The sequence below is a fragment of the Theropithecus gelada genome, chromosome 1 (genome assembly GCF_003255815.1).
Source record: "Theropithecus gelada isolate Dixy chromosome 1, Tgel_1.0, whole genome shotgun sequence".
Lineage (NCBI taxonomy): Eukaryota > Metazoa > Chordata > Mammalia > Primates > Cercopithecidae > Theropithecus > Theropithecus gelada.
The window spans coordinates 134584623-134656711 of record NC_037668.1 but is presented as its reverse complement, the minus strand read 5'-3'; positions in this window follow the sequence as shown (position 1 = coordinate 134656711).

Genomic DNA, 72089 nt, shown 5'->3' with positions numbered 1-72089 from the left:
TGAGAGACTAGACTGTATTCTGCCCTGGGGACCAAAAGCCCTTTCATCACGACATCTCTAGAGCACCATTTACATTTCTCACCTGTAACCACCACCATGGCATGCTGATGCCAGCTAGCCTGAAGCAAGAGCCATTGGCAAAGTCCGTACTGCTCCAGCATCAGAGCCACTGAATTTTCATGTGCCCTGAGGACAAACTTTCCTGCACAAAGCAGCTGCAGCTGCCGCCACAGAGAAGCACCAGGGAAGTATGTGCTTCCCAACTGCCTACAGACAGCTGCTGCCACTGACAGCAAGACCACCCTCCCAAGGAGCAAGAGACAAAGAAGGTCATTATATAATGATAAAGGGATCAAGGATATAACAATTCTAAACATATATGCACCCCACACCGGAGCATCCAGATATATAAAACAAATATTAGTAGAGCTAAAGGAAAAGATAGACTATAATACCATAGTAGTGGGAAGCTTCAACACTCAACTCTCAAATTAGACATATCGTCCAGACAGAAAATTGACAAACAAACAAAAAACATTGGATTTAAACTTCACTTCAGAGCAAATGGAACAGAAATTTACAGAATATTTTACATAAGAGTTACAAAATACACATTCATCTCAGCACGCAGAACATTCTCCAGGATAGATCATATGTTAGGACACAAAACAAGACTCAACAAATTAAAACAAAAATCAAAATCGTATTAGGCATCTTCTTGGATCACAATGTAATAAAATTGGAAATCAAAAATATGATAAAACTTTGGCAACTGTAAAATATGTGAAAATTAACATGCTCCAGAATAACCAATGAGTCAAGAAAGAAAATAAGAAGACAAGGAACAAATTGCTGAAACAAATTAAGATTGAAACCCAGCATTCCAAAACCTGTGGGGTGCAACAAAAGCAGTGCTGAGGGGAAAGTTTATAAAAATAAATGCTACATCAGAAAAGTGGAAAGATTTCAAATAAACTCTCTAGTGATGCACCTCAAGAAACTAGAAAAGCAAGAAAAAGCCAAGCCCAAATTTAGTAAATGCAAATAAATAATAAAGAACAGAGCACAACTAAACAAAATAGAGACTTAAAAAAACACAATAAGAAGAATAAACAAGACAAAAGAATCAATAAAATACTAGTTAGATTAACCAAGAAGAAAGAAAACAAAACCCAACTAAACAAAATTACGAATGTAAAAGGAGACATTATAGCTGATACTTCAGAGGAGTCTGTTACGGAAAACTATATACTAATCAATTGTAAACCCTAAAGGAAAAGGATTAATTTCTGCATTAATTAATGGATTAATTTCAACCTGTCAAGATTGAATCAGGAAGAAATAAAAAATCTGTACAGATCAATAATGTGTAATTAAGTTGAAACTGTAATTTTTAAAAAAATCTCCCAACAAGAAAAAGTCCAGGACTGAATGGCTTTACTGCCAAATTCTACCAAACATGCAAAGAAGAGTAACACCAATTCTCCTCAAACATACAATCAGATAGAAGGTTACAATGTCTGATAGAAGAATAAGATGATTACAGTTAACAACAATATATTGTATAATTTAAAATAGCCAGAAAAGAGGACTTGCAATGTTCCCCACACATAGAAATACTTGAGGTGATTATTATTGCAAATACTCTGACTTGATCATTATATATTACATTCCTTTAACGAAGTATTATATGTGCCACATTAATTTTTACAAATATTATGTATCAATACAAAGATACAAATTATATCATATTACTTTCCTGTTTCTGGTTAAAGCCTTCTCATATTGACTTTAAAGCTCTACTGATCTGGCACATTCCCTAACTATATTTTTCTTCATCACCCACTAGACTTTCAACCCAATAGACATCTCCGTCCTCTTCAAACACGGTAAATTCATTCACAACATCAGATGAGCATTTTTCCTCTTGAACTATTCTTACTAGCAATAGTCTGTGGCTGCCTCCTTCTATCATTCAGAGATCAACCTAAATATAGTCTCAATGAAACATCCTCTGACTCCCAATCACTATCACATCAGCTTAATTATATTATCTGAATAGCACATATCAAAATTTGTTATCATTGTTTATTTTATTAAAGGCTGTTTCCCTGTATCTGTCTTAACTTATTACACACAGACACAAACAGGAATGCAAACTATATGGGTGTAGAAACTTTGTGTTACTCACAGGTTTATCCCAAAGTCCTACAGTAGGTAGTTTGATAAATTAGACTAAAACACAAACTAACGGAATCTGCTGAGTGTAATAAAGAGCCTGAAAGACAATAGGAACCGTGTGAAACAGGCTAAGATGGTATTATTGGTTAGGTGAAATGTTGTGAAAGAGTGTATGCCATGGAATACACAAAAATGAAGAGTTTTCAAGAAGAAAAAAATCAGAAGTATATCAAAAGCAGCAGAGATTTAGTAAGATGGGAACTTCAAGAAGTGTCCATTGGATTAAACAATGGGTTAAATTGTTGGTTTAGGCTCTCATGACTTTGGCCACAGTTGTTTCAGAGGAGTGGACAGAGCTGAAGGTAGAGTACAGTGGCTGGAGAAGTGAATGGAAGAAAGACACGAAAAAGTAAGGATAGTGCTTTTTCAAGATGGTTGGCTGAGAAGAGAGGGAATGTCCACCAAGGGTGTACTTTGGATCAATAAATTACCTGATATGCTGAGAGAGATGTGAGGGAGAAGAAATAATAAAAAAGTTTGAAAACATAAGAGAAATGGAGCAAAGACCCAAAGGAGGCATAAGGAAATGTGATTACAACCATATATGGAAGTTGGCCTCAAAAAACATGACAGGAATAAAAGGCAACTACTTCTAGTTTGAGGTAGCTCATGTTGATACTTTCAATTTTCTTGATAAAGTGGGTGGCTAGTCAGCCTTCTGAAAAAGAGAGATTTAAATATTGGATAGACTGCTGGCAGAGGACGATGAAAGTTTGGAATGTTTTAGAAAGTGAGTGGGAGATAGTTCTGAACAAGGGCAGTGTGATGGTTAATACTGAGTGTCTACTTGATTGCATTGAAGGATATAAATTATTGATCCTGGGTGTGTCTGTGAGGGTTTTGCCAAAGGAGATTAACATTTGAGTCAGTGGGCTGGGAAAGGCAGACCCACACTAAATCTGGGTGGGCACAATCTAATCAGCTGCCAGCACAGCTAGAATATAAGCAAGCAGCAGATGGTCTATAATTCTGTCCCTTTAGAGAACCTTGAATAATACAGATTTTGGTACCAGGAGTTGTTCTAGTGGAAAAGAATTCTAAGGATGGAGTTCTTTCATTTGTTTTGGTGTTTCTGGAGTTGACTGCTTAATATGATTAGAACCAAAAATGCTAAGGACTCTACTTCTAATAGTATGGAGAACACTGATAGTCCTTGGTGTAAACTGTTTAGAGAGTTATGCAAAATAAATGCATTTGACAGTCGTGATTCATCACTCATGAGAGGCAAGGAGTTTAGTGACTCCATACATAATACCTTTGACCATATGTGGAGAACATATGGAACATAATGAAGCTGGTTGGTTGCTCCTAAGTTCAATGAATGAAATAATGAAAGAAAATGATGAACACAGGGATTCTGTCACCCAGCTTCAGAAGCAGATACTGAGCTTCAAATCTGGTAAAGATTGCCCTCATTGAGAATCTTATCTCCTGTAGAGAAAGAGCTGAAATTGTGGAAAAACAGACACAAGCTCTTATCATGCGAGTAGCTGACCTACAATGAAAGGTGCATGCACAGCCTCACCAGGTGTCTACTGTTAAAGTAAGGGCATTGATTGGAAAAGAATGGGACCCTGCAACTTGGAATGGGGATGTATGGGAGGACCCTGATGAAGCTGGAAACATTGAGTTTGTAAACTCTGATGAGCCTCTTTTTGCCAGAAGAAACAGCTTCCCCATCCTCAGTAGTGGTAAGATCTCCACCCTGACCCATGCTACCATTAGCCTGTCCACCTTTGTCTAAGGAGATAAACCCTGTACTGCCTGAGGCAACAGTGATGGCCTCCGCTGAGGCAGCTGTCAGGCAAGATAATGCTGATTCTCATCAGGAGCAACCTCCAACACCCCTGTTTGCTTCTATACCTATAACTAGACTAAAGTTCTGGCAGGCCCCTGGAAGAGAGTTTGAGAGTGTGACTCATGAGGGGGTGTTCTACACTCAAAAAGAACTGCTTGAGTTTTCTAATTCATATAAACAGAAATCTGGAGAACAAGCATGGGAATGGATATTAAGGGTGTGGGATAATGGTGGAAGGAACAGAGTTGGATCAGGCTGAATTTATTGATTTGGGCCCATTAAACAGGGACTCTGCATTTAATGTTGCAGCTTGTGGAATTAAAAAAGTTCTAATAGTTTATTTGCTTGGTTAGCTGATACGATGGCCCACTGTGAGTGAGGTGGAAATGCCTGATCTTTCTTGGTTTAACGTAGAAAAAGGGATCCAAAGGCTTAGGGAGATTAGGATGGTGGAGTGGATTAATCACTTTAGACCTACTCATCCCAGCTGGGAGGGTCCGGAAGATATACCCTTGACTAATGCCTTGTGAAATAGATTTGTGAGGGCAGCCTCTGCATCTTTAAAGAGCCCTGTAATTGCTCTTCTCTGTATTCTAGATGTAAAACTGGGCACTGCAGCCACTCAACTACAAAATTTAAATATGATGGGAATAATTGGACTTCAAGATGGCAGAAGTCAAGTGGTGGTACTCAACTGGCAAAGGCAAGGTGGGCATAGCGACTGTAATGGACAGCAGAGGCAAAGTGGCAATCAGAATAGCCTGATTTGTGTAGACCTCTGGCACTGGCTAATTAATCACAGTGTTCCTAGAAGTGAAAATGATAGGAAAGCCTACTGCATTCCTGCTTAATTTATACAAGCAGGAAACCTACCTCGAATGAACAAAAGGCTAATTTGAATTTATAAAAACAGGGAATCATAGCCCGTCAATCAATTTTCAGATGTGAGCCAGTTTACAGACCCAGAGCCCCTTGAATGAAAAGGAGGTCGGGTCCCCTTGAGGAAGGACCCTGCTACATTTCTGACAATTTATGCAGTGAATTTTTCTCTCATCCTTCCCAAAGGAGACCTCCAGTCTTTTACCAGGGTAACTGTGCATCGGGAAAAGGAAAATGATTAGACATTTTGAGCACTGCTGGGCAGTGGCTCTGAGCTGATATTGATTCTAGGGGACCCAAAACATCATTGTGGTCCTCCAGTTAAAGTAGGCGCTTATGGAGGTCAGGTTGGAGTTATAGCGCAGGTCCGACTTACAGTGGGTCCAGTGGATTCCTGGACTCATCCTGTGGTCATTTCCCCAGTGCCAGAATGCATAATTGGCATAGACATAATTAGCACCTGACAGAACCCCCAATTGGCTCCCTGACTGGTACAGTGACGGCTATTATGGTGGAAAAAGCCAAATGGAAGCCATTAGAGCTGCCTCCACTTAGAAAAATAGTTAATCAAAAACAATACTGCATCCCTGGAGGGACTGCAGAGATTAGTGCCACCATCAAGGACTTGAAAGATGCAGGGGTGGTGATTCACACCACATCTCCCATTAACTCTCCCATTTGGCCCCTGCAGAAGACAGATGAATCTTGGAGAATGACAATGGATTATCAGAAGCTTAACCAAGCGGTGACTGCAATTGCAGCCACGGTAACAGTTATGGTTTCATTGCTTGAGCAAATTAACACATCTCCTGGTACCTGGTATGCAGCCACTGACTTGGCAAATGTCTTTTTCTCCATTCCTGTCCATAAGGCCCACCAGAAGCAATTTGCCTTCAGCTGGCAAGGTCGGCAATATACCTTTACTGTCCTACCTCAGGCTGGATTTGTATTACAGTCTTCTTTGGAGAGACGCTGATCACTTTTCACTTCCATAAGATGGCACACTGGCTCATTACATTGATGACATTATGTTAATTGAATCCAGTGAGCAAGAAGTCGCAAACATGTTGGACTTATTGGTGAGACATTTATGTACCAGAGGATGGAAAATAAATCCGACTAAAATTCAAGGACCTTCTATGTCAGTAAAATTTCTAGGTGTCCAGTGGTGTGTGTCCTGTCAAGATATTCTTTCCACGGTGAAGGATAAGTTGCTGCATTTGGCCCCTCCTATAGCCAAGAAAGAGGCATAATGCCTAGTGGGCCTATTTGGATTTTGGAAGCAACACATTCCTCATTTGGGCATGATATTTTGGCCCATTTATTGAGAGACCCAAAAGGCTGCAGGTTTTGAGTGGGGTCCAGAACAGGAGAAAGCTCTGCAACAGGTCCAGGCTGCTGTGCAACCCACTCTGCCACTTGGGCCATATGACCCAGCAGGTTCAATGATGCTTGAGGTGTCAGTGGCAGATAGGGATGCTGTTTGGAGCCTTTGGCAGGCCCCGTAGGTGAATCACAGCAGAAGACTGTCAGGTTTTGGATCAAGGCCCTGCCATCTTCTGCAGATAATTACTCGCCTTTTAAGAGACAACTCTTGGCCTGTCATTGGGCTTTGACACTGGGCTTTGATCGAAACTAAACGTCTCACTATGGGTCATCAAGTCACCATGTGACATGAATTGGGTGCTTTCTGACCCATCTAGCCATAAAGTGGGTCCTGCACAGCAGCAGTCCATTATCAAATGGAAGTGGTATATACATAATCAGGTTTGAGTAGGTCCTGAAGGCACAAGTAAGTTATATGAGGAAGTGGCTCAAATTCCCATGGTCTTCACTGCTGCCAACCTCCTCTCTCCTCCAGCCTGCACCGATGGCCTCATGGGGAGTTTCCTATGATCAGTTGACAGAGAAAGAGAAGACTAGGGCCTGGTCCACAGATGGTTCTACAAGATCCATCACCTGAAAGTGGACAGCTGCAGCACTACAGCCCCTTTCTAGGACATCCCTGAAGGAAAGCAGTGAAGGGAAATCTTCCCAGTGGGCAGAACATCGAGCAGTGTACCTGGCTGTGTACTTTGCATGGAAGGAGAAATGGCCAGATGTGCGATTATATACTGATTCATGGGCTGTAGCCAATGGTTTGTTTTGATGGTCAGGGACACGTAGGAAGCATGATTGGAAAACTGGTGACAAAGAAATTTAGGGAAGTGGTATGTGGATGGACCCCTCTGAGTGGTCAAAAACCATACAGATATTTGTATCCCATGTGAGTGCTCACCAATGGGTGGCCTCAGCAGGGGAGGATTTTAATAATCAAGTAGATAGGATGACCTGTTCTGTGGACACCACTCAACCTCTTTCACCAGCCACCCCTGTCATTGCCCAATGGGCCCGAGAACACAGTGGCCGTGGTGGCAGGGATGGAGGTTATGCATGGGCTCAGCAACATGGACTTCCACTCACCAAGACTGACCTGGCTACAGCAGCTGCTGAGTGCCTAATTTGCCAGCAGCAGAGACCAACCTTGAGCCCTTGGTATGGCACCATTCTTTGGGGTGATCAGTCAGCTACTTTGTGGCAGGTTGATTATACTGGAGCTGTTCCATCACGGAAAGGGCAGAGGTTTGTTGTCACTGGAATAGACACTTAACTCAGGATATGGGTTTGCCTATCGTGCACTTAATGCTTCTGCCAAGACTACCATCCATGGACTCACAGAATGCCTTATCCACCATCATGGTATTCCACATAGCATTGCCTCTGTCCAAGGCACTCACTTTATGGCTAAAGAAGTGTGGCAGTGGGCTCATGCTCATGGAATTCACTGGTCTTACCATGTTCCACAGCATCATGAAGCAGCTGGATTGATAGAATGTTGGAATGGTCTTTTGAAGTCACAACTACAACTCCAGCTATGTGACAATACTTTGCAGGGCTGGGGCAAAGTTCTCCAGAGGGCTATGTATGTTCTGAATCCACATCCAATGTATGGCACTGTTTTTTCCATTACCAGGATTCATAGGTCCAGGAATCAAGGGGTGGAAATGGAAGTGGCACCGTTATCCCTAGTGATTCACTAGCAACATTTTTGCTTCCTGTTCCCATGACATTAAGTTCTGCTGGCCTAGAGATCTTAGTTCAAGAGGGAGGAATGCCGCCCCAGGAGACACAACGATTCCATTAACATGGAAGTGAAGATGGATTGCCACCTGAACACTTTGGGCTCCTCCTACCTTTAAGGCAATAGGCTAAGAAGGAAGTTACAGTGTTGGCTGGGGTGATTCACCTGGACTGTCAGGATGAAATCAGTCTACTACTCCACAATGGAGTTAAGAAAGAGTATGCATGGAATACAGGAGATACATTAGGGCGTCTCATAGTGTTATCATGCCCTGTGATTAAGGTTAATGGGAAACTACAACAACCCAATCCAGGCAGGACTACAGATGGCCCAGACCCTTCAGGAATGATGTTTTTGGTCACTCTATCAGGAAAAAAACAAAACAAACAAACAAACAAAAACACAAACTGCTGAGGTGTTTGCTGAAGGCAAAGGAAATACAGAATGGGTGGTAGAAGAAGGTAGTCATCAATACCAGCTATGACCACGTGACCACCTGCAGAAACGAGGACTGTAATTGTCATGAGTATTTCCTCCTTCTTTTGTTAAAAACATGTTTATACACTTGTACTAAGAAAGTATCTTCATTTAAAATCCTTTCTCCTTTTCGTGTGACATAAAATTTATTGACTTCACATCAGTATTTAAATATTGTTAACTTTATGTTATAGTATTTGGGTTGGTGATTGATGCATTTCTGGTTGTATGAAGGATAGTCGTTTTATGCTAGGTATAATTATGACCTTATTGTTGTCTTTATTTGGAGATTATGTGTGATCTCAGGAGTTGTTAGATGTTTATGGGTTCAAGTTAACAAGGGCTGGACTTGTGATGGTTAATACTGAGTGTCAACTTGATTGGATTGAAGGATGCAAAGTATTAATTCTGGGTGTGTCTGTGAGAGTGTTGTCAAAGGAGATTAACATTTGAATCAATGGGCTAGGAAAGGCAGACGTACCCTTTATCTTGGTGGGCACAGTCTAATCAGCTGCCAGCACAGCTAGAATATAAGCAGGTCAAAAATATGAAAAGAGAGACCAGCCTAGCCTCCCAGCCTACATCTTTCTCTTGTGCTGGATGTTTCCTGTCCTCAAACATCAGACACCAAGTTCTTCAGTTTTGGAACTCGAACTGGCTGTTCTTGCTCTATTGTGGGACTTTGTGATCATGTGAGTTAATACCTAATAAACTCCCCTTTATATATATATACACACACACATATATATATACACACACTACACATATATACACACACACATATATATACACACATATATGATCACAGGTAATTTGTAGACTTGTCTTTTATTGTAAGTATAACATTTTAGTGATTGCATATATTATGTTTCTGGCTAAATTTTGAGTTCCTCAAGAGAATGGCCACCTTGTATTTAACCTTGTTTTCTCAGTTTCTAGACCATGGCCTAGAATGCCCGTGAATAATGCCATAATTTATATTAAATAGAGAATAAGACTGACGTAACTGAAGATATGAATTTTCTCTGGGGTTGAGAGACAGGGGTTATGTAGAGACCTATGTTTAGTGCTGAGATAGTTTATAAAGAAGAAGTCAACTGGGAAAGTGAAAGTTAGCTGAGGAAAGTAAGCTGCCAAGATTGACTAGCAAGCTTGGAATTAGTAGGAGGACCCAGCCTTGGGAGCGTAACTAGGTGTGTGGAGGAGCGAAGGTCAGCAGCAGTGAGTTAGTTGAGGTGTGACAGTCCAACAATTATGGGAGTCAGTGAAAAGAGGGTCTGTGCAAGGTCAGAAAGAAAATGGCATTCTGAAGAAGGAGAAAAGGGAGTCTTATCTTCCTTCTCTAACTCCTGTCTTTACCATTCACATAAATACTGTCAAAAGATAGAATTACAACTAATTTACTTTAAAGATCTTAATTGGCTTTTATTTGTGATTCTAGTATCAGGCAATAACTTATTCTATAAAAGAGAATGACTGTTTCCATGAGCTGAGCAGAGAAGGGTGTTTTATAGACAGAAAAGGGCTGAGTAAAGCAGAAATAAAGAACAAAAAGCAGAATGGTCATTTCAAAGTTACTTTTCTTATAAAGGTTAAAGCAGAGGGAACTTCCTTATCATGCCAGCTAAAACTGTCCTGTTTGGAATTTGACTATTATTTCTCTCTCTTCTGTTCTTGGAAGGTCAGATAAAGATGTTAGTTTTGGCTTGGTGGTATAGAATTTCAGGATGAGTAACTCCATTTTGGTTTGGTCTGTTAGACCTAGTGCAGAAGCTCAGTTCAAACCAGTGGCCTCCTCTAAAGTTTATTATACAAAGTTGGACTCATTTTGAATGCTTAAATTTTTTTCCAACTGTGATTTCATTTGCAGCAGGTACTTAAATGCAATAGTTGACATTCTTAGGATGAGTTGGTGGGCAGAGCCACTGAGCTGAAGGAGAAAGAGAGCTAGGTGAATGACAAAATTGCTAGCCAGGTGGTGCCTCACTGGTGGCTTCCAGGATTTGTGTTGCAATTTGTTGGGAATTTAAATACGTCCATTGACTTTTTAATTAAATGTTTGAACTTGATCTCTGCCTAATATGTGGTTCTTAGTCTATTAAAGAATAACCAAATAGCATCAATTAATATATTATGCTCATGGCAATTAATGTTTGCTTTTAATGGTAAATCATATTAACAGTATCAGATCTTAGTTAAGCTTGAACAAATAAAATCATGTTGATAACTTTCTCTTACATATAATTTTATTGTGGATATTGTCTTTTATCTCATCTATTTATTGTGAATATAATCTTTTATCTCATCTATTTATCTATCTTTTATCTCATCTTTTTATCTCATCTAATCTCATTTATATCCATTGTGGATCTAGTCTTTTTTTTTTTTTCTTTTTTTTTAAAATTTATTTATTATTATTATACTTTAAGTTGTAGGGTACATGTGCATAACGTGCAGGTTTGTTTTTTATCTCATCTATAAACTCCATTTCTAAATAAGCATTGAGAGTTTGAGTTAGAAAAAGCATATCTATTTTCATCAACAATCTATAGGTTTATTTATGTTTTTATATTGACAATAGATTAAATGCAAAATTTGCAAATTCTTACTTATATTCCGAAGATATGGAACCTGTTTATGGACTCTATTAGCCTCCTCTAATGCATACATTTACTCTACCTGTCCTGTGCTAAGAGTTACATAACTACATCAACAGCAATACTAATACTAACATTGGTAGTAATAGCTAATACTTACAGAGCAATTATTATGTACCAGGCACTTTTCCATTCCCTGTGTATACTGAATTCACTTAGTCTTCAAATCATTTTTATGACATAGGCACAATTATTATCCTTATTTTGAAATAAAGAAACTGAGGCACAGTGAGGCTAAGTGTTTCGTACAAGATCACATAACTAGTAAGCAGAAGAGTGGGACTTCAACAAGCAGGGTGGTTCCAGATTCCAAGATACTACCCTGCTCCCCAAATCCAGATCTAATCCAAATTATGATGGCGCAAGCTCTCACGTCTTGGGAAGTGGTGCCAGTATAGTATTTTCTGACTGGTTCTAGAAGCTTCCCTGGGCATTGCCAGTTGTGAAAAGGACAACCATTCTCCAATGGTGATAACCTAATTATCCAACTCTGGTCTTGGGGAAATAACTTCATACTCTACTTGTCTGCTTCTCCCTAAGCATGGGGGAGACTCTTATTCTCCACAGCATATAGGCATCCAGATTATGACTTTCATATTTTAATAAAAGCTCTGAGATAATTTTTAAAAGAAACCCACACAAATTTGCTTTTAACCACTATAGGGGGCCAGACCTATCTTTAGGTTCCCTAGCATATTCTGCTTTTTGTCTTATTCCTGTCCTATGTCCTATGTCTGCTAATCAGCAGAGATACTCAGCTGTGTCACAGACCCCTGAAGATGGTTCACTTATTTGGTCTTAGCTCCTCAGCTTGTTGAAGGTTTTTGTCTTTTTCTGTGTGTGTGTGTGTGTGTGGTTTTTTTTTTTTTTTCTTTCAAAATTTTGTTTTAGGTTCAAGGGGTGCATGTATTGGTATATTGCATGTTGCAGGGGCTTGGTGTACAGAATATTTTGTCACCCAGGTAATAAGCACAGTACTCAATAAACAGTTTTTCAATCCTCATCCTACTCTCATGCTCCACCCTTCAGTAGGCCCTAGTGTCTGTTGTTCCCATCTTTTTGTCCAAGTATACTTAATGTTTAGTTCTCACTTGTAAGTGGTATGATGTAGTATATGGTTTTCTGTTCATGTGTTAATTAGCAGAGCGTAATGGCCTCCAATTCTAATACATGTTGCTGCAAAGGACATGATCTTGTTGTTTTTTATGGCTGTGTAGTATTCTATGGCATATATGTATCACATTTTCTTTATCCAGTCTACTATTGATGGGCATTTAGGTTGATTGAATGTCTGCTATTGCGAATGATGCTGAGATGAACATACACATGCATGTGTCTTCATAGTAGAACAATTTATATTCCTTTGGGCATATATCCAGGAATGGGATTACTGGGTCAAATGGTAGACTTGTTTTAATTTCTTAAAACAGTGGTTCAACTAATTTACATTCATAACAGTGGTGTATAAATATTCCCTTCACAACCTTCACAACCTCACCAGCATCTGTTACTTTTTTGACTTTTTTAGTAATAGCTATTCTGACAAGTGTGAGATGGTATTTCTCCATGGTTTTGATTTGCATTTCTTTAATGATTAGTGATGTTGGGCAAGTTCATCAATGCTTATGTGTCTAGAATAGTATATCCTAAGTTTTCCTCTAGGGTTTTTTTATAGTTTTAGCTTTTACATTTAAGTCTTTAATCCAACTCAAGTTGATTTTTGTATATGGTATAAGAAAGGGATCCAGTTTCAGTCTTCTGCATATGGCTAGCTGGTGAGTCCAGCACCATTTATTGATTAGAGAGTCCTTTCTCCATTGCTTGTTTTATTGACTTTGTTGAGTATTAGATGGTTGTAGGTGTGTCCCTATAGGACCACAGCTGATGAGCTCTTGAAAGCACCACCTTCTGGCTAGAGGCCAACCAACACAAAGCCAGCACACTAAACAAAAACACAATCAAGGACCCTCACTTTGCTCCCCTGCTACATCACCTAGCAGGTGTTAGTAGTCATGGCTGCAAGTCCTGAAGATGGATCACATCACAGGAGTCTCTGTAGATATTCCCCAGTACCAGGCTGGAACTCTGTAGCTCTACTGGGTGGCTAGACCTGGAAGAGCAAAAACAATAACTACAGTTTGGCTCTCAGGAAGCCCCATTCCTAGGGGAAATCGGAGAACACCACATCAAGGGATCCTTATGTTTAAAACCCTCATCAAAATTGGCATGGAAGGAGCATACCTTAAGGTAAGAAACGCCATCTAGGACAAACCCACAGCCAACAGAATCAATTTTGTAAAAATGACCATACTACCAAAAGCAATCTAGAAATTCAATGCAATTCCCATCAAAATACCACCATCATTCTTCACCAAAGTAGAAAAAAAAATCTTAAAATTCATATGGAATCAAAAAAAAGAGTCTACATAGCCAAAGCAAGATGAAGCAAAAAGAACAAATCAGAAGGCATCACATTACCTGACTTCAAACTAAACTATAAGGCCATAGTCACTAAAAGAGCATGGTACTGGTGTAAAAAAAATAGGCATGTAAACCAGTGGAACAGAATAGAGAACCTAGAAATAAAGCCAAATACTTACAGCCAACTAATCTTTAACAAAGCAAACAAAAACAAAGTGGGGAAAGGACACCCTATTCAACAAATGGTGCTGAGATAATTGGCAAACCACGTGTAGAAAAATAAAAACGAATTCTTATCTCTCACCTTATGCAAAAATCAACTCAAGATGGATCAAAAGACCTAAATCCAAGACCTGAAACCATAAAGATTCTAGAAGATAACACCAGAATAATCCTTTGAGACATTGACTTAGGCAAAGACTTCGTGACCAAAAATCCAAAAGTAAATGCAACAAAAGCAAAGATAAATAGATGGGACATAATTAACCTAAAAAACTTCTGTACAGCAAAAGAAATAATCAGCATAGCAAACAGACAACCCACAGTGTTGGAGAAAATCTTCACAATCTGTACATGCAACAAATAACTAATATCAAGAATCTACAAGGAACTCAAACACATCGGCAAGAATAAATCAAAACAAAAAGGCCCATCAAAAAGTGGGCTATGGACACGAATAGACAATTCTCAAAAGAAGATATACAAATGGCCTATAAGCATATGAAAAAATGCTCAACATCACTTATTATCAAGTAAATGTAAATAAAAACCACCATGCAATACCACCACACTCCTGGAAGGATGACCATAATCAATCACAAAATAATGTATGTTAGCATGGATGAGGTGAAAAAGGAACACTTTTATACTGTTGATGGGAATGTAAAGTAGTACAACCGCTATGAAAAACAACATGGCAATTCCTTAAAGAACTAAAAGTAGATCTACCATTTGATCCAGTAATCCCACTACTAGGTATCTACCCAGAGGAATAGAAGTCATTATTCAAAAAAGATACTTGCACACAAGTTTATAGCAGCACAATTTGTAATTACAAAAATATGAAACCAGCCCAAATGCCCATCAATCAACGAGTGAATAAAGAAAATGTGGTATTTGTATATACCATGGAGTGCTACTCAGCCATAACAAGAAATAAAATAATAGCATTCACAACAACTTGGTGGAATTGAAGACTGTTATTCTAAGAGAAGTAACTTGGGAGTGGAAAATCAAACATGGTATGTTCTCATATGCAGAAGCTAAGCTCTGAGGAGACAAAGGCATGAGAATGGTACATTGGACTTCGGAGACTCAGGGGAAAGGCTAGGGGGTGGCAAGGGATAACAGACTATACATTGGGTACAGTGTACACTATTCAGGCGATGGGTGCATCAAAATCTCAGAAATGACCACCAAAGAACTATTCATGTAACCAGACATCACCCGTTCCCCCAAAATGTACTGAAATAAAAATTTAAAAAATATATGAATACTGATAACAAAACATGATGTGTATAGTAAGAAATATAACATAAAAGAAACTATAAGGGGTGACGCAATATAGCCTGACCTTCACCTAAAAGGTGGTAAAGTCTTATACCTAGAAATTCTGATTTATTAATAAAAGGACTGAGCAGAGAGCCTGGTCATTGGTCATTTTGGTAAAGTATCCAGTTGTCACAGTTAGGAACCACTGATCCAGATCAGTCTCTTCGTAGTACATACAAAATATAAGCCCAAACCAGACGTTTTTGCATAAATTTTCTGTGCTTTTTATGGACTTTTGTGTTGGAATATATAAACATTTAAAAAATTACAAAGTTATGTTCCCTTATAAAAATCTGATAAAAGAAGTAGACAGACATATTTTCTAATGTCTATATGATTATAATCCTTATGTTATATAGCTCTAACTTTTTATTTAATCAATATAAACCCATAGTCAGGGAAATCATGTTTTTTCTTAATATTCCTTTGAGAACTTAATATAAAAAGCATTTTCATAGAATCTTATCAGTAAAGAGAAATTAGATAAAAGGAAAATATTTCTAAGGTCTATTTTATGTTCTAAAGTTATAAATTTATATTTTTTCCACTTTTATGCATGCATACCAAAAGATAACTTTTTATTCAAAGTATTCTAAATGATTTTAGTTATTTTGTAGAGATTAATGCATGAAAATATATTTGTTTAAATGACATTTTAAATATCCCTCATCAGTAATTCAGGTGATATTCTCAAACCAGATGATGACTTCTCAGATTAAGTATTCTTTTCATGCCCAAATTCGGGGTTCCCTGGGTATTTTAAAATGTATGGACAACCATTTTATCTTGGCATGTATCTTTGATTTCACCTATGCAGTGTGTGCTTAGTATGGGATCCATTATATTTTTTTAAATATTTGTTGGTTACCTTGAAGACTGGTCACTAGGATCATCCATGAAAAATGTAGATAGACTTCCTGCCTTCCTTATTCTTCTAGTTTAATCTAGTGTTTCTCAAACCTAATCGTACATACAAGTCACCTGGATCATATGAAATACAATCTCAGATGTAGTGGATCTGGTATATGACCTGAGATTGTATTTCTAACAAGCCCCCAGGTGATACTGATATTGCTGGCCTGTGGAGCACACATTAGGTAATAAGATTTCATTCTTCCTTGGTGACTTTAGATTTCAGTGATTTCTACTATTTAATTATTACAAACATATATTTTTGTTACGAAATACACTGTTTAAATCAAATTCCTAAAAAAATACTTGCCACTAATTTGATTGTAGTTCTGCTCTCTAACTCAGTTGTAACCTGCTTGAGGCATGGCCCAAGTTTCATAATTCCTTACTTCTGATAACGTCTGTTGTGCCTGGGACCAGGGAGAGTACTCAATGAATACTTAGTAGAAGATATTTGATAATTTGATTTTAACCTTGCAGAAAAGCTGAAAGTAGCATTGCATGATTTCTCAAAGATCCCAGAATAACTATATAGAAAATCCAATAGATTTGGTGATAATAATCTTTGTATTGAAAGGACTTCTGCCTCCCTCTCTGCCACACACCCTAATCATCAATCTCCTTTTTATTTCCTGCATGTGTTTCAAGTAGATGATATGCTCAGTAAGCCGCAGCAGTTGCTGCATTGCAGAACCCCTCTCACCATCATAAACCAGCTCTCAAAGCAAGTGCCTATGGATTAAAAAGGTTTGTGGAGGGGAACCAGTGGTGTGCCTAATCTGTAGAACATGTTTGCAGAAAAATATAGGTTCTGATTATTCCCACCGTGCCTCTTCTGAAGATAAATGGGAATTGTGGGCTTCATTTTATTATTTTAATTAGACTTACGTAGTGCATTACGGATTCCAAAATGGTCAGAAAGCCACAGTACTTCCATGTGTTTATTTCATAGTTCTGTTTGCCATGGCAATTGGCTTTCAGATTTCAAAAATTTTTTATCCCAGGGCTTTGGTGAATTGTGGCAATAATGCAAGCATAAATGAGCACCTGCACTATTATTTGTTGCATAAACACACACCAAACTTTATCCAGCATCCTTATTTTTAAGTCTTTTTCTTTTTCTTTGAGAAATGTCTTCTCTCAAGCTGACCTTACAAAAATGTTTCTCCATATTTAAGTTGCCTTTTTAGAGCACTGACTATTACATGCAAACAGTGAGATTTTTGTCATGTAACAAAAGTCCATTTTCCCTACTGACAAGGAGTCATTCCCAACCGCTGCACTCATGCAGCTTCCTGCTGCTTTGGACCTATCACTGTCACCCAAGGAGTGGTGCTTTTTATTTCTCTAGCATAGGAGACTTAATGTGACAACTGCAATTAGTTCTCAATACTGAATGAATTATAGAGAAAGCACAGAAAGCTAAAACCCAGGAATCAAGGTCTTATTTGAAGAATAGTGACGTTTATTGTAAACCAGAGTTTGTCTGTTTGTTTTTAATTGCAGGTAACACCAACGGAATCCTGTCATACACATTGCCTGCAAGAGAGTGGGTCTTGAGAGCTGAGACAATGCTGAACACTTTACTTAGGTTGCAAATTATCTAGCTACCTCAGCCTACTGCGAAATCAACTGGAAGCCTTTCAGCATTTAATTAAGCAGGACCAAAGAAAGCTCCAATAATAACAGTGTGAAATTGCCAGAGAAAAATTATGAACACAAAGGGAGAAATCATCAGTAATTAACCCAAATCTGAGACTACAGAGGAGACTCCAAAACAAGAGAGGAGCACATATAAATAATACTAAATTTGCTTGTCTTAAATGATTTCATTGTGTTCAATTGAACAATAATTTCACAAGAACAGTGGCCCAATTACTAAGAAAAACATGTTCCGTGTAGCAATTCTCCAAACCTTACTAGGGCAGATGAGTTTCTCATCTTGTGTGAGCTTCCTCCTTGCTTTATGCGTATATTTTTAAAATTTACTTTATCATCCCCAGCTGAGATATTGTGTAGAAAAATAGGAACCATAGACATGGTGTTTGCTGTTGAGGGAGAGAGGGAATTCTGCCTAAAGTAAATTTACAAAATAAGATTCATTAGCACCCTAGAAAACCGCATCTTTCCTCATCATTTGTCAACCTGGAAATTTTATTTAAAAAAATATATAGCTTATGTATTATCTTTTTAGCGATATCTTCTATGACCTGCAGTGCTTGTCTATTCTTAGCCCTTTGAACTATCGCAATTATTTAGCATAGCTCACATTACCTTAGGATGATTTATTCTACATTGATTCATTTTTTAAGAATCTTTAAGGCATAATCTAAATTTAATGCTATTCATCTTTGTATTCCAGCACCTAGTACAGTGCCTGACCACATATTAGCATCTCAACAATTTTTTTTTAAAATTTTAAGTGCTTAGCATTGTACCTATATGATATTATATATACTAGATATGTAACATAATCAATCTAAGGATATGCTGATTTTTAAAAAAGATTTGATATGAATATCACAAATACAGATTGAGATTTCAAAAGAAGCATCTTAATAATAAAAATAATATTATGAATTAAATAAATGCTTTTTCTAAACACCTATAGCACTACACATTGTTATTTAGAGTCTGTGAGTTTAATTCATCTTGTACTGTCTGATTAATAATTACTACAGGTATAAAGACAATGAAAGTAATGAATTTTGTTTTCAGAATTTTGAGATTTAGAAAAATTAAATTTGTTATATAAATATTATTACAAATCATAGAAAAGATATACATAGTAAGCCTGTATTAGTCCATTCTTATGTTGCTGTAAAGGTCTACTTGAAACAGGGTAATTTATAAAGAAAAGAAGTTTAATTAGCTCACAGGTCTCCAGGCTACATAGGAATCTGGCCGAGGAGGCCTCAGGAAACTTACAATCATGGTGGATGGTAGAGAGGAATACGCAAGTCCACATGTGGCAAGAATAGGAGGAAAAGAGAGCAAAGGGGGAGGTGCTACACACTCTCTAACAACCAGATATTATGAGAACTCTATTATGGGACAGCATTAGAAAACATCCCCCTGATCCAATCACCTTCCACCAGGTCCCAACTCCAACACTTGGAACTACAATTCAATCTGAGATTTGGGTGGGGACACAGAGTCAAACCATATCAAAGCATATTTATTATATTATCAGTTAAATAGCTTTATGTGGTATATTATTCATATAAATTATACATATTTTAATAGTGCATGATATCCACCCATCGAAATGCTCGAAGAAATTTAATTTTTAAAAAACTTGGCTGGGCGCGGTGGCTCGAGCCTGTAATCCCAGCACTTTGGGAGGCCAAGACGGGTGGATCACGAGGTCAGGAGATCCAGTCCATCCTGGCTAACAGAGTGAAACCCCGTCTCTACTAAAAAATACAAAAAGCTAGCCGGGCGAGGTGGCGGGCGCCTGTAGTCTCAGCTACTCGGGAGGCTTAGGCAGGAGAATGGTGTGAACCCGGGAGGCGGAGCTTGCAGTGAGCTGAGATCCGGCCACTGCACTCCAGCCTGGGCGACAGAGCGAGACTCCGTCTCAAAAAAAAAAAAAAAAAAAAAAACTTTAAAGTGTTTAAGAATTTAAAAATTCTTAAAAGAGAAATTTTTAAAGATTTTGGAATATTATTCACCTGGAAGATTGGGGAAATGCAGAGTTATATGTACATGTTAGCTAAAGTACAAATTATATAGATATACTGGCTTTTATTTATATGCCTCAATTTGAGTGGTATACAAGTAGCCCTCTCTATATTTGACCATGAAATAGTAATTATAATTTTAAAAAGTTAACTTACAATTTATAATTCTAATGCCACAGTTGGTTTCTCAGTTATTTCAAACCTAATATTTTATTGTTGTAATGTTATCTGTTATTCAATCAATTCATTTTAATTTAATTTAAACAGATGACACATTGTTAGGTTTTACAATGATTCAAAGACTATTTATTAAATGAAGGTATTACTTTAAAAATAATTTCCTAAACCATTGTTAAAACTGTTATTTTGAAAATTAAAGAGAATTTGGCCTAATGATTGTTTAAACAAATTCCTTTGCTAACAGTGTTCTACCATTGTAAATATCAGCTCTGAATGACATTACATATTTCAGTAAAAATAACCCCCTGGTAATTGATTCTTGACTTTTATTCTTTAGCTTATTATGAATTGGGATTAGTCTCAGTTGTTTAATTTTCCTGCCTCTGTGCATTTGCTCTAACTATTCTCTCCGCCTGCAAACCCCTTACCTCATATGTCTGTCTATTTAAATCCCAACCAATTTTTCAGTTTCAGCTAAATTTTCATCCACGTAGTATATGCAATCCAAGTGTCTTATCATTGCAGGCATGCACTGAGTATCTATAGGCTTTTTCTCTTGTAAGATGGATTTGTAGTACAGTTCATGGCATTTCTTCTTCCAGTATGCCTCCAGTAATTGCATTAAACATTCACTTAATAAGACAAATTCAACTAAATGTGCACGGATGGAGATTGGCGAGATAGAGAGAAAGTGGGATTTTAAATAGATGGTGATTTTATAGATCCCAGTTATATCCTGTTCCATCCAAAATAAATGCTCTTAAAGAGCGTGAGTTTCTACACCGGTCCTCTAAGTTGTTCTTAATCACCTATGTCTTAGGAACTGAAATCTTGCCATCACATTAAGTTCATTCAACATGGCTCCCTATACAGAGTCTTATGCTTGATGTGATGATCAACAATAGAATAATGATCTGTTTCAACACTGAAGAAAACCTAACTGAAACAGGGTTTAATGCAAAATTCAATCTTTAATGAGGTATGTTCCTTAAGGGTTTTCTGGAACATTTTTAACTATACATAATTTTTCTCCGACTCACTGATTTTATACTTTAACCTTCACCTTAAATGCGACTCCACTGTATCATATTATAAATATATCTTTGCATATCTAATTTCTCTATTAGACTATAGTATTACTGTAGATTAGATTACTGCTTTCAATTCTCATTCTCTTTTTCTCATTAACATTATTCATCCCCACTCTTGTTATGTCTTGATGGTGATCAGAGTTTACTTTCTCATTCTTTGATACTTGTATTGATGATGGGGTGGGACACATGCAGACTTTAAATGTGCTATTGAGATGTGACTTTTCCTCTTGTGTTCTTATGGTTCACCATGAGAGGCATAGAGTTTAGGTAGCAACTGTTCCAAGGAGAATAAAGAAACACTTGGAGATATCCTGAATCCAACCTGCAGCATGGAATGGAGACATCCAATCACAGTCGTTTGTCAAACCCACAGCAAACAAACCGTGGTATGTCATTATTTCCTCATTTGTTTAAGGATGATGATGATGGTGGTGGTGGTATAATATCTATAGCAAAGAGCTCCTTTGTGTGTTACATGAATTGCTATGTATCTTAGAACACTGCCTGGCTCAGTAAGTGCTCAATAAATGTCAATTATTATCATTACAGTTTTAAAGCATGATTTAATCATTTTACATATAGTATCTCACTGAATAGTAAAACACCTTTATGAGAGAAATACTATCATTATTTCTATTTAGCAGATGAGACACTGAGGAACAGACTTAAATAATTTTCTCAAGGTCACACAGCTCTTAAAGGGCAAAGTGAGACTTTGAATGGAGATGTGCTGACTCTAGGGTCCACTTTTAATCACCTCTATCTTTCATATATTATTTTTACTCTGGTTTCAAATTTTTAGAAACAAAAGCTAAAAACTCTGTAATGTCACTTTAACCTTCTGACTTATCACACACATACCCTAAGGCAATGTGGAACAGAGCCAGCTAACTGCCAAAGGGAACAAAAGGGAAATAATACAGGACAGAAAAATAATAATATCTCAGAATTTTATCTAACCATGCTAGGATTTTTGAGCATAAATAATGATTTTACTTTTAATTTATTTCTGAGTGAGAATGTGACAACACTTAAAAAGTCTGTTTTCATGAATTTCCTCACGTAAATGTGGTTCTTAGGAGCTAGAACAAAAGATGAAGAAATTAAGAAAGGGAAGAAAGCCAGAGGTATACCCTCCTTCCATACTAAACTTATTAAAAATATTTACTTATTTATATATGTAGATATTTCTCAGTATAATTTCAAGGAAAGTGAAGGGTTTTTTTTTGTTGTTGTTGTTGGAGCACTATATTTTAAATCCTAAGGCTTAGTTGTCCAAGAGTGTTAAGGACATTGAATTTCCCTATGGAATAGAAGATTCTGTTTTAGGTAATTCAATCTTTTATCTAATGTCAAGTTAAGTAGACTAATGTTCAGCTGATAGCTGTTTTCTCACGCTATCTTGTTTCCCCAAAGGCATTGGTGGATGGGTGTAGAGGGAAGAAAAACATACACCATCTGTACTAGAATTATGGGAATTTCCACTAGAGAGAGTTTCTCCTTACAGTTCAAAAAGTTATGCTGAGGAATTTGCTAAGCTCTTCCAGTGGGTTCAATTGATGGCATTATCTTTTCATAAAGAGAGAATACTGAGTTATTCTGGCAGTTTCTTTTTTTTTTTTTTTCCAACATGACTGGTACACTAAAATGTTTTTGAAAAGCCTATTTTCCAGAAAACAGGGCTCCCTATATTGTTATAGGACATAATCCAAAATTTATGACATATTGCCAAAGGTTGGAAATAAGAGTTAACCTGAAGACAGACCATGGCTATAGCTCACATATACATAAGTTAACAGTTGGAGAAAGACAATAAAACCATCCTCACAGGGTTGACAGTAATTGCATTCTGAGTTCTAGACAGAAATATGGTTATAATAAATCATTAAGCAGGCTGCGCTTTGGCCCACTTCCCTATAGTTGCTTCTTAACCAAAAGTCAAGTAGCTCTAGATACCGAGCATTTACAATTTCCTTGCTCCTATTGATAAGATCTGTGATGTTAGAATCACTAGGCTTTTGTTTAAGAATTATTAAGATATTTTTCAAATCCAGAATTCTGGTGGAACAGCTGCTGCCAACCAGTTTGAAGGCCACTTACAGTGGAACCAAATCAGCATAAGAATATAGTTTCTTCATCTCCTGGTCCCGTGACTTCACTCTTCGACCAATCAACAGTCTCTATACCTTTGCCGACTAGCTGTCCAAACCTCTTAAAATTCCTAACCCCAAACTCCTCAGGGAGGCAGATTAGCAGTTTCCTCTTATTTGCTCAGGCGGCTGCCCTACAATTAAACCTCTTTCTCTGCTGCAACTCGGTGTCTCAGTATATTGCTATACCGTGTAGTGGGAAATGAACCTGGTATGGTTACATCAATAATGCAAGAACTCCCTAGTCTACCTTGGTTAAAGTCTACAGCTACTTATTTAGTGGTAGAAAGGAGATTTGTCCAACATTCATAAACATAACTTATTATCTCTGCCATACATATTTGGATTTTAGGAGCTGTAGGAGTAACCTGGAAAGTGGACTCCCCTGATGGCCAATGTTCTCACCATTATGCCAATGAAAATGAATCTTTGCACATCAAGTTTAGAGACCTGGAAGGTACTATCTATTTAAAGTCTTGAGATATCTGCTAATTGAAAATAATTCAACAACAAAAATATAGTGTAGTCCTCATTATTCTCTCTCTTGTTACTAGTAGAAACAAGGTGGTACTGGATTAGATCCTAAGAGACAAAGAAGCCAAGGCTCTGTATCTCCTTTAGCTTCCAAACTGGAATTTCCATTTGTTTGAAATTCAAATGTAATGTTGCCTTCCAAATTCTGGTAAACAGATTTAAAAACAGAAGTTATTTCGGGGAATGATATTGCTCAGTTCAGCATGCTAAAACATATGCTTTTACATCCCCAGAAAAACCATACAATCCCACTGTAGCATATATTTCAATAAGTCTTTGGACTGGAGATTATCAATAGCATTTCATATTATTTTATAATATAAAAAATTACTGAAACAAGAGTTTTTCTTTTGATGGATATGTGATTATTCTGCTGACACTTTTTGACATGTTCGCCTTTTGGCCTAAAATAATACCAAAAGAGAAAACATTTGAGTAAGCTCGCTAAAGCATAAATATGTAGAGTAGGGAAATAACCCAAATACTAAAGAGAAGACATTTTGAGTAAGATTTCTCATAACTGATAAAATGACAGGCTCTTGTATGCAAGGATCTCCATGACAAAATAGAACGAAAATGGGACTTGCAATGAAAAATATATTAGTTTACAGAGCAAGTAGAAATTATGAGAAATCTGCTCCAGTTGAGGAGATTAGTAACCACCAAATTCTAGGAGGTCATTGTTATTACCAATTGCCTTCATCTCCCTATGATAATGGAAATATGAACTCATTTTTTTCTGGCTTAATCTCTCTGTGTCAATGGTTTTCAGACAAAACCATTGTGGTAAGAATATGAAGAGTCAGGCCATCCTTGGGGAAATTTATATCCTGCCAGATGATAATTAATATGCTTCCATATCACTGTTAAAGAGACTTACTTCATGGATTAAATCCACTCATATCTGATAGGGGTATGCCTCTGATGGCCACTGGCCTGCTGACTTCCCTGAACCTGGCCTTGTGAAACAAGCAACCTATGCCAATGCAAGACAACTTTTAACTGAGCCCTAGAACCTCTGTCCATTTCTACCAGCATATTTTGTCAAATAACCCGTTTCATTTTTATCAGGTGAAGGGGCTCAGGGTTATTGGGTAGAGAAGAGAAAAGTGGCAATCATTCTGTATTTGATTCCAATAGGGCAGTGATTCTCAGACTTTAGTGTGCATCCGAATCACATGAGGAACTTAATCATGCACAGGTTGCTGGGCTCCAATTCTAGAGTTGCTAACTTGGTAGGTCTGAGATGAAGCCTGAGTCGTCCCAGGCTGGGGCTGCTAGTCGGAGGACCACATTTTATAAGAAGCACTGCAATGGAGCATATAGACGTTGTTCTTAGATTTTAAACAAATGCTTTCCCAGTTTTGGTGCACAGACTGTGCTACAGTTGCCTGTAAGGGAAAGAAAGGATCAGAGACCAGGAATATGTGTGTAGCCTGGGAGCCAGGGACACCCAGGCTTCTTAAGGTGGATCATTCAGGTAGAATCAAGTCTAAAGATTTGCCTACATAATAAACCTGTAGTTTAATATGAGTCTTATATATTCTACATACTTTTAAAATAAGAGATTATTGAGAAACTATTTCAGGCATTGTATAGATCAGAAACATTAGTAGGATGTTAAATAATCATATAAACCGGAAAAGGGTCTGGCTTGAAGCATGGGCATTTCAGGCCAGCAGACTCAAGAAACCCTTCTAGTAGAGTTGAGGGAGAACCAAAAACAATTGCAGCACTTGTACTTGTCATTCACTAGACTTTTTGTAAATTTTCTTTCCCTCTTCTTCTTCACTTTTTTCTCTTCCTCTTTCACTCCCCCTCCCTCCCTGCCTCCCTCCCTCCCTCCCTCCCTCTTTCTTTCTTTCTTACACACGCACACAACCAAAGTAAATAAGATATTTTCAGGAAGCAAATGGCATATGCTTACGACATATAGTGAGAAAAAAATTTTCAATATACTTAAGATGTGCAGTACTAAATTTCAATCATGGAAGAAAGTATGCTTAAGAAGTAAACACTTGATCTTCTTGCTCAGAAAGATGTGCTCCTTTTAGCATTCCATTGGGAGTACATTTAAAAAAATTCTCTTCCCCTTCTAAGTAGGTAACCATTTAGCTTCTGACATGAAATAGCTAATAACCATCTCTTCCCTTTCGAATGATTGAAATTGCTGTTGAAGGTATGGTTAATTTTTAATGCACTTGTTTCAAAAGTTAGACTAACTTTTAAAAACTCAAGTCAGAAAGTGAAACGGATGTTATCCTATGGATGGATGACATCAATTGAAATGTACTTTTTTTCTTCAAAGTGATTGATGTAATTTTCTATTAAAGTGACCTTTGCTAGAAATGTTTTCCCCTTAATGATTTCCTGTCCCTTTGGCTCAGCAGCCAGAACAGAAAAACTGGTTTAAGCCTGTTTCAGCTACTTGATGTTGAAATGGGAAGAAAAGTGGACTCTGAAGCAAGCATAGCTAAGGTGCCATGTGATAGCCATGGCAATCCTAACCGAGCCTTCTAGCTTCTACCATCACAGCCCTCCTTGGTCTTCTCATTGAATAGTATCTGTTACTTTTATGAAGTCCCACTACCTCATTTTATTGTCAAGCATCTGTGGTCATGCAGCTACACTCATAGAATTCCAGATGAATATGCTAACATAATCTGTACCAGGTGTAGAAATACAAATATATTATAATCTAAAGAAAAATGAGGCAAAGAGGAAGCTGAGATCCAGATATGAAAGGACATTGTAAAGGGATGGAGTGAGAATATATATATATACAACTTGAAATAGCTTGCTGTTCTTGGGTCCGTGGTTGAGAATTAAGTGTGCGTATGTGCGTATGTGTGCGTGTGTGTGTGTAAACCAGCCCTTTCTAGTTTGTTATTCTTTGCCTTTTTTTTTTTTTTTTTTGTCTGATCTTTCCCTATTTTTAGAAACTGACTCTGGTACAAAAATTCCTCAATGTGTTACTGATTGCATCTTAGAACTTGTTATTTTAATACTTTTGTTAATCTAAAAGTCATACTGTTTTCTGACCCATGTATTCACTACCATAAAGAATGTTAGAAAAACACACCAGCATTTATTTAGTTTGTAGAGTGATTTAAATTTTAATTGTGAATAAGGGTTATTTTCCTTTAGCATGTGATCCTGTTTATAATTTTCTATCACAAGAGGCAGAAACGTTTTTGTGTTAGCATTATCTAATAGAAAGTGACTCTGACATAAAAGCCTTAGCCATTGAAATTTCTCTAGGAAATGAACAAGAAGTAGTACACAGAAACAAAAAGACATGCTTTTAGGTAATAATCAGTGATAAGTAGTTATTATGATTTATTTCACTACTTGTATGAAAAGTACGGACAGAGTTATTTGAAAGAGCATGGATAGTCTCCTCCCTTATAAGACTTCATGCTGGATCAACAAAATGTGCGCTGCTTTTCAGTGCATATGTACACACATGCGTCAACCCACATGCTCACACATATTTCCATAGCCACTTGTTACTACCACTTTCTTAGGGATGAGAAATACCAAAAATAAATAGGAAATAATGTGTGATCTTTCTCATTTGAACTTATACTTGAATTTGTTGGAAAGGCCCCCTTTAGCTTTAACATTATAAACTGTGCTCAGCACACCAGCCAGTCTCCCTATACATATTTAGTCATGATATTTATTTATAGATCCTATCTGAAATAGAACATACTGAGATACAGAGTAAAGAGATTAAGACAGAATGATTTTTTTTTTTTCCCATTACTTGTAATGGGACTATTACTTGGGATTATTTCAGTAAAAAGATTCACTTAATCCACAGGTCTTAAGTACAATCCAAATTGATTTAGGCCAGTTGAGTTAATTTCAAATTGGTCTAGAAAGAAATAAAAGCAATGATTTTGTTGCAGGAGGATCTGGAGTTTGACATCCATGTGTATCTGTAAAATCAGCCAAAAAAAAAAATTGAATAATGTAAGAATAATTACAAATGAACAAAAGTAGGGGAGAAAAAATGTGAAAAAGATTATAAAGTTGAATTAAATTTTCCCTGGGTCTCCAAATATCTCTAGATACATACCTGACCCAACATATTACTCGACCCTGGGTTGCCACTCTTTCCTTTCCCAGCTATGTTATGTCAAAACCCCTTCTGCTTGTGACAAGACATCATGCTTGGTACTTTGGTTACCCATATGAAGTGAGTGGTGAGGTATTTCTCAAATAAGTCAAGTCCAACTGGCTTGTCCTGTAGAGGACAGAGAAATCGCTATTACTCTCAACCTTTCTCTGATTTGTAGTTGGACAACATTCAGTAGACACCAGAGAGGTTTGTTTGGAGGTGAGAAGTGCTTCCCATTGAACACCTTTCTATCCAGAAAATATAATCCTCATGGATTAACGGCAATGCTGAGTTCAAAATCTTTGAAAATAAAGTATAAATAATATATATATGTGATTTTCTGTAAATATTTTACATTTCTATCATTTCTATTATATATTTTAATCTTTTTACTTTGGCACTCTGTGCCTTCCATTGTTTTGAGTATTTTATTGCATAATTCACTGAAAATGATGGATTCTACTTTTAATAACATTTTATTTTTAACGAAAAGTTTTAAAATTCAAACTGTTCAGCTAGCACATTTGAGAATTTTACAGGGATGAATTTGGTGAAAGTAAGCATTTAAATAAAAGATTACACATTTAAAAATCACTTTATTTGGAAAAAAATTGTATCAACTCTAAAAACATATTAAATCAGAGATTTATCTTATAAACATAAATATTTTCCCTATCTATCTCACAACCGAGCTTCAGAGCTTAGTGGATAGTCATGCTGTTTACTGATCTGAAAATCTTAGAGTTGCAAATGAAGAATCTGCTTTTTCCACAGGTCCAAGAAGGAGAGAATACTATGTAAGAAAGACAATCTTTATTTCTGCAAAAATAACTCTGCCAAGGCCAGGCATATTACCAAGACACCGAAGTTGAAAGTGGAGATCATGCTAGGCTATCTTATTCATGCTGATGTATGATCTAATTTCAAGTTTTTTCACTTCGTAAAAGTTCTTGTTTCAAGGAAACCAATTCTCCCTGCCTATACCCTATTTTTATCTCTGAAATAAATAAACAAATGCAGGATACCCTTGGAATGAAATTTTTTTCTTATTAGGAGCTGACTCTGCCCTTCTTTGAACCACAACTGCATATTATAACTTATCAATAAATCATTTCAATGACTTCCGTCACCCCATCTCAGGCTGGAAAGTCACAGTTCCTCTGGTCTGACAAACCTTTTAGGTTACTTCTTTAATGTATGTCAAATATATCTATACATCAAATGACATTTCAAGAGCTCGAAAGATCTCATTAGAGTGGTGTTTTAAAATAGCTGAGTTCTATTTTACTGTAAAGGAGAAAAAATATATAACTTTAAGTGACTATGTATTTACCTTTCAGGTATTTATGTGTTATGTGTTTACCTCTCTACCCCTGTAGACCGTGAGCTTCTTTGGGCTAGGTCTCTGCTTAATTATTTTTATTTATTTTTATTTTTTTTACACTCTCCTTTGGTGAAATGGCTTGAACAAACTAGATTATCAGCAAATTTTGAACTAAACTTTGAAATTTCTAGAATCACATATTTTGTCTGCCTCATGCCCCATTCTATGCCATGGAATGTGGACAGGAGGAAGAACAAAAGGAAAGAAGGTCTCAAGGACAGCATTAAGACATGTGTGAAAATAGGTGTGGTTTTCCTTAGCTTCCCTCCTCCTTCATCACACACACACACACACACACACACACACACACACACACACACCCTTCTATCTTGTTCACGTTCACTTATAATCTAATATTAATATTAATTTTAAATCCCATACTTTACTTGCTTTATTTAAACTACTTGCCCCATCTGCTGAGATAATATTAGGAATTTGATTTGTTAAATTGTCTAATGTCACAATTCTAAGTGGCAGGAGTGGAACTGAACATTGTGTTTATGTGTCTTTTCTTGTAAAGAGAGAGATGGAGGTCTTGCTATCTTATTCAGGCTGGCCTTGATTTCCTGGGATTAAATGATAATCTTAATTTAGCCTCCCTAGCTGCATTTTATTCTCAAAGGTGAGGTATCTCTCCTCCTCATTCCACCTGTCCTGCTGTCTCTGAAACTCCATTTATCTTGTCCCCTCTAATCTTGCTCTATCTTTTACTCTATCACCTCAACATTTTAAACTTCCTCATTCTATTGTGTGTGTGTGTGTGGTTTCTTTTTTCTTTTTTTTTTCTCCTAAGCATCGTCATTTCTCTCCTATCCTAAATTTGGCTACGTTGACTTTGTGCCTCTTTGTGGTTACAACCTTTTTGCCCTCTTTTCATGAAAGGATAGTCTGCACTCCTTGTCCCCACTTCCTCATTTTCCATTTACCATGCAACTCGCAGTTGTTTGGCTTTTGTGCCAAACAGACTGAAATTGCCCTAGCAAGGATAAACCACCAAAAGACCTATTTAAACTTTTATATTCCTGAAATAAAGACCTATAGTAATACATTTCACAGGGTGGATACATAAGCTCTTTGACTTTCTTAATTCCTAGTTGCCTTCTGTGAGACCAGTTATCTTCTTACCACCTGACCTCTACTTCTAAGTTTCTCTCGTGAACATCTCTTCTGCATACCATTTAAACTGGCGATTTCTTGTATTCTATTCTCACACCCTACCACTCTTCTTACTGTAAATCTTAGCTTCCTTAGGTATTACCCTCTTCTCTTTTACTGTACCCATTTCCTGTATGCATGTGAGATACACAAGTAGACACTGAGAGAGATATTGTAGGTAGATATCAGATAGGACATCTATAGCCTTGATTTCTGTAGGGGCAATCTAACTTATTGCCACATATTTCTTGTCAGATATTCCAGAAATATTAATATTTAATAGGATCTTTTTGAGAAAATTCATGTTTTCTTCCATATTTTCTTATTTCTCCACATCTCATAGCTTTGTAAAAAGCATCACTGTAAAAAGCATCACCTAACCTTCCAGTTTTTCATTTCCCATTGAATCCTATCCCTCACCCGTCACATACAATTTATTGCCAAATCCATTTGATCTTTCCTGCTGAATTGTTCCAAAACCTATTTCCTATTTTGCATGACACCAACTAATACCGAGTTCAAGCAGGCTTTTGTTTTCATTACCATGAAATAGTGAAATACCAAACTAACAACTCTTTACCTTCAACGTTTCCCTTCTTCCACACTTCATCAGCCTATTCATCTTTCATCTTGTAGCCAGAGTGAGCTTTCAAAGATAAAACTTAGTTCATATCACTCTTTTATAAAAAATTCTTTATTTTAATTTTTGTGAGTACATAATAGGTATATGTATTTCTTGGTTACATGAGATATTTTTATTCAGGCTTGCAATCTATGATAATCACATCAAATATTTGGGATATCCATCACCTCAGACATTAATTTTTTGTGTTACAAACAATCCAGTTTTGCACATTTTGTGATTTGAAAAAAAAAATGTACAATTAAATTATTTTTTACTATAGTCACCCTGTTGTGCTAGCAAATACTAGGTCTTATTCATTCTTTCTATATTTTGTACCAATTAACTATCCCCACTTCTCCCCCACCCCTCCCACTACCCTTCCCAGACTCTCATAACCATCCATCTACTGACTCTCTCTATGAGCTCAATTATTTCAATATTTAACTCCCACAAATAAGTGAGAACATGTGAAGTTTGTCTTTCTGTGCATAGCTTATTTCACTCAACAAAGTGACTCATGTTGTTGCAATTGACAGGTTCTCATTCTTTTTTTGTGTGTGGCTGAATAGTATTCCACTGTGTATATGTACCATATTTTCATTGCAATCTGTCTGTTAACGAACACTTAGGTTGCATCCAAACCTTGCCTGTTGTGAATACTGCTGCAATAAACAGGGGAGGGCATATATCTCTTCAATATACTGATTTCCTTTCTTTTAGGTATATACCTAGGAGTGAGATTGCTGGATCATACGGTAACTCTATTTTCAGTTCTCTGAGGAACCTCCAAATTGTTCTCCACAGTGGTTGTATTAATTTACATTCCCATCAACAGTGTACAAGGGTTCCCTTTTATCCACATCCTCATCAACATTTGTTATTGCCTTTCTTTTGGATAAAAGCCATTTTAACTGGGGTAAAATGATATCTCATTGTAGTTTTAACCTTCATTTCTCTGATGATCAATAATGTTCAGCACCTTTTCATATACCTTTTTGCCATTTGTATCTCTTCTTTTGAGAAATGCCTAATGAATCTTTTGCCCATTTTAAAAATAATCCAATTATTAGATTTTTTTCTATTGAGTTGTTTGAGGTTCTTATATATTCTGGTTTTTAATCCCTTTTCTTTCATTTTCTTTCATTCTGTGGGTTGTCTCTTTTCTTTGTTGATTTTTTTCTGTTTTTCCTGTGTGGAAGCTTTTTAACTTGATGTGATCCCATTTGCCCATTTTTGCTTTGGTTTCCTGTGTTTGTTGGGTATAGCTCAAGTAATTTTACCCCAGTCCAATGTCCCGGAGAGTTCCCCAAAGTTTTCTTGTCATAGTTTCAGAGTTTGAGGTCTTATATTTAAGTCTTTAATCCATTTTGATTTGAGTTTTGTACGTGGCAAGAGACAGGGGTTTAGTTTCTTTCCTTTGCATATGAATATCCAGTTTTCCCAGTACCATTTATTGAAAAGATTGTTCTTTCCCCAATGTATGTTCTGGGCACTTCTATCAAAAATGAGTTCACAGTAGATGCATAAACTTATTTATGAGTTCTCTATTCCATTCCTCTGCTCTATGTATCTATTTTTACATCCATGCCATGCTGTTTGGGATACTATATTTCTGTAGCACAGTTTGAAGACAGGTGATGTGATTCTTCCAGTTTTGTTATTTTTGCTTAAGATAGCTTGACTATTCTAGGTCTTTTGGGATTCTGTATAAATTTTAGGATTTTTTTTTCTATTTCTGCAAAACATGTCACTGGTAGTTTGCTAGCATTGCATTGAATCTGTAGATTGTTTTGGGAGTATGGACATTTTAACAATATTGATTCAGTCAACCTATGAACCTGATATATCTTACCGTTTTTTGCTGTTTTCTTCAAGTTCTTGAATCAATGTTTGATAGTTTTAATTATAGAGATCTTTAACTTCTTTGATTAAGTTAGTTCTTAGGTTTTCAATTTTATTTGTGGCTACTATAAATGAGATTACTTTCTCAATTTCTTCTTCAGGTGGCTTGCTGTTAGCATATAGAAATGCTAGTGATTTTTGAATGTTGATTTTTTTATCCTAAAACTTGAGTGTATTTATTTATCAGTTTGAACAGTTTTTGGTAGAGACTTTAGGTTTTTCCACATAAAAGTTCATATCACCTGCAAACAGGATAATTTGACTTCTTCCTCTTCTGTTTGGATGCCACTTTATTTCTTCCTCATGTTTTATTTCTCTAGTTTCAGTGCTTTCTGTACTATGCTGAATAACAGTGGCAAAAGTGGGCATCTTCATCACGTTCCCAATATTAGAGGAAAGTATTTCAGATTTTTTTCTCGAAACTCCATTTCAGTTTGACAATAGCTGTGGGTCTGACATATATAGCTTTTATTATGTTGAGATATGTTTCTTCTCTCCCCAGTTTTTTAAGTGTTTTTACCGTGAAGGGATTTTGAATTTTATCGAATGCTTTTTCAGCATCAACCGACATGATCATATGGTTTTTAACCTTAATTCTGTTAATAGGATGTATCACATTAATTGATTTGCACATTTTCAACCATCCTTGCATCTCTGGGATAAATCCCACTTGGTCATGATGAATGATCTTTTTAATGTATTATTTAAATCAGTTTGCTAGTATATTGTTGAGAATTTTTGCACTAATATGCATCAGGGATATTGACCTATAGTTTCCTTTATTTGATGTGTCTTATTCTGCTTTTTTTTGTTTTTGTTTTTTTGTTTTTTTAATACTTTAAGTTCTGGGATACATGTGCAGAATACACAGATGTGTTACATAAGTATACACATGCCATGGTGGTTTGCTGCACCCATCAACCCATCATCTACATTAGGTACTTCTCCTAATACTATCCCTCCCCTATCCCCACCCCACAACAGGCCCCAGTATGTGATGTTTCCCTCCCAGTGTCCATGTGTTCTCATTGTTCAAATCCCACTTATGACTGAGAACATGTGGTGTTTGGTTTTCTGTTCCTGTGTTAGTTTGCTGATAGTGATAGTTTCCAGCTTCATCCATGTCTGTGCAAAGGGCATTAACTCATCCTTTTTTATGACTGCATAGTATTCCGTGGTGCATATGTGCCACATTTTTTAAATCCAGTCTATCATTGGTGGGCATTTGAGTTGGTTCCAAGCCTTTGCTATTATGAACAGTGCTGCAATAAACATATATGTGCATGTGTCTTTATAGTAGAATGATTTATGATTCTTTTGGTATATACCCAGTAATGGGATTGCTGGCTCAAATGGTATTTCTAGTTCTAGATCCTTGAGGAATCGCCACACTGTCTTCTACAACAGTTTAACTAACTTACACTCCCACCAACAGTGTAAAAGAGTTCCTATTTCTCCACATCTCCTCCAGCATCTGTTGTTTCCTGACTTTTTAATGACCACCATTGCAACTGGCATGAGGTGGTATCTTATTGTGGTTTTGATTTGCATTTCTCTAATGACCAGTGAAGATGAGCTTTTTTTCATATATTTGTTGGTCACATAAATTTCTTATTTAGAGAAGTGTCTGTTCATATCCTTCACCCACTTTTTGATGGGGTTGTTTGTTTTTTTCTTGTAAATTTGTTTATGTTTTTGTAGATTCTGGATATTAGCCCTTTGTCAGATGGATAGATTGCAAAAATTTTCTTCCATTCTCTAGATTGTCTGCTCACTTTGATGATACTTTCTTTTGCTGTGCAGAAGCTCGTTAGTTTAATCAGATTCCATTTTGCAATCCTAGTCTCTGATAAAACAGACTTTTAGCAAACAAAGATCAAAAAAGACAAAGAAGGGCATTACATTATGGTAAAGGATCAATGAAAAAAGAAGAGCTAACTATTCTAAATATATATGCACCTATTACAGGAGCACCTAGATTCATAAAGCAAGTTCTTAGAGATCTACAAAGAGACTTAGACCCCCACACAATAATAGTGGGAGACATTATAACCCCACAGTCAATATTAGACAAATCAATGAGACAGAAAATTGACAAGGATATTGAGGACTTAATAAAAATCTACAGAACTTTCCACCCCAAATCAGCAGAATATCCATTCTTCTCAGCATCACATCGCACTTATTCTAAAATTGACCGTATAATTGGAAGTAAAACACTCCTCAGCAAATGCAAAAGAACGGAGATCATAAAGAAGAGTATTTTTCTACTTTTGGTATCAGAGTTATGCTGGCCTCATAGAATGAGTTTGGATGTTGGGGTCCGCGTGTTTCCTAAACAAAGGAATGAACACACAAGACAACACAAGACAAGACAAACATGGCGGCCGCCCCAAATGGCGCGCTCCGCTTTATTTTATACAGTCGTTTGTGGAATGTTGCCAAGTCACAAGACACATTGTTGTTTTTCTGACCTTTCCCTGACTTTCTGGATTTTCAAGATGTTTACATATAAACAGGCCCCCAACGCCCTGCTTCGTTTGCAAGAGCAGGACTTGTCGGGAACGCCCTGCTTCGTTTGCGAGAGCAGGACTTATGGGGAACACCCTGTTTGTGAGCACGTAGTCCTCTACATTTGGAAGTATTCCCTTCTCTATGTTTCATAATAGTTTAATTTGATATTTAACATAAAATTATCATAATAGATTAATATGGGTATTAGCTCTCTTTTAAACATTTGATAGAGGTCAGCAGCGAATCCCTCAGGTTCCTGGCATTTTGTTACTGAGAGACATTTTATTATGACTGTGATCTTGTTATGTGTTACTGCTCTGTTCAGGTTTTGGATTTCTTCATGGTTTCTTCTTGGTGGGTTGCATATGTTTAGGAATTTATCAATTTTTTTCTAGAATTTCCAATTTGTTGGCATATGGTTGCTCATAGTAGCCACAAACGATCCTTTTCATTTCTGCAGTTGCAAAGTTTCCTTTTTCATTTCTAATGTTATTTATTTGGGTCTTCTTCCTTTTTTTCTTAGTCACTCTGGCTAAATGTGTGCTATGATTTTCTTTATTATTATTTCTTTATTATTCTTTTTTATCTTTATTATTTCTTTTACTCTACTAATTTGGGGTTTGAGTTGTTCTTGCTTTTGTATCTGTTTAAGATAAATCATTAAAGCATTTATTTAGAGTTCTTCTTTTTTGATGTAGGCACTTATATCTGTATTACTAATTATAGTTTAGTACTACTTTTGTTGTATCCCATTGTATTTTGCATGTTGTTTGCATTATCATTTGTTTCAAGAAATTTTTCATTTTCCTTCTTAATTTCTTCATTGACCTACTGGTCATCCAGAAGCATATTGTTTAATTTTCAAGTATTTGTATAGCTTCCTAAATTCATCTTATTATTGATTTCTACTTTTATTCTATTGTGGTCAGAGAAGATGCTTGATGTTACTTAAATTTTTGAATGTTTTACAACTATTTTGTGACTTAACATGTGACTTATCCTTGAGAATAATCCATGTGCTAGAAAAGGAATGTGTATTCTGTAGCCATTGAATGAAATATTGTATAAATATCTATTAGATCTATTTGGTTTACAGTGAAGATTAAATCTAATATTTCTTTATTCATTTTCTGTCTGGAAGATCTATCTAATGCTGAAAGTGGGATGTTGGTCTCCAGTTAGTATTGTATTAGAGTACATCTCTTTCTTTAGTTTTAATAACATTTGCTTTATATATCTGGGTACTCCACTGTTGGGTGCATATGTATTTACAATTGTTATATCCTCTTGCTCATCTGACCACTTTATCATTATTTAATGAACTTCTTTGTCTCTTCTTATAGTTCTTGCTTGCAATCTATTTTGTCGAAGTGTAGCTACTCCTGCTGTTTTTGGTTTCCATTGGCCTGAAATATTTTTTTCCACCCTTTTATTGTGTGTCTTTGTGTATATTTATAGGTGAAGTGTGTTTCTTGTAAGCAACAGAAAATTGGGTCTTTTCTATTGATTAATTCAGCCACGCTATGCTTTTGATTGGAGCCTTTTGTGCATTTACATTTATTGTTATTATTGATAAGCAAGGATTTATTCCTGCCATTTTGTTATTTGTTTTCTGGTTGTTTTATGGTCTTCTCTCCCTTTCTGTCTTCCTTTTATTAAAGGTAAATTTCTCTGGTGGTGCAATTTAATTTTTTGCTTTTCATTCATTGTGTATCTGTTGTAGAAGTTTTCATTTGAACTTGTTATGAGACTTGAAAATAATATCTTAGTACTCATTATATTAAGCTAATAACAAGTTAACTCTATTTACATAAACAAACAAGCAAAAAGAAAACTAATGAAATTGTAAACTTTAATTTCATTCACTTTCTTTTTAGTTTTTTGTCATTCCTATTTATATCTTTTTGTACTGTGTGTTGTAAAGAAGTTGTAGTTATTATTTTTAATTGGTTCATCTTTTAGCCCTTCTACTTAAAATAAGAGTAGTTTACACTCCACAGCTATAAGTGCTATATAATATTGTGTTTTAACTGTGTACTTACTACTAGCAGTGAGTTTTGCACCTTTAGATAGTTTCTTATTTCTCACTAATGTCATTTTCTTTCTGACTGAGATACATTCTTTAGCATTTTTTGTGGGACACATCTTGTGTTGATGAAATATCTCAGCTTTTGTTTGTCTTGGAAAATCTTTATTTCTCCTTCATGTTTGAAAGATATTTTCACCACTATTCTAGGGTAATTTTTTTTTTTCTTCAGCATTTTAACTATGTTATGCCACTCCCTCCTAGCCTGTAAGGTTTCTGCTGAAAAGTGTGCTGCCAGATGTATTGGAGCTCCATTGTATGTTATCTGTTTCTTTTCTCTTGCTGCTTTTAGAATCTTTTTATTTATCTTTGACTTTTGGGAATTTGATTATTAAATGTCTTGAGGTGGTCTTAGCGTTAATCCTGCTTGATGATCTGTAACCTTTTTTTAGTTGGGTATTGATATCTTTCTCTAGGTTTGGGAAGCTGAATAAACTTTATACCCCTATCTCTTTCTCTACCTTCCCTTTCAAGCCAATAACTCTTAGATTTGCCCTTTGGAGACTATTTTGTAGATCTTGCGGGCATGCTTTATTGTTTTGTATTCTTTGTGTTTTTGTTTGTGTCTCTTCTAGTTGTGTGTTTTCTAATAGCCTGTCTTGAAGCTCACCACTTCTTTTATCTTGTTGATCAATGCTCCTATTTAGAGACTCTGATGCATTCTTCAGAATGTCAGTTGCATTTTTCAACTCCAAAATTTCTTTTTGGTTCTTTTTAGTGATTTCAATATCTTTCTTAAATTCATCTGGTAGAATTGTGAATTCCTTCTCTATCTTGAATTTCTTGGAGATTCCTCAAAACAATTATTTTGAATTCTCCATCTGAAAGGTCACATATCTCTCTTTCTCCAGGACTGAGCCCTTGTGCTATGTTTTGTTTGTTTGGTAAGCTCATGTTTTCCTGTTTTCCTGGGTAATCTTGATGCTTGCAGATGATCGTTGGTGCTTGGGCACTGAAGTTTTAGGTATTTATTGTAGTCTTCACTGTCTGATCATGTATGCTTCCCTGATTCTTGAAAGGAATTTTCAGGTATTCAAAAGAATTTGGATTTTGTGATATAAGCCATGTCTGCATTAGGGAGTACCCCAGGCATAGTAATGCTGCGGTTCTTTCAGACTCATAGAGGAACCATCCTGATGGTCTTGAAAAAGATCCAGAAGAATTCTCTGGGTTATGAGCCAGAGACACTTGTTCTCTTTCTTACTGTCTCCCAGACAAATGGGGTCTCCTCTTTCCACTCCCTACTCTCTTTCTCTCTCTCTCTGTGTTAAGCTACCTGGAGCTGGGGGTGAGGTGACACACATATTTCTGTAGCCACCAATACTAGGACTGTGCTGGGTCAGACCTGAAGACAGTACAGCACTGATTCTCATCCAAGGCCTTCTGTAACCACTACCTGACTGTTGCTTATATTTGCTCAAGGCTATAATGCTCTCCAATTAGCAGGTGGCTAAGCCAGCTATGCCTGCTTCCTTCCCTTCAGGATGGTGAGATTTCCCCAGACCTGGCTGGTTCCAGAGATGTCATCCAAGAGCCAGGGACTTACGGAAAAAAAAAAAAAAAAGAAAACACCTTAGAAATCTATCTGATATTCTAGTCTCCTGTGGCTGAGCTGGCACTCAAACCATGAGACACAATCCTTCTCACTCTTTCTTCCCCTTTCCATAGGCAGAGGAGCCTCAGTCTACAGCCACCACCAACACATACCCATGGGGAGTGTTGCCAGGCTACAGCCAGTGTTCAGTTAAGGACCAATGGTTCTTCAGTCAGCTTATGGTAAATGCTGCTAGGTCTAGGGCTCACCCTTCAGGGAAGTGAGCTCCCGTCTGGCTCAGGACAGGTCCAGGAATGCTGTTCAAGAGCCAAGATCTGGATTACGAACTCAATTGCCCACTTGGTGCACTGTGGCTGAGCTGGTATCTAAGGTACAAGGCAAAATTTGCTTTACTTTTCCCTCTGCTTTTCTGAAGCAGAAGGAGTGTCTCACTGTATACAATACAGTGATTCAGAATGTGCTGGTTCTCACCTGAAGACGGTAAATCTGAGTCCCACCAATGGTCCATGATGATACTACCTGGGTATCATTGTGATTCTTCAGTGCTCAAGGTTTCTTCAGTCAAAATCCATCACTTTTTAGTCAGTGATGGATTTTGCCATGACTGAGTCCTTTTTTTCAAGGAAGTGGGTTCCCTTCTGACCTAGGTTGTGTCTAGAAATATCTGGGAGCTAGGACATGGAATGAGGGCCTTATGACCCTGTCTGGTGCTCTATCTTCCTGTAGCTAACCTGGTCTCTAAATTGCAAGACAGAGTCCTCCGTACTCTTCCCTCTCCTCTCCTCAAGGAGAAGGAAGATGTCTGTTTTGGAGTCATGAGCTGTGTTACCTGAGTTTGAGGGATGGATAATGCAAAAGCTTCCATTTTTGCCCCTGTTGGTTTCTCAGTAAGGCACAACACCCTACTGAGATATGTGTGTGTGTGTGTATGTGTGTGTGTGTGTGTATATATATATATGTATATATATCTCATAAATGTATCTCATATATATACTTAACAGGAAAATAAAGTTTTATTTTTGCTTTATTGTTCTTATAGATATCTTTTTTACATACAATAGGGAAATATTTACTCTGTTTCTTTTGTGGATATGGAAACTAAATCTCAAGTGAAGTCATATCCAATTACAAAGATGTTTAATAAACAATAGTAAACCAGAGTTCTTACAACCCAATCTCCACCAGGCCCAAGCGTATGACCAGAACATATTTTCAGTTTCAGTGAAAGACATGATTCACTGAAAAAAAAATACTGATTATAGTATTTCTTAAACATCATCCATGCCCTAAGTAATATACTTATATCAATGTAAAGATAGGTATGAGATGATGGGGTTTTCTAACTATAAGATCGTATCACCTGCAAACAAAGACAATTTGACTTTCTCTCTTCCTATTTGAAAACCTTTTATTTTTTTCTCTCGCCTAATTGTCCTGGCCAGAACTTCCAATACTATGTTCAATAGGAATGGTAAGAGAGGGCATCCCTGACTTGTTCCAGTTTTCAAGGGGAATGCTTCCAGCTTTTGCCCATTCAGTGTAATATTGGCTGTGAGTTTGTCATAAATGACTCATTATTTTGAGGTAGGTTCCTTCAATACATAGTTTATTGACAGTTTTCAATACGAAGGAATGTTGAATTTTATCAAAGACCTTTTCTGCATTTATTGAGATAATCATGTGGTTTTTGTCTTTAGTTCTGTTTATGTGATGTATTACATTTATTGATTTGTGTATGTTGAACCAACCTTGCATCCCAGAGATGAAGCTGACTTGATCATGGTGGATAAGCTTTTTAATGTGTTGCTGAATTGGTTTGCCAGTATTTATTTATTTATTTATTTTTGGACAGAGTCTCACCCTGTCCCTGTCACCCAGGCCAGAGTGCAATGGCATAATCTCGGCTCATTGTAAACTCTGCCTTCCAAATTCAAACGGTTCTGCCTCAGCCTCCCAAGTCGCTGGAATTACAGGTTCCTGCCACCATGCCCAAGTAATTTTTGTATTTTTAGTAGAGACAGGGTGTCACCCTGTTGACCAGGCTGGTCTTGAACTCTTGACCTCATGATCTGCCCGCTTTGGCCTCCCAAAGTGCTGGGATTACAGGCGTGAAGCACCACTACTGGCCTGTTTGCCAATCTTTTATTGAGAATTTTTGCATCAATGCTCATCAGGGATATTGGCCTTAAGTTTTCTTTTTTTGTTGTATCTTTGCAAGATTTTGGTGTCAGGATGATGCTGGCTTCATAAAATGAGTTAGGGAGGAGTCTCTGATTTTTAATTGTTTAGAATAGTTACAGAAGAAATGGTAAGGGCTCTTCCTTGTACCTCTGATAGAATTCAGCTATAAATCCACTGGGTCCTAGGCTTTTTTTTTCTTTCTTTCTTTTTTTTTTGGTTTGTAGGCTATTTATTACTGCCTCAGTTTCAGAACTTGTTATTGGTCTATTTAGGGATTCAACTTCATCCTGGTTCAGTCTTGGGAGGATGTATGTATCCAGGAATGTATCAGTTTCTTCTAAACTTTCTAGTCTATTTGTATAGAGGTGTTTACAATATTCATGGATGGCTGTTTGTATTTCTGTGGGGTTAAAGTTAATATCCTCTTCATTATCTTTTTATTGTGTCTCTTTGATTCTCCTTTCTTTTCTTCTTCATTAGCCTAGCTAGTGGTCTATTTTATTATTTTTTTCAAAACACCAGCTCTTGGATTCATTGATTTTTTTGAAGGGCTTTTTTTTTTTTTTTTTTAATATCTCTATCTCCTTCAGTTCCACTCTGAGCTTAGTTATTTCTTGTCTTCTGTAAACTTTGGGGTTTGCTTGCCTTGGTTCTCTGATTCTTTTAGTTGTGATGTTAGCATGTCAGTTTGAGATCTTTCTAGCTTTTTGATATGGGCATTTAGTGCTATAAATTTTCCTCTTAACACTGCTTTAGCTGTGTCTCAGAGATTTTGGAACAGTGTCTCTTAAGCAACCTCAACAAAGTCTCAGGATACAAAAATCAATGTACAAAAGTCATAAGCATTCTTATATGCCAACAACAGACAAGCAGAGAGCCAAATCATGAATGAACTCTTAATTCACAATTGCTAAAAGAGAAGAAAATACTAGGAATACAGCTAACAAGGGAAATGAAGAACTTCTTCAAGTATAACTACAAACTACTGCTCAAGGAAATCAGAGAGGGCACAAACAAATAGGAAAACATTCCATGCTCATGGATAGAATCAATATTGTAAAAATGGACATAATGGCCAAAGAAATTTATAGATTAAATATTATTCACATTAAACTACCACTGATATTCTTCACAGAATTAGAAGAAAGTATTTAAAAAATTTTATGGAACCAAAAAAGACCTTGTGTAACCAAAACAATCCTTGAGAACAAAGCTGGAGGCATCATGCTACCTGACTTCAAACTATACTATAAGGCTACAGTAACCAAAAGCATGGTACTGGTACAAAAACAGACACATAGAGCAATAGGACCAAGTAGAGAACTCAGCAATAAGACTGCACATCTACAACCGTCTGTTCTTTGGCAAGCCTAACGAAAACAAGTAATGGGGGAATGATTCCCTGTTTAATAAATGGTGCTGGCAGAACTGGCTAGCCATATGAAGAAAATTGAAATGAGACTCCTTCCTTATACTTTATACAAAAATTAAGATGGATTAACGACTTAAATGCAAAACCTAAAACTATATAATCCCTAGAAGAAAATCTAGGCAATACCACTCAGGACATAGACATGGGCAAATATTTCATGATTGAAATCTCCAAAAACAATTGTGACAAATGTACAAGTTGACAAATGGGGTCTAATTAAACTAAAGAGCTTCTGCACAGCAAAAGAAACTATCATCAAAGAAAACAGGCAACCTACAGAATGGGAGAAAATTTTTGCAATCTATCCATATGACGAAAGTCTAATATCCAGATTCTACAAAGACCTCAAACAAATTTACAAGAAAAAAACAAACAACCCTATTAAAAAGTGGGCAAAAAAATGAACAGACAGTTCTTGAAAGAAGATATTCATGTGGCCAACAAACATATGAAAAAAAATGCTCAACATGCTGATCATTAGAGAAATGCAAACCATAACCACAGTGAGATATCATCTCTCACCAGTCAGAATGGCAGTTCTTAAAAAGTCAAGAAACAAGAGATGCTGGCGATGTTGCAGAGAAATAGGTATCCTTGTACACTGTTGGTGGGAATTTAAATTAGTTCAACTATTGTGGAAGACAGCGTGGCATTCCTCAGAGACCTAGAGGCAAAAATACCATTTGACTACTACCAGTAGTAGGAATCCTGCTACTAGTATATACCCAAAGGAATATAAATAATTTTATTATGAAGCTACATGCACGTGTATATTCACTGCAGCACTGTTCATAATAGCAAAGGCATGGAATCAACCCAAATGCCTACGTATACACCAGGGAAAAGTATGCAGCCATAAAAAGGAATGAGATTCGGTCCCTTGCAGGGCTATGGAGGGAGCTGGATGCCGTTATCCTCAGCAAACTAATGCAGGAATAAAATACCCAACACCACATGTTCTCATTTATAAGTGGGAGCTGAACAATGAGAACTTATGGACACAAGAAGGGGAACATGTGGCCTGTCAGAGGTAGACAGCTTCAGAAGGGAGGGAAAGCGGAAAGCATTAGGAAAAATAGCTAACACATTCTGGGTTTAATACCTACATGATTAATTTATAGGTGCAACAAACCACTATGGCACACATTTACCTATGTAACAAACTTGCACATCCTGTACATGTACCCTGGAACTTAAACTTAAAAATTAAATTTTTTTAAGAAAGAAAAAAGATAGATATAATCTGATTCAGAGAGAAAATTCAGAGTTTTGACAATTTGGTTTCCTTCTCCCACATATTTTTTCAGACACCTACTGATTGTATGTCCACTTCTTTCAATTACCCAGTTTCTAAAATGGGGATAGTGATATCTGCCTCACAGAGTTAGTAGGATGGTTGCATGAGATAACTTATGTAGTTTCTGGCCCTGAGCTTGATAAAAATGAAGTGAGCAAGAAATACAAATCTCCTCTTCTTCCTGTTTTCCATTCTGGTCCCATTTGTCTTCTGCATTACTCAGCAGATTATTGCTGTACTGTCCTCAGTGGTCCCTCGTTCTCTATCTTCTTTTGCAATTCACCTTCTACTCAATTTTGGGCTAAAAAAAAATGAGTTAATAACAAGGCTACTGGAAAGATCAGGCTGCTAGTCCCCCACAAATGTTTATTAATGAAATCCATAATAAGATTTAATTTATATTTTGAATGTCAGGTGAAAGACACGAGACATTTGTGAAATTCTAGTCCAAGCCATTTTCATGACATTTTAAAACATGGGTTGTGGTCCTGGCTTAATCTATGCCTAATGCTTTCTTCTTAATAACACATTCTGAAAGCCTTCCCCTACATGTTAGCTAGCTAGAATTAGCATCAATGCCTTTATTCCCTTTGCTGAGGTAGGAGAAAGTATGTAAGTCATTCCTAGTTGAATGTTTACTCTAATTAGGAACAATTTATTTAAAGGAAAGTGGAACTATTACTGTATACAATTTGGAAATCTTAAAAGCAAGTTTTAAAATCATTACAAAACATTAAAATCCTGTGCAATTTTTTGTGTCTGTTCTTCATGCTGCAAAACACCTTCAAATAGGGCAATGACCAGAGTTGATGAAATTATACTCTACCACACCCTTTACAAAGCTCCCTGTCTCCAAAGAAGCCTTTGTTTCCATGGGCAACAAAGCCACAATGGCACACGGATTCTGAAGCACTCAGATTGACTTGCATGCCCCAAGGTAAACAGTTGCCTGCACCACATAAATACTGAAAGCAAAATTCTCTTGGTAAAAGACCTGACCAGCATGAATTGAGGGGTAAGCTACAGGCTGCTCCAAAAAGCCTGCCTCCAACATCTCCCTGATAAAAGTTCACAGAGAGAGTGCTATATGCCCTGTGGTTTCAATAATTTCTACCACTTAGGGATAGGAGTTTTTTTGTCAGATATTTGCAGTTTTTATATTGCTTTGACATACAATAGAATGGCATTAATGTCATCATTGCCCTTCAAATTCTAGGGAGAACACAGTGTCCAACAAATTTGTTTATTTCTAAATCAAGGCAAGTTGAAGGAATTTTCTTCATGCTTTGAAACCAATAGTTTTGAGCATTTGTATATATAATCACACATTCATGGCTATAAACAAAAGTGGAAATAATTATCTCTATATCAACTCTCACAGTTAATTTTTTCTGTCTTATTTATAGGTTCAAATGTGTTTCATTGTATGATGTTAGGCTATTTCTAAACAGTTTCATAATAATTGTAAAAATTCAGGTGATCTCAGCAATATTGTTTTAATAATGTGGGTAATTAGAAGAAGAGCTTGTTCAACCTGGATGTTTTCCTTATTTTTCTCTCAACAAAATGTTCAAGTGAGAAAGTAGAGATAACATATCTGGAGGGAGAGATTCCTAGAATGTGGTGGTGTTGGCTTTGTGTGATGTATTTCCAGCTATAACACAGTTTACTCATACTCTGAACATTGTATCTCTTCCAGAAGCACCCAGTATTTTAGAATGTTTTTGTCCCATCCTGGTGGTGTATTTGTTCTGTGAAGAGAAGCAGCATGACATGTAGCTCCCTATTGTACTCCCATCCCCCAGTATAACTTGCCACTTAAATATGGCACTTAGTAAGACTTGTTGAAAGATTGGAATGTAAGTTGACAAAAGCATATTCGGAAACACTAAAATGATTAAACTACACAGTCTACACTAGAGCGAGAGATGCATAAACCAGTATGTAAAACATGCAAGTGTTGCGGTAGAAATATCCACTCATCTAGGACTCTGCCTCTCATATCTCAAAACATATCAAAACAGTGAACTGATGCTCAGCAATAAAAGTATCTTACATTTGTGTGATTGTTTATGAAGCACGTCATCTTATGTGATCTTCACCAGTATACTATGAGTTCAGGAGAAAATCCATTTAATGATATATACAATGAGCATAAGTTAAGGGAACTTGAATTATTTCCCTAAGTCTACAAGAAAGTTACTCAAGTCCTCTGGATTCTTTCTTAATACTCTGTCTATTACTCCCTTGCCTCCTCAGATTCTGAGTAGGAGAAAAGAGGATGAAGAATTGAGAATGCAGAGATAAGACAGCAGTCATTTAGTTGCAGATGGTCATTTAGCCACACAGAATTCAGATAAAATCCATTCAAAATTTTTGGAAGACTCATCCATTTACAGAACTCTAGATTTATTGACAGAAGTCAGACCGTGCCGTTAAGATGTTAAAAGAGAGATACTAATAGAAATGTGATTTTAGGCAGTTAATGTTAATATATTAATTAATAACTTTTGTAAAATGTTTTCAAATTTAAAGACCTTTTCTTCCGATGATCGTATTTGATATTCACACAAATCATAATTGGGAGGCATTGAAACTGGCCTACACTTTCAGTGGACTCTATGTCCTATGATCTTTTTCACTCCTAAGCTACTTGGCAAACATCCTGAAGGCCTTGGCAGTGCTGCCACCGTGGTTTATAACCATGGCTAAGTCCCCAGCTGGACCTGTTTAACTTCCAGTCGGGTCTATGGGCACTGCCTGCATTTAGCTTTCTGAAGTAAGCTCTCCAATTCCATTAGAGACAAAGCACAACAGTAGGACTTCATCAGTTCTAATCCATACCATTTAATGGAAAAGTATTCATTCAACATTTATTGAATATTTTCTATCTGCCAGGTACTGTATGGTGCTGGCTTTCCTTCAAACAATGAAAATTAGTCTCTGCTCTCAACCATATTATCAACCACTCAACAGTTTCTTCATCTTTCTATATGAAGAAGAGAACATAAGATTACAACAATTAAGAAATGTCTTAAGCAAAATTTCTAAAGAATTAGTTTGCTGAATTAAGTCATAACTGTTGATGTTATTATCAGATTACTTATCATCTAAATAATTTTTCACAAGAATTCAAATTTAGTCTCAGTTTTCAGAGGAATATTTTATTTAAAGTTACAGTTTAATGTCTTCTGTAAGCATTTAGGACATTTTTTTTCTATTGGTAAAAATAGTTTATTTTGGTTTCCCAGGAGTGTTTATAACTGCAGGATTGATGTTTCTGTTATTCTGTTAGGTTCTTTTCTTCAAACAGATAATCTGGTTTCAGGTTATTCAGTAGTCCTCTCTTTTCCATGTGCTGAAAAGTTGATTTTGTAATGCTTCTGCTGGTACTATTTTATACAGAAAAATGTCAAGGTCCATTTAAAAAATCCATTGGAGGTAATATAATGCAAAGAGAAAAGGAACATGGGCTTCAGACTCAGTTAAGCAAAATTTTGAACCTCAGTTTCATGGATGAGTATTTATATTTACTTTGGGGAGTCAATTAGCTTCTCTGGCCTTTAATTTCTTCATCTGTAAATGGAGGTAAGATTTTCTGTCTTTAGGTTTTATTAAGAGTTATAAGGCAATTTTGGAATGGTCATATCGAACCAAAAAAGAGCTCACATTGCCAAGACAGTACTAAGCAAAAATAACAAAGCTGGAGGCATCACGCTACCTGACTTCAAACTATACTACAAGGCTACAGTAACCAAAACAGCATGGTACTGGTACCAAAGCAGAGATATAAACCAATGGAACAGAACCGAGGCCTTGGAAATAACACCACACATCTACAATCATCTGATCTTTGACAAACCTGACAAAAACAATAAACGGGGAAAAGGATTCCTTATTTAATAAATGCTGCTTGGAAAACTGGCTAGTCATATATAGAAAGCTGAAACTGGATCCTTTCCTTACACCTTATACAAAAATTAATTCAAAATAGATTAAAGACTTAAATGTTATACCTAAAACCATAAAAACCCTAGAAGGAAACCTAGGCAATACCATTTAGGACATAGAGGACATAGGTATGGGCAAGGACTTCATGACTAAAACATCAAAAGCAATGGCAATAAAAACCAAAATAGACAAAGGGGATTTAATTAAACTAAAGAGCTTCTGCACAGCAAAAATAAATCTACCATCAGAGTGAACAGGTAACCTACAGAATAGGAGAAAATTTTTGCAATCTACCCATCTGACAAAGGGCTAATATCCACAATCTGCAAGGAACTTAAACAAATTTACAAGAAAAAATTAAACAATCCCATCAAAAAGTGGGCAACGGATATGAACAGAAACTTTTCAAAAGAAGACATTTGTGCAGCTAACAGACTCATGAAAAAATGCTCATTATCACTGGTCATCAGAGAAATGCAAATCAAAACCATCTCACATCAGTAAGAATGGTGATCATTAAAAAGTCAGGAAACAGCAGAGGCTGGAGAGGTTGTGGAGAAATATGAATGCTTTTACACCGTTGGTGGGAGTATAAACTAGTCCAACCATTGTGGAAGACAGTGTGGCGATTCCTCAAGGATCTAGAACTAGAAATATCATTTGACCCAGCCATCCCATTATTGGATATATACCCAAAGGATTACAAATCATGCTACTATAAAGACACATGCACACGTATGTTTATTGTGGCACTATTCACAATAGCAAAGACTTGGAACCAACCCAAATGTCCATCAATGATAGACTGGATTAAGAAAATGTGACACATATACACCATGGAATACTATGCCACCATAAAAGAGGACGAGTTCATGTCCTTTGTCAGGACATGGATGAAGCTGGAAACCATCATTCTCAGCAAACTATCACAAGGACAGAAAACCAAACACTGCATGTTCTCACTCATAGGTAGGAATTGAACAATGAGAACACTTGGCCACAGGGTGGGGAACATCACACACTAGGGCCTGTCATAGGGTCGGGGGATGAGGGAGGGATAACATTAGGAGAAATGCCTAATGTAATGACGAGTTCATGTGTACAGCAAACCAACATGGTGGCACATAAATATACATGTAACAAACCTGCACATTGTGCACATGTACCCTAGAACTTAAAGTATAATAAAAAAAAATTAAAAAGAGTTATAAGGCAAATATCAAAATAGTACAAAGCAAAATTTATAAAAACCAACAGTCATTATAATCCTTGTCACAGCTATCTTTCCAATTCTTTAGTGGCCCTTATATTGACTGATAATGGTAGTTCACAGATTGATGTTTTTATGCATTTGTAGAATTAAATCTTAAGACCGATCCCCACAGAGTAGACAAAGCATCAAAGCACATGTGTGTTCCTCTGTTAAGCATACTTTGCCCATATACTTTCAATAGCCCTGCCTCACAATTGATTTTGAGTAACTAAAATGAATATTGATTATTCATGATTATATTCAACTGATTAATAAATGTGAAATTCATTGATAAAACATTTGATTAATAGATTAAAATTTCAAGAACTGCAAGTATTTTTGGTAACGTTAAACATTTAAATGCTATTACAGATGAATTGTGGAGCAGTGTAAAAAGGGTTCTTGCTTGGTTTCAAATAGTTTTCCTAGGACTTCTTGAGAGTCAATAAAACGTTAAAAAATAATACTAAACTCTTATGTGCCAGCACTTATAACAGGCTGCAATAATATGTAGCTATACTGAGACCTGAGAAATATTCATTTGTTTAACTAATGTGTATAAAATGCCTATTTTGTGCCAGGCACTCTGCTAGGCACTGTGGAAATAATGGCAAGTGAAAACAGACAATGTCTCATTCACTGAAATTTAGACTGTAAACCACTTCTTGATCTACCAGGTATCTGCAGCATCAACTAGCTCTCTGGGCCATTACTAACTGAACCGGAAGTCAAGATACTTGACACAAACAACCGTTCAAAGTATCTCTCTTGAAAATGAAATTAAGAAGCATCAAAATTCCAGGTCAACTGAGTCAGGCAAATGGACTCTGTCTCACTCCATGGAGAAGCTGCTCAGGTTACCACTTCCCCACCACAGATTCTCATGGGCTCTGGTGGTTTCTGGTGCAGTAACTGAGAGACCCTTCCATGTTCTACCTGGAGGTATAGCTGGCAGATGTGATCTTTGAGGCAAACCGAGCCATCATTCCAGGACTGGAGTGGATGAGCCAGTCCCTGTTGATGGTGGACATAGTGGACTCTGGGATCCAAGTCAAAAATCACAGTTTTTGGACAACTCTGTGTATAGAATCGGGTAAAGACAATGTTCCTGTGCTTGACATGGCTTCACCAACAACATCATGCTTAAGCTGAGAAAATAAAACACCCTGAGGAGAACTTGAAAGCCTCCACAGTCCTCCACATCCTGTTGCTTAAGACAACACAATTATTGTCAGGTGCATTTTGAAAACTGTCCAGCTTTTGCTGCTAAAGTTGAAGAAAAACAAGTCCAGTATTCCTAAATCTCTGCATTCCTTTTTCCTGTGACTTGATGAATATGGCTTATTTTGTTGCAAGAGTGAGTTTGAAAAAACTATTTTAATAAGGAAATGGCTATTTTGTCCAATGACATACTTATTTTTGCACACTTTAAAAAATAATACTATATTATACTTATGAAAGAAAAAATAATATCATCCAAGGAGGATCATAAGTTGATCCAGTGAGATGCCTGAGATTGCTTGATCTTCATCTTTCAGTTTTGTTGGGCTAACCTAGTCTACTATTACTAGACCTGCTCTTACATTTAAGCTGACTTAAAGCAATCCATATTTTACAAACCCTCTTGCCACCAAAAATATCTAAAGTAGTATATCAAACAATAGTTAATAAAAATCTGCAATTTCCAATTATGCTCTGCACAATATTTACTAGTTAAATATTTTTAATTTGGTCATATTCAAGTTTAAAATGGTTTATCACATTTTAAAAATTCATATTGCTTCCTGTTTTCATAGCATTCTGTATGTCTAAGGTAATATCCTAGGCTTCATTGTAGATTATGAACCTGACTACTATGTCAGGAAGCTCACAGTCCTTGTGAATTTAAACTCACTTTGTACCTGGACAGATCAATGAGTATGAAGTTCTTTTCAGTGACTTGATTTTTTTTTTTTTTTTTTTTTTTTTTGAGATCGAGTCTTGCTCTGTCACTCAGGCTGAAGTACATGATCTCGGCTCACAGCAACCTTCCCCTCCCAGGTTCAAGCAATTCTCCTTCCTCAGCCTCCTGAGTAGCTGGGATGTGCCGCCACACCCAGCTAATTATTCTGTATTTTTAGTAGAGACGGGGTTTCACCATGTTGGCCAGGTTGGTCTCGAACTCCTGACCTCAGGTGATCTGCCCACTTCAGCCTCCCAAAGTGCTGGGATTACAGGCATGAGCTACCATGCTTGGTGGAGTGACTTGATTTTTATTATAATTAGGAGCTTGGTCTCCTTCTTAAAGTAATTTATAGGTTTTGAGAGTATGCTAGCTAAAAAAAATCCTTTAAATATTTCAGTGACGTATTACTCATTGACTAATACCAGTTCTCATCACTTCATATCCTCTTCATCTACTTTATTTTTCTTCATCGTATTAATCACAATAAAACTTGTATACATATCTTGTTTATTATATTTCTCCCTAAACTACATAGTTAGCCACAAAGGAGCAGGGGCTTTGTCTAGTCTGTTCCTATCCAGATCACCAGCATCTGAATTGTGCTTTATACCCTTAAACATCCAGTCTTTATCTGTCTAATGAATAAAATGAATAGATAAGATGAGTAGGCTCACATACTGGTATTAATCAGACTTGGATTCAAATACGAGCTTGTCACTTATTTGCTATACAAATTCAGAAAACTAGTTAACTGCTCTAGGGTACCATTTTCTCATCTGTTGATATGGTTTGGCTGTCTCCCCATCCACTGGAACTGTAGTTCCCGTAATTGTGGGAGAGACCTGGTGGGAGGTAAGTAAATCATGGGGGTGATTACCTCCATGCTGTTCTTGCGACAGTGAATTCTCATGAGAGCTGATGGTTTTATATGAGATCTGATGGTTTTATAAGGGGCTCTTTCTACCCTTCACTCTGCACTTCTCCTTGCTATCACCATGTGAAGAAGGGCGTGTTTGCTTCCCCTTCCACCATGATTGTAAGTTACCTGAGGCCTTCCCAGCCCTGAGGAAATGTGAGTCAGTTAAACCTCTTTCCTTTAGAAATTATCCAGTCTCAGATACGTCCTTGTAGCAGTGTGAAAATGAACTAATGCATCTGTAAAATTGGCGTAATAGCTCACTTGTTCTTTTTAACAGTGACTTGTATGATATGGTCCATGCCTGGTTCATTCTAAGTGCTCAGTAAATGATAGATATTGTTGCATAGATATTAGCTTTGTGAGTGCTCAGAACATAATTTGCAGTTATTCCTTTTCTAATTATCTCCAACATAAACTGGTGTTTTGTTTAATTTTATATTTTGGTTTTGATTTTATTTTAGTTATTGAGTGATTAATGAAGCACACATTATTCTCTTTTTTGCTGTTGACCTGTGGTCATATCTTTATGACTATTACTATAATTCAACATTGCAAATCATCCCTTTATACATTATATTCATTTTCCTTTTGATAAGAATCAAGTAATGTTTAAAAATCTTATAATGTGGCTGAAGAATTGAGTATACTGGTTTTGAACTAGTTTCATGTTTAGCCTGTTCTTGTTGATCAGATTAATTCCTAAGTAAAGTTACCACCACCTAACAGAAACATCTAGATTTACTGGGTGAAAAAATGAATAAATGTCAAAATATTTTCATTGTCTTACTAACTACAGAATATACGTTTATTTTTAAAGGAAAATAAGAATAAATCTAAATGTAATGACATGAACTTTCCAACCATAAGAAAAATCTATACTGTATTTATTGAGAGGATTTTATTTATTTATACAACAAATACTGCATACCATGCAGTATAACAGGTCCCTGTCTTCATACATCTTGTGATATAGGGATCTTTGAGTCTTCTTTTGTTGTTACATCGTCTGCACATAAATAACTGTCCCCAAACACTGTCATTACCCATGCTCAAATGAAGCGTTTGCTGTGATCAAGTTAAGTGAAACAGCAGTATCTTATCCATAAGCTCACACTCACTGAAGTGAATATGATTTAACATAGAGCCCAAGTTGCTATAAATTAATCAAGCATACCTTTGAGTTACGGAATTTAGTTTTAGTTATATAATACAATGAAAATACTTCTACGAGATGCATGTATCTCTGGGTCACAAATATTTATTTATTCTTTGATATATCTAAGGCACCATGCTAAATTACTTCTGCATTGCTCTTTTAGTGCCTTGAGCGGCCATGCAAGAAGTCCTATTAGCAGGAGACACCTTGTTGCGAGGCCTTTAGGCTACATGGCAGAGAAAGGTGTGTGGTTGAGCCTAGCCTTCCATCCAAGGCATGGTCATATAAGTAAATATCATGTCCCTTCCATACTAACTGTGACACAAGTGCCTCTAAGTGACCTCAATTTATTGACTATAGAATAAAAGTACCATTCCTTATACTTCTGGGAGAAGTCTGAATCTCTGACTTACAAAATAATACAATATAATAATAGTTTTGTGCTTTCCAGCTGTTAAAACTGTACATTTTGTCAGGCAACAATGGATAACTAGTCATCCAAATTGATATATAGTTATAAATTGCTACAACTGCAATGGCTGAAAAGATACACATTGCTTTAAAAGGTTTTAATGGAGAGTTCTGGTGTGGTGTAAATGATTTTTTTCAATTATTTTAGCATAATAAAAAGAATGTGAGTGTGTGTGTTTTAAAAGGTGAGTGATTGGTAATAGGTTATAAAAGTACTGAAACCATTATTCTGAATGTGGATATTCTGTTTTCCCACCACAGTTTACTGAAGAGACAGTCCTTTCCTCATTGTGTGTTCTTGGTATCTTTGTTGAAGACTAATTGACTATAAATGTGTGAATTTATATCTTGGATCTTTATTCTGTTCCATTGATTTATAGATCTGTTTTTATGGTAGTACCATGCTGTTTTGATTACTATAGTTTTGTTATATATTTTGAAGTCAGGCAGTACAATGCCTCTAGCTTTGTTCTTTTTGCTTAAGATTTTTGGCTATTCAGGGTCTTTGTGACTATATGAGTTTTAGAATTTTTGTTTGTTTACTTCTGTGAAGAATGTCTTTGGAAGTTTAATAGAGAGGGCATTGAATCTGTAGATTGCTTGGGTAATATGAACATTTTAATAGCATTAATTCTTCCAATCTATAAACATGGGATATTTTTCCATTTGTTTTCTTTGATTTCATTCATCAATGTTTAAGTTTTCTGTGTATAGATCTTTTATCTCTTTGGTTAATTTTTTCCCTATTTTTTGATGTTATCATTTAAAGGCTTAATACAATAGGCTGTAAAACCACTGAAAGAAAATATAGGAGAAAATGCTTCTCAAAATTGGTCTTGACAAAAATATTTTGAATATTACCCCAAAAATATAGGCAGCAAGGGCAAAAATTAAAGGGATTTCATCAAACTACAAAGTTTCTGCACACCAAAGGAAACAATTAATGGCATAAAGAAACAGCCTACATAATAGGAGAAAACATATGCAAACCATACATCTGATGGGGGTGAATATCCAGAATATATAAGGAACTCAAATGACTCAATAGCAAGAAAGCAAATAATCCAATTGAAAATGGGCAAATAACTTGAATAGATTAAAAGAGGACATAAAATGTCTTCTTGTATGGTCAAATGGTCAACAGATATACAAAAAAGTGTTCAATGTTTGTAATCATCAGGAAAATGCAAGTTAAAACCACAATGAGAGATCACCTCACACTTCTTAGAATAGCTAGTATCAAAAAGATGAAGATAAGTGTTAGAGAGGATGTATGGAAAAAGAACCCTGTACAGTTTGTGGGAATGTAAATTGGTACAGCCATTATGGAAAACAGTATGTCAACGTCTTAAAAAATTAGAATTAGGACTACTAATTGACCCAGAAATCCCACTTCTAAGTATATTTCCAAAGGAAATGTAATCAGTGTGTGAAAAAGATATATGTTCCCCATATTCACTGTAACATTATTCACAATAGTCAAGATATGGGATCAACTTCAGTGCCCATCAAGGATGAATGGCTAAAGAAAATTTGGCACATATATAATGGAATTCTATTTAGCCTTAAAAAAGAAGAAAATCCTGTCATTTATGAGAACATAGATGAAACTGGAGAACATTATGCTAACTAAAATAAGTTTGGCAAAGACAGACAAATAGTGCATGAACTTATATGCAGAATCTACAAAAAAGTTGAACTTAGAAGCAGAGAATAGAATGGTGGTTACCAGTATCTGGAATGAGATTTAAGGAATGGCAAGATGTTTGCCAAAGGGTGCAAAATTACAGTTAGATGGAATGAATAACTTCTGGGGATCTATTATACAGTGTTGTTAATATAGTTGGTAGAAAAGTATCGTATACTTAAAAATTGCTGGGAGACAAGATCAAATGTTCTCACCAAAAACAATAATGAGTATATAATTGGACAGACATGTTAATTAGATTGATTTTATAATTTCATAATGTATACATATATCAAAACACCATATCAGACACCATAAACAGATACAAATTTTGCTTTTCACTTAAACCTTAAAAGTTGGGAAGAAAATGCTAAAAGAAGCATCTAAATTGACCGGGTATGGTGGCTCAGGCTTGTAATCCCAGCACTTTGTGAGGCCAAGATGCGCAGATCACTGAGGTCAGGAGTTTGAGACTAGCTTAGCTAACATGGCAAAATCCTGTCTGTACTAAAAATACGAAAATTAACTGGACATGGTGGCGTGCACCTGTAGTCCCAGCTGAAGGGGGCCCGAGGTGGAAGGATCACTTGAACCCGGAGGCGGAGGTTGCAGTGAGGTGAGATCATGCCATTGCCCTCCAGCCTGGGTGACAGAGCGAGAATCCATCTCAAAAAAGAGAAAGAGAGAGAAAAGAAAAAGCACCTAAACTGGGTGCAAAGAAAGTTGAAGGTTAACATCAGTTATGTGACAATTGTCTCCTAAACCATTTCTTTTGTTTTTATCCCCCCCCGAACCCCACCTCCACCACGAGATGGAGCTTCGCTCTTGTCACCCAGGCTGGAGTGCAGTGGCTTGATCTTGGCTCACTGCAACCTCTGCCTCCTGGGTTCAAGTGATTCTCCTGCCTCAGTCTCCCAAGTAGTTGGGATTACAAGTGCCTGCCACCATACCTGGTTAATTTTTGTATTTTTAGTAGAGACAGGGTTTTGCTATGTTGGCCAGGCTGGTCTTGAACTCCTGACCTCAGATGATCCACCTGCCTTAGCCTCCCAAAGTGCTGGGATTACAAGTGTGCTCCTAAACCATTTCTATGAACTCACCTTGAAGGGATACTATCTATTAACTGCCTTAGAATATCTTCTAATTTTTAGAAAGGGTTTCAAAAAGAAAATTCAGTAATTTCAAGAGAGAAACTATATCAGAAAACATATTTATTAATAATACATTTAAAACATACCATTTATTTAGTTTCTACTGTGTATCGGGGACTAAAATAATGTCTCCTGTGACTATTATTCCCTTAAATTAATTTAAAGACACTGATATTTTGAAGTTGTAGGATTTAACTAATTTTGATTCTACTTTACTGATGCTTCAAAGACTTAGAATGGTGTGTTACTAATTTTCTCAATGTCTGAACGTAACTGGGACGAATCTGGGATTCAGGTACCATTTGATTTAAATGTCTGCCCTGAACACTATGATATTATTTATAAGGAATATACTGGTTATGACCATTATGACCCAGGACTAGAGTTTGTGAACAGCAACTGAATAAGAGAAGGTTTATGTTGTGTTGCCACTGAGAACCAGAAGAGGTTTTCTGTTATGTATTTCATTAAAGTGATCTCTTTTGCTTTGATTTCGGAGGGAAAATGTGGTTTTTGCAGAACTACTGAGACACACAAACACTGCTGCACACACACAAATGCATGTGAATATACCACTGAGGTTACCTCAGCAACTTTCCATCAATTATTTCTTTAACCTAAGAAAAAGCCTTGAGAAAGATCTGAAATAGACACTGCAGCAATAGCTCTAAAGAAAGGACAATCAAATAAACACTGTGAAATTGCAAAACAAACAGAGAAACAAACAACAACAACAGCAAAGAAACCCAAAACAACGTGAGTTGGCCTTCACGGGACCGGCTGCTGCAATATTTTCTTGCTAGTAAATATTGCAAAGATTCCTTCAATTCTGTTTGACGTTAAGCATATTTGGACAGGTATCAACCTAATTCAATTTATTATTCTGTAAATAATATTTTTACAGAAAGGGAAGACAAAACTAAATCATTAATGATTTCTAAGATTGTTCTCTGGACATGTTATGTAAAAGATTCTAAGTTGGTCCCTAGATCAAATATCGATTAACCTTGAATCTAACTTTAATCTGATTTATGGTGAAGTTCAATAGATCTGGCTCTTTTTTAATTACCAACATTTATAGGCAGTGTACATGTATGCGAGACTTTTGTATGAGTCTTTCACTTGGTCACTCGGGTAGTCTTCCTTTTTTTTTTTTTCTTATTACTAAGCTTCATTTTAAAGTACTTGCTTCAGACAGCTGTGGTAGAATCTACTCTATTGTCACTGACATCTCTTTTAGTCGTTACCCTCAGAGGATGCAGATTCCACGCCTCTGAGTCTGTCCTGTGAAAAGAGAACTAGATTAAAATAAAATTTGTGGCAGAGCCAACCTTGTTTCATCTTTGACTCTTCTTCTGTTATTAAGAAGTCTCAAACATGATTCTCTGCACTAAAAGGACATCACTTTTGATTTCAAACACCTTAACTTTCTAGTGACTTTTTACCCTGGCAGATATAAGAAAACACAGAAGAAATCTCTTGGTAAAGATGGCAAAAATGTTAAAAATGATAAAACCAGTGTTCTTTTATTAAATGGTGTAATGCAGTGTACAAGGAAAAATTTTCTGTGAATTCTACAGCCACACATTTTAAAATTGGCATGTCTATCTTATATTGTACATATAATTTGTATTTCAGATAAAAGTACATATTTGTCAAGTGACTTAGAAAAAACAGAACTGAGGTTGAGGAACTCAAAATGTAGAGATATAAAAAGTATACCCTGAGCCTTAATGCTCGTTGTAGCTATTAAGAGATTTTTGCCATGGCAGACAATGTGAATGTTGACATAAATGTGGTTGTGGAAGTGTGTAACCCTAGGAAAATTGCTGTTGATTTTCTTAGACAGCTATAGAAACTCAACACTCCTAAATGAAATGCAATAACGTGAAGTGTCTGACCCAATAACTAAAGCAGCAAGTACTTAATTACAAGGTATTTGGAAAACTGAATGTCTGGCAGCTTTCCTGTTACAGGTTGGTTATATTTGGCACATTTAAAAGGCAAATGGTTAGCCCTTTCTTATCAGTGAGTCATTATGTGCAGTATGGTATGGCATTCATGTGACAGTGGAAAGCCTATAGACTCTGGAGACAGATAAGTTACTTTGGAGATTTTGTGGAGAGTTTTATAAATGGATTACTTGCAAAGAGGTAGACAGAATTTAGGAAACCCAACAAGGGATGGTTTAGTATTCCTGGCCTCACAACAGGTAGGAACCCTTACCTTATGTCCGAAGGAGCAGGGAAGGAGCAATTGCCCATATTCTGAGAGAGCTGCCTGACAGGTAGTCTGCAACAGAGGGACACAGATGATCCACAGTGACCCAGCAGAAAGAATAAATACACAAACCTTACTGTTCTATAGTTGGCCCTAAAGTTATCTCTTGTCCCCCACTGGAAAAACCTAAGAGAAGAGGGTAAGGAAATACACTGATGTGGGTCATTAAGTTCAGCTCTAAGGCAAGACGGAGGAGGACAGAAGTCCAGGAAGGGGTTCAGAAAAGGCAATGGAGTAGACGCAGCACATATACCACGTTTGTGGACATTAGATCACCGAAGAGAAATTATTTTATTATTTAACTTCAATGACATGTATATCTCTATTTTTCAATTCTTTGCAGCCCCCTTTTTAACTTTACAAAGGTAGAAAAGAGATGTTACTGAATCAACCATGTTTTCCTTTTCAGTTCTGTTGTCAACAGGAAACCCCTAGGTAAAGTCCATGATCAATAACAGTAACTATATTAACAATAACTATAATTGATTTTATTTGTTTCCTGTTCCTTTTCGTGTCTTTATTTTATTTCTTGACAATTTTCATAGCTTAACTGCACTTTTAACTATTGACTATATATGCACACTGATTGAATTCAAATTCAGCTCTACTGCTTGTTAGCTATGTGAACTTGGATAAATGACTTATATTTGCTAAGTATTAGTTTGCTCATATGAAAAATGAAGATATTTTTATATGTCTTAGGATTTGTCAATTCATATGGGAGAAACTCAATAAATTTTATTTGCAATTATTTTTCTGTGAAATGATATGAGTAATTCATAAGTAATTAATAATTGATACTAACTATTAATTTGTGTAAATAATCACACATTATGAAATAACCACACTTTCTTAATCTGAACTCAGAAGCAATATTTTCCTCACAATATTGTTGTGAATATGAAATGAGATAAAACATTGAAAGGTTTTTTTGTTATGTATAATGCACACAATACATACATGATTCTATTTTTATTGGCAGTAATGGACCCTTCTCCTTTGGTAACAAGTTCTCTCCAGTGGGAGAGTTAGGCTGGTTGAGCTTTAATCGTGTCTCAAATGGCCCAACAATGTGTGTCTTGTGGCTGAAATACCACCAGAAGGGGGAGTGCAGTCAGTTCCTACCTTTTTTTACCATTTGCTATAGGAAGTGAGTTTGAGTAAAAAAGAGAGACTGACTTAGGTGTATTTCTTTGTAGAGCAAGAATAAAAATCGTAATAAGGAAACAAGGAGAATGTTTTATAAATGTACTTACCCAAAGTTTTTTTTAAATAGTTAGAACTCAGAAAAGTAAGGTACTTTTCCAAGGTTATATTTTAAGTGATTAGACCAGCAAGGAAAATGATAAAGGACAACTCAAGAAACAACAGAATAACAAGGGCATTTCTTTGACATAGATATTAAAGTCCAGTTGCAAAACACTTATGATTTACTATTCTTCCTTAATGGAAGTATTAAAATTGTATATGTTATTTATAATGTATACAAAGCTATATGGTTTGTAATCTCTAAAGAGAATCCATGTATTTTAGAAGAACAAAATCCTGGGTTAAATCAACCTACTGAAATACCCTTTCTTTATGATTTATACTGGTAAGTATGTAAACCTATGAAAAATATCTTAGCACATCTTTAAAATATAATAAAGTTTTAAATATCTGTGTGTGTGTGTGTGTGTGTGTCCAATCACAATTCTGACCACTCCACATATATATTTCTTTAATGTGGGGAAGATTTGGCAATTTGTGTAATGTAGATGGGTATGGAATATGAATCTAGAATTGTCTTGCAGTTTGGAATCTTTTAATATGCTTATATGCAGTTTGCCCTACGAAAGCTTCATGGAGTGGTGGAATTACAGTGAAACACTTTCAGGAGTTCTCGGTTGTAATCCCAGTGCAGTCCTAGATGAACACTGGGACCTTGGTCAAAGTCATTTAACCTCTCTGCATCTGTGTATTCATCTCTAAAACCTTGAGTTTTAACTCTTTGCTCTCTAAGGTCTTGATGAGAGGTAAACTTTTCTGATTCTCTATGAGTTGATTATTGAGGTCTTTTGTGGTCAAGTTTGCATTCTTCATTGTTTAAGGCAGCAATGAACTAGAATAACCTCTTCTCCAAAATTATAATACTCCGTAACTCATTAGAAATGGATAAAAATATTTCAGGGATAATAATGATTACATTACTTGATCTAGACACAAAACTGAAAAATTCAAATCGAAGCCTATTTACCACCTCTTTAAGTGATTCCCTTGTTCAAAAACAAATCAAGACAGAGACTCATTATTCCCTATAGCTCAAAGCTACATAACACTGTGGGTGCTTTGGTTAATGCCTTTGCTATAGTCTGACATCCTCTTCGGATCTACTACTGTTCCTTGTCAGTGCCAGTGACAAAGCCTGGTTTCTCTTTCATACACAAAGTGCAAAGTGGATTTAAAAGAAAGGCAGGACAGCGTCTTTTCTGTTGCTTAGATTTGTGTGTGTGTGTGTGTGTGTGTGTGTGTGTGTCACACATTGTATCTCACCTCTCTATTCTGAGGCCACTTGTCTGTATTCCAACTTTAATTCCCTCACAGATGTTAAAGACACATAATATCCCCAGGGCCTGTCTTAAACTGAATAGCATAGGAGACAAAGGCTGTCTTTGGGAAATTTTAACCTCCCTTTTCAGAACCATCATCAAGTGCCTAGCTCATGCCCCATTCTCTCCAGGCTAGATTTCAATACTATATTATCTGTTAGCTGGTAAGTATTTAAGAGCATGCCCACTCAAGGGGGTTTGCCTTATGATAGTGCAATATAACGGTAAAAAATCTTGAGAACCAAAGGGATTAGGACTGTAAATGTTAAACAGAAATGAGTGCCATTGACAAAAACAAGCCTCCCTGGGATAAGGAGGAAAGCTAAAAGTCACCGTAAATATATGAATTCCCACATGTAGATCCATTTTGGTATTATAAACAGATAGATTGGCAGGTAATATGGTATATTGGAAAAAACAGACCTATATTTAAATTTTAGCCCTTGGCAAGGTTATTTCCCTTCCCTCAGCCTAAATCCTCTAATCAAAAAAATGGAAATTGTATAACTCCATGCGGGCTTTCTATGAAGTGTAATTGAAATGATTTATTTAGAGTCTCTGGCACAATTACCTTGAAACTCATAAGTATTTCCTAAATATTATTTTCCTCTTAGAAACTATTGTATAAAATAAAAAGCTGGTCATTTGCATGTTTTACATAACATTAACCACAATTAACAGAGGCATAATAATTTTTTTTTAACATAAGCAATCTGGAAGTAGGTAGATGCTGGCATCAGTTCACAAGGTCAATGATATCAGGGTTAGACTCTGCAGTTCTTTTGTCTTTCCCATCCTGTTTACACAATGGCTGCAATTTTTTTCTGGGCATCACATCTATATTCAAGATGCTAAAGATAAAATGGTAAATCTTTTGTTAGTTAATAATAAGGACTTCTAAAATTCCAGCATCAGAATTTCCTTTAATTTTACTGGGCACAGTGGGCCATGTGACAAGGTCTAGCTGCAAGAGAGGCTGGGAAGCAAAGAACAAGATATCGTTCTAGAATTAAAGCAATAATGATCCATTTTCTGGGGCCAACATAAACTCCATTCTGAAAACAGGTTTAATCTTCCTGTCAGAATCGAGAACTAGTGTGCCTTGCTGGAACGTTCTCTCCAAAGCAAATATATGGAAATCAAGGAGAACATGGAGGAACATACAAAAAAATGAGAAATCCTTGGGAAGAAAGAAGGCTGTCATGAACTGCTGTGGGTCTGTGTGACTCTTTGTGGAGGGATAGCTGCAGCCAGGCACTGATGGTAACTAAAAGTGGCAGCAAGGGGATAAGTTAGAGGAACACTTTCCATTTCCACTTTCCCCCTTTCCTGCATTGCCTTGGATTATCATGTCCTCCTACTCTGTGAGAGAAATAAAAAACTACAACTGGTTTTGGGTGGGCAATGCCAGAGATGTCAAAAACCCAGCTGCAGAGAGGAAAACAGGTACATGCTGACCTTCTCCCCCTACAACACCCAGGAAACTTGGATGACAACCTAAGAAAATTGCCTCTGCTAATGTTGTAGATTTATATGAGCTAAAATCAGAAGAGTTTCTTAGTAGAGAAGCATCACATAGGAGCTATTAATTTGCCCTATTTTAGCAGGTTGTGTCTTTCAAGAAATCACTTCATTGCTTGTAGGTTATCAAATTTGTGAGTTTATTTTTTTCCTGTAATATATTTTTATTGTTTATTTATTTATTATTTATTTTATTTATTTGTATTGTTTATTTTATTTTTCCTATATTATATTTTTAATGACTATGGCATCTATAGTGATATGCTCTCTTTCATTGCTGGTATTACTAATTTGTTTGCTTTCTCTATTTCTAGTTAGGCTGGCTAGAGTCTTAATGACTTTATTGATCTTTCAAAGACTAGCTTTTGGTTTTGTTGGCTTTTTTCTGTTGACTTCCTGTTTTCAAATTCATTGACTTCTGTTCTAATTTTTGTTATTTCTGTTTTTTTTAACCTACTTTAAACTTAATTTGCTCATTTTTCCTGGTTTCTTATGTGGATGATTAGATAATTGATTGTAGATCTCTTATTTTCTAATATGTACATTCAATGCTATAAAACCCCATTAAGATCTGGTTTTGCTACATTCTACAAATTTTGACAAGTTATGTTTTCATATACATATTGTTCAAAATACTTTTGAATTTATCATGATATTTCTTATTTAACTTACATGTTATTGAAAAGTGTGTTGTTCATTCTCCATGTGTTTTGGGATTTTCCAGTTATCTTTCTGTTATTGATTTGTAGTTTAATTTCATTGTGGTTTGAGAGCACACATTGTATGATTTCTATTTTTTTAAATTTCTTAAGGCATGTTTTACAACTCCAAATGTGGCCTGTCTTGCTGAATATTCCATGTGAGCCTGAGAAGAAGGTGCAGTCTGCTGTTGCTGGATAAAATAGACTACAAATATCCATTATATCCGGTTGATTGATGATCGTGTTATGTTTAACTACATCCTAACTGATCTTCTGGCTTCTGAATCTGTTCATTTCTGAAGGAGGAGTGTTGAATTCTTCAACTATAATATTGGATTCATCTATTTCTCCTTGCAGTTCTGTCAATTTTTGCCTGACCTATTTTGATGCCCTGTTGTTAAACATATACACATTAAAGATTGTTATGTCCTCTTGGAGAATGAATCCTTTATCACAATGTAATAACGTTTTTACAATTTTTATTTTAGGTTCAGGGGTACATGTGCAGGTTTGTAATACAGGTAAAGTGTGTGCCACAGAGATTTGGTGTACAGATTTTTTGTCACCCAGACATTAAGCATAGTACCCAACTGGTAGTTTTTTGATCCTCTCCCTCCATCCGTGCTCCACACTCAAGCCTTGGTATTTCTCATTTCCTTCTTTGTGCCCATGTGTCCTCAATGTGTAGCTCCCACTTATAAAGGACAGAATGTGATATTTGGTTTTCTGTTCCTGTGATAGTTGGTTAAGGCCACAGCTCCATTCATGTTGCTGCAAAGAACGTGACTTTGTTCTTTTTTATGGTAGCATAGTGTTATGTGGTGTATATGTAATGCTCTTTATCCAGTCTACCATTGATGGGCATTTAAGTTGATTTCATTTATTTGTTGTGAATAGTGCTGCAATGAACATATGATATGCCTGCATGTGTCCTTATGGCAGAATGATTTATATTCCATTTAGGTATATACCTAATAATGGGACTGCCGGGTTGAATGGTGATTCTGTTTTCAGTTATTTGAGAAATCACACACACACAGCTTTTGACAATGACTAAACTAATTTACATTTCTACCAGCAATGTATAAGTGTTCTCTTTTCTATGCTTGCTAGCATCTGTTATTTTTTTGACTTTTTTTAATAATAACAGTTCTAACTGGTGTAAGATGGCATCTTATGTAATTTTGATTTGCATTTCTCTAATGATTAGTGATGTTGAGCATTTTTTTTCATATGCTTTTGGCCACATGTATGTCTTCTTTTGAAAAGTAGCTGTTCAGGTCTTTGCTCACTTTTTAATAGAGTTGTTTTTTGCTTGTTAATTTGTTGAAGTTCCTTATGGAATCTGGATATTAGACCATTGTCAGATGCGTAATTTTCAAATATTTTCTCCCATTCTGTAGGTTGTCTCTTTACTCTGTTGGTAGTTTCTTTGGTTGTGCAGATCTTTAGTTTAATTAGGTTACGTTTGTCAAGTTTTGTTTGTGTTGCAATTGCTTTTGGTATCTTTGCCATGAAATTTTTGCCAGAGACTATGTTCAAAACAGTATTTTCTACATTTTCTTCTGGGTTTTTATAGTTTTAGGTTTTATATTGAATTCTATAGTCCATGTTGAATTGATTTTTATATATGGTGTAAGGAAGGGGCCCAGTTTCAGTCTTCTGTATATGGCTAGCCAGTTACCTCAGCACAGCTTATTGAATAGCTCAAAGAGGCTTGCCTGCTTCTGTAGACTCCTCCTCTGGGGACAGGGCATAGCTAAACAAAAAGCAGCAGAAACCTCGGCAGAGGAAAATGCCCCTGTATGATAGCTTTGAAGAGAGCAGTGGATCTCCTAGCATGGAGATTGAGATCTGAGAACGGACAGACTGCCTGCTCAAGTGGGTCCCTGACCCCTGAGTAGCCTAACTGGGAGACATCCCCCACTAGGTGCAGACCTACACCTCACACGTCACACGGTGGGGTACACCCCGAGACGAAGCTTCCAGAGCAAGAATCAGAGAGCAACACTTTCTGTTCAGCAATATTCTATCTTCTGTAGCCTCTGCTGCTGATACCCAGGCAAACAGGGTCTGGAGTGGACCTCAAGTAAATTCCAACAGAACTACAGCTGAGGGTCCTGACTGTTAGAAGGAAAACTAACAAACAGAAAGGACACCCACAACAAAACCCCATCAGTACATCACCATCATCAAAGATCAAAGACAGATAAAACCACAAAGATGGAAAAAAAGCAGGGCAGAAAAGCTGGAAATTCAAAAAATCAGAGCACATCACCCCTTCCAAAGGAATGCAGCTCATTGCCAGCAATGGAACAAAGCTGGACGGAGAATGACTTTGAAGAGTTGAGAGAAGAAGGCTTCAGTCGATCAAACTTCTTAGGGCTAAAGGAGGAACTATGTACCCAGGGCAAAGAAACTAAAAATCTTGAAAAAAGATTTGACAAATGGCTAACTAGAATAACCAATGTAGAGAAGTCCTTAAAATAACTGATAGAGATGAAAACCATAACACGAGCACTACGTGACAAATGCACAAGCTTCAGTAACCGACTTGATCAACTGGAAGAAAGAGTATCAGCGATTGAAGATCAAATGAATGAAACAAAGTGAGAAGAGAAGCGTGGAGAAAAAAGAGTTAAAAGAAATGAACAAAACCTCCAAGAAGTATGGGATTATGTGAAAAGACCAAATCTACATCTGAATGCTGTGCCTGAAAGTGATGGGGAAAATGGAACCAAGTTGGAAAACACTCTGCAAGATATTATCCAGGAGAACTTACCCAACCTAGTAAGGCAGGCCAACATTCAAATTCAGGAAATACAGAGAACGACACAACGACACTCCTCAAGAAGAGCAACTCCAAGACACATAATTGTCAGATTCACCAAAGCTGAAATGAAAGAAAAACTGTTAAGGGCAGCCAGAGAGAAAGGTCGGGTTACACACAACAGGAAGACCACCAGACTAACAGCAGATCTCTCAGCAGAAACTCTCCAAGCCAGAAGAGAGTGGGAGCCAATACTCAACATTCTTAAAGAAAAGAATTTTCAACCCAGAATTTCATATCCAGCCAAACTAAGTTTCATAAGTGAAGGAGAAATGAAATCCTTTACAGACAAGCAAATGCTTAGAGATTTTGTCACCACCAGGCCTGCCCTACAAGAGATCCTGAAGGAAGCACTAAACATGGAAAGGAACAACAGGTACCAGCCATTGCAAAAACATGTCAAAATGTAAAGTTTATCGATGCTAGGAAGAAACTGCATCAACTAGCGAGCAAAATAACCAGCTAATATCATAATGACAGGATGAAGTTCACACACAACAATATGAACCTTAAATGTAAATAGACGAAATGGTCCAATTAAAAGACACAGACTGGCAAATTGAATAGAGTCAAGACCCATCAGTTTGCTGTATTCAGGAGACCCATCTCATATGCAGAGACACACAAAGGCTCAAAATAAAGGGATGGAGGAAGATCTACCAAGCAAATGGAAAACAAAAAAAAGCAGGGGTTGCAATCCTAGTCTCTGATAAAACAGACTTTAAGCCATCAAAGATCAAAAGAGACAAAGAACGCCATTACATAATGGTAAAGGGATCAATTCATCAGAAAGAGCTAACTACCCTAAATATATATGCACCCAATATAGGAGCACCCAGATTCATAAAGCAAGTCCTTAGAGACTTACAAAGAGACTTGGACTCCCACACAATAATAATGGGAGACTTTAAAACCCCACTGTCAACATTAGACAGATCAACGAGACAGAAAAGTTAACAAGGATATCCAGGAATTGAACTCAACTCTGCACCAAGCGTACCTAATAGACATCTACAGAACTCTCCACCCCAAATCAACAGAATATACATTCTTCTCAGCACCACATCGCACTTATTCCAAAATTGACCACATCGTTGGAAGTAAAACTGTCCTCAGCAAATGTAAAAGAACAGAAATTGTAACAAACTGTCTCTCAGACCACAGTGCAATTAAACTAGAACTCAGGACTAAGAAACTCAATCAAAACCACTCAACTACATGGAAACTGAACAACCTGCACCTGAATGACTACTAGGTACATAACGAAATGAAGTCAGAAATAAAGATGTTCTTTGAAACCAATGAGAACAAAGATACAACATACCAGAATCTCTGGGACACATTTAAAGCAGTGTGTAGAGGGAAATTTATAGCACTAAATGCCCACAATAGGAAGCAGGAAAGATCTAAAATTGACACCCTAACATCACAATTAAAAGAATTAGAGAAGCAAGAGCAAACACATTCAAAAGCTAGCAGAAGGCAAGAAATAACTAAGATCAGAGCAGAACTGAAGGAGATAGAGACACAAAAATCCCTCCAAAAAATAAGTGAATCCAGGAGTTGGCTTTTTGAAAAGATCAACAAAATTGATAGACCGCTAGCAAGACTAATAAAGAAGAAAAGAGAGAAGAATCAAAGAGATGCAATAAAAAATGATAAAGGGGATATCACCACCAACCCCACAGAAATACAAACTACCATCAGAGAATACTATAAACACCTCTATGCAAATAAACTAGAAAACCTAGAAGAAATGGATAATTTCCTGGACACTTATACTCTCCCAAGACTAAACCAGGAAGAAGTTGAATCCCTGAATATACCAATAGCAGGCTCTGAAATTGAGGCAATAATTAATAGCCCACCAACCAAAAAGAGTCCAGGACCAGACGGATTCACAGGTGAATTCTACCAGAGGTACAAGGAGGAGTTGATTCCATTCCTTTTGAAATTATTCCAATCAATAGAAAAAGAGGGAATCCTCCCTAACTCATTTTATGAGGCCAACATCGTCCTGACACCAAAGCCTGGCAGAGATACAATAAAAAAAAAGAAAATTTTAGACCAATATCCCTGATGAACATGGATGCAAAAATCCTCAATAAAATACTGGCAAACCGAATCCAGCAGCTCATCAAAAAGCTTATCCACCATGATCAAGTGGACTTCATCCCTGGGATGCAAGGTTGGTTCAACATACACAAGTCAGTAAACGTAATCCAGCATATAAACAGAACCAAAGACAAAAGCCACATGATTATCTCAATAGATGCAGAAAAAGCCTTTGACAAAATTCAACAGCCCTTCATGCTAAAAACTCTCAATAAATTCGGTATTGATGGAATGTATCTCAAAATAATAAGAGCTATTTATGACAAACCCACAGCCATATCATACTGAATGGTTAAAAACTAGAAGCATTCCCCTTGAAAACTGCCACAAGACAGGGATGCCCTCTCTCACCACTCCTATTCAACATAGTGTTGGAAGTTCTGGCTAGGGCAATCAGACAAGAGAAAGAAATAAAGGGTATTCAGTTAGAAAAAGAAGAAGTCAAATTGTCCCTGTTTGCAGATGACATGATTGTATACTTAGAAAACCCTGTTGTCTCAGCCCAAAATCTCCTGAAGGTGATAAGTAAATTCAGAAAAGTCTCGGGATACAAAATCAATGTGCAAAAATCACAAGCATTCTTATACACCAGTAACAGACAAACAGAACCAAATCAGGAATGAACTCCCATTCACAATAGCTTCAAAGAGAATAAAATACATAGGAATCCAACTTACAAGGGATGTAAAGGACCTCTTCAAGGAGAACTACAAACTAGTGCTCAGTGAAATAAAAGAGGACACAAACAAATGGAAGAACACACCATGCTCATGGATAGGAAGAATCAATATCTTGAAAATGGCCATACTGCCCAAGGTAATTTATAGATTCAATGCCATCCCCATTAAGCTACCAACGACTTTCTTCTCAGAATTGGAAAAAACTGCTTTAAAGTTCATATGGAACCAAAAAAGACCCCACATTTCCAAGGCAATCCTAAGTCGAAAGAACAAAGCTGGAGGCATCACGCTACCTGACTTCAAACTGTACTACAAGGCTACAGTAACTAAAACAGCATGGTACATGTACCAAAACAGAGATACAGACCAATGGAACAGAACAGAGACCTCAGAAATAATACCACACATGTACAGCCATCTGATCTTTGACAAACCTGAGAAAAAGAAGAAATGTGGCAAGGATTCCCTATTTAATAAATAGTGATGGGAAAATTGGCTAGCCATAAGTAGAAAGCTGAAACTGGATCCTTTCCTTACTCCTTATACGAAAATTAATTCAAGATGGATTAGAGACTTAAATGTCAGACCTAAAACCATAAAAACCCTAGAAGAAAACCTAGGTAATACTATTCAGGACATATGCTTGGGCAAGGACTTCATGTCTAAAACACCAAAAGCAACAGCAATGAAAGCCAAAATTGACAAATGGGTCTAATTAAACTAAAGAGCTTCTGCACAACAAAAGAAACTACCATCAGGTGAACAGGCAACCTACAGAATGGGAGAAAATTTTTGCAATCTACTCATCTAACAAAGGGCTAATATCCAGATCCTATAAAGAACTCAATCAAATTTACAAGAAAAAAAACAAACAACCCCATCAAAAAGTGGGCAAAGGATATGAACAGACACTTCTCAAAAGAAGACATGCATACAGCCAACAGACACATGAAAAAATGCTCATCATCACTGGCCATCAGAGAAATGCAAATCAAAACCACAACGAGATACCATCTCACATCAGTTAGAATGGCAATCATTAAAAAGTCAGGAAACAACAGGTGCTGGAGAGGATGTGGAGAAATAGGATCACTTTTACACTGTTGGTGGGACTGTAAACTAGTTCAACCATTGTGGAAAACAGTGTGGCAATTCCTCAAGGATCTAGAACTAGAAATACCATTCGACCCAGTCATCCCATTACTGGGGATATACCCAAAGGATTATAAGTCATGCTGCTATAAAGACACATGCACACGTATGTTTATTGCGGCACTGTTCACAATAGCAAAGACTTGAAATCAACCCAAATGTCCATCAGTGACAGACTGGATTAAGAAAATGTGGCACATACATACTATGGAATACCATGCAACCATAAAAAAGGATGAGTTTCGTGTCCTTTGTGGGGACATGGATGCAGCTGGAAATCATCATTCTCAGCTAACTATTGCAAGAACGGAAAACCAAATACCGCATGTTCTCATCATAAGTGGGAATTGAGCAATGAGATCACTTGGACACAGGAAGGGGACCATCACACACCAGGTCCTATTGTGGGGAGGGGGTAGGGGGGAGGGATAGCATTTGGAGATATACCTAATGTAAATGATGACTTAATGGGTGCAGCACACCAACATGGCACATGTATACATATGTAACAAACTTGCACGTTGTGCACATGTACCCTAGAACTTAAAGTATAATAAAAAAAATATATATATATATAATTATTGTTGTCACAAGTCACTTAGTTTTGGAGTAGTTTTAGCAGCAATAGATAACTAATATAGGTCAATATAAAAATCAATGCATTTTATAAAACATTGAGAAACAAAAAATAAAAGGATTTAAAAATAATAATAATAATTTTACTTCACTCTCTTACATGGATTTGGATGAGAAGTCAGATATAATTCTTACCTCTGTTCCTCTATAATAAGATGTGATTTCCTTCTAGATTTTTTTAAAAGTCTTTGATTATAGTTTGAATTTAATATATCCGGATGTAGTTTATTTATTTTTATTTTATTTTACTTTTCATTTATCATACTTGGTGTTCTCTGATTTTCCTGGATTTGTGGTTTGTTGTCTGACATTAACTTGGTAAATTGTCCGCCATCATTGTTTCAAATGTTTTCTTCTGTTTCTTTTATTTTTTCCCTGTTTCTCATATTCCCATTACGTATATGCTGCACTTTTTGCAGGTGCCCACAGTTCTTGGATATTGAAGTTTTGGGTAATCTTTTTTCCCTTTACTTTTCAGCTTTGGAAGTTCATGTTAAGATATCCATAAGGTCAGTAATTCTTTGTTCAGTCATGTCCACTATACTAATTTTTTATTAAGAAAAAAGAAACTATGCAATTGTGATAAGCAAAAGGAACTTTGCAGATGTGATTAAATCAGAGTCATGAGACGGAAGATTATTCTTGATTGTCTTGGTGAGTCCAAATGTGAAAGGAGAAGCAGAGAGAGATTTTTGAAGAGGCTATTCTCTGGCTTTGAAGATAGTGGAAGGGGCTATGAGCCAAGAAATACAAGGAATGCAGCTCTCTTGTTGACCATATGAGTTCTTCTTGCCTGCTGCCCAGAAAAATCCAGTAGTCTGAGATAGTAGAAGTTGCAGCAGAGAAAGAGTTTAATAATTGCAGGGCGACAAAGAAAGGAGGAGGGGAAATATTTCTCAAATCCACCTTCTCTAGAATTCAAAGGCTAGGATTTTTCCAGAATGGTTTGACAGGCAAGGAGCTAGGGAATGGGGAATGCTGATTGGTTGGGTTGGGGATGACATCATAAAGGCGTTGAAACTTTCTGATGTGCTGAGTCAGTTCCTGGATGGAAGTCACGGAACTTGTTGATTCAATTTCTTGGGATGGGTTCCTGGTT